The 72,089-nt window shown below is 45.5% G+C and overlaps 2 protein-coding genes, 1 non-coding gene and 1 pseudogene across 7 annotated transcripts in view; all 4 read left to right on the top strand.

Annotated features, from left to right (window-relative positions):
• Positions 1–125, top strand: part of LOC542059 (xyloglucan endo-transglycosylase/hydrolase) — a 1,475-nt gene extending 1,350 nt beyond the window's left edge. Inside the window, exon 2 of the mRNA NM_001111696.2 lies at positions 1–125. This exon is cut by the window's left edge and continues 787 nt beyond it. The gene's annotated coding sequence lies outside the window, so the exon portion shown is untranslated.
• A 16,453-nt stretch (positions 126–16,578) lies between these two features.
• LOC103641183 (uncharacterized) lies at positions 16,579–20,613 on the top strand. 5 transcript variants are annotated; one of them, XR_002265790.2, is made up of 6 exons: positions 16,579–16,662; positions 16,819–17,005; positions 17,093–17,435; positions 19,544–19,954; positions 20,033–20,175; positions 20,275–20,613. It is a non-coding gene; the product is annotated as an uncharacterized protein (transcript). The 5 variants fall into 5 exon arrangements; XR_002265789.2 differs by lacking the exon at positions 16,579–16,662 and having other exon boundaries at positions 16,767–17,005; XR_002265792.1 differs by lacking the exons at positions 16,579–16,662; positions 16,819–17,005; positions 17,093–17,435 and adding an exon at positions 17,442–18,849.
• A 2,989-nt stretch (positions 20,614–23,602) lies between these two features.
• On the top strand, positions 23,603–24,575 carry LOC103642499 (uncharacterized; annotated as a pseudogene).
• Positions 24,576–52,309: 27,734 nt separating this feature from the next.
• Positions 52,310–53,640, top strand: LOC100217032 (uncharacterized). Its single transcript, NM_001353442.1, has 2 exons — positions 52,310–52,671; positions 52,788–53,640. Exons 1-2 carry the CDS (start codon positions 52,393–52,395, stop codon positions 53,352–53,354), a joined length of 846 nt encoding a protein of 281 aa, NP_001340371.1. The 5' UTR covers positions 52,310–52,392; the 3' UTR covers positions 53,355–53,640.
• Positions 53,641–72,089: the final 18,449 nt, after the last annotated feature.

Here is a 72,089-nt window from a genome sequence, read left to right as displayed (position 1 = left end):
TTACTTGTGACGCGGGAGCTAGCGACTGCGTCCTGTTCGCGTAAAATGTTTGCAATGGATGATGATGCATGTACGCAGCAACAGCTAGCAGTGTACTACTTCCACATATTATTGCGTTCAATCAATCCAGATACACATTTAAAGTTCGATCTGCATGTTAATTTGGAAAAGAGCACAGCAATAAAGCATATGCACTCGATTGTGCAAAGTGCAAGCTCCAATCATTTGGCACCACACACACAGGCCATATATACTTTTGTGCTGTCGTAGCCGTTGGTGGTGCGACTGGTTGGTATGGATGGGAGGAAGTAGCTTAGGGGTGGTTGCAGTGCATGACACCAAAGTCGTGGCACGTATAGTAGTAGTTTGGTGAGAATGGAAGTATTGGCACTTTCGCCAGTCTGCATGCCGCCCACATGGCTGGACAGACGATGGCCAAACGAGAATGCTCTGTCTCCGCCTTTTGCGCGCGGGATTTTCATCTACTGTTCTACGCGCTCGCCTCGACGGCGGCGCACCGATTATGTACGTGGCTACGACGCCGCGACGCGGCGCGCAACAGGCAAGTGCCAGGTACTGGCGGTCTGTGTAAGACCAAAATTGTAAATAAGATGAAAAGAGTATATCTCATTATATGTGTGACCATCTACTTATTCCAACGGGAGAATATCCTTATTTAAAGAGAATAATTAATTAATACTACAAAAAATAATCGATGCCTCATTTTGGAATTTTGTGTTGTGCATTTAATACTAACCATGTTAATAGGAGCAAGTTAATAATCAAAATTATGGTTTAACCAAAGATGATCAATTTAGAAAAGGGGATTTGAAAGGGACTATTTATTTCTTCCATAAATAAATAAAAAGAAAAGAATATATATTATAAAGAAAAATATATAAATAAGTAAATATAATTCTTCGGGCCAGTACTTTACTGTGGCTCAGATTTGAATTTGAACTATGAGTTTTAAACTTGAATTTGAAATGGGAATTAGAAATTGAGAAGAGAATAGAAAAAGAATAAAAAAAATAGGACCTTACCTGCTCGTGGGTCTGATCTTCTCACATCGGCCTGGCTCCTAGCTTTCCTCCTGGGCCAATTCGTCTAACCACCGGCCCATGTCCACTACCGTGCGGCCTGTGCTAGCCGACTCCATAACTGCGGGCGCGTGCGCTTGCCACGCTGTGACTGACCATGCGGGCCCACTGCCAGCCGCTCGTAACCCACACTCGCGTGATCGTCGCTAGCCGCTGACTGGTAGGCCTGGATGGTCAAACCTTTCCTCCCCACCGTATCGCAACAGAATCCAGGAATCCAGTCGCGCTCGCTGGATTTCCGCCGAGCTCGGCCATGGCCGTTTACTTAGCCGGTGACCTCATGTGTACCCAAGCGACCTCCATGTGGGGCCCCTATCAGCTACTTCCTTGAGCACCTACCCTTGCTCGGCTGACTGCAACTAACCGCCGGGGTCCTCGCCGCCAGCTCGGCCATCCCGCCCGGATCTCCAGGGAGCGGGCCACGCCGCGACCTGGGGTTATAAGCCGTGCCCCGGCCTTGATTACCACATGTTGCCATGAACTCCGAGCAAGCCGAAACGTGAGAGAGAGAGATCGTAGGGGAGCGACCGAGAGAAAAGCTAGGATGCTCCGCGACCTCACCATACAGATTTAGCAGTCAGGGTCGCGTCCTGGGATCATAGTCTACGGCGCGCATCGGCAGGGCTTGGGCGGCTGGTGTCGCGTCTCGGGCTCACGAAGCCGGCGTCGCGCTTCGGTAGAGCTTGGGCAGGCGTATCGAGTACACAAAGGACTGCGTGGTCGGCTCCTCACCGGGCCGAAACTCCACTGCCGAACAGTGCCGGTGCCAGAAACTTTGGTGAGAACCACTCCTTGCCATTTCTACATTACTTAGCCATGCCGGTAGTAATTCTAGGCTTAGATTTTGTGATTCTGGCAACCTGGGGGTCGAACGCCGGTGCAGTCATGCCCTAGGGCGGGTGCAGCGACGCTGCCTGGTGAGTTTGAGGTTGAAGAAAGTGTGGTGGCCGTTGGCGCGAAAAGTAGCGGCCAGGATTCAATAAGGGACTTACCGATTCAATAACCGGCCTCGGCCATTGATCTGCTCGTGTGCGGCCGAGATTAGCTCATGTAGAAATGAATTTGGGCCCTCGGATCTTGATCCAACGACCTGTAGATGGCACTGGTTCATTATGTGGAACGATTTGATCTGGGCGGTCCGTTTTCGATCGGACGGTTGCAGTAACTCGATACCTCTTCGCCTTGGCGATTATGCTAAAGAGACCCTGACAAACATTTGAATCAACCCGCTATCCCCCGCGGTTGTGCTTTGAGTCTTGCGGATTCTTGCGCCAGAGACCCTACCTTTTCTAGTATTGGACGCCTAGTGCCGAAAATTAGAAAATCCAGTAAAGGAATTAGAAAATGATTTTTGATGCAAAAATAAATGCTAAGAATTTGTTCAATTCATAGGAAATTCATGTTAAGTCCAAATGAGTCCATTCCAATTTCTATATTTATATAATATTATTGTTTATCACATAGTACCTCTGGTTTGACATGAAAGCCACTTTAAAATTTATTTTCTAATTAATCTTATCAAATACATAAAATCTTAGGAAATTCATAACTCCTCCGTTTTAACTTCGATTTGATCCGTTCAAGTTGCGTTAGTCTCGTAGCAACGCGTAGATCATTATTATTCAGTTTGTATTTATATTTGGTGTGATGTTAATTTTACCTATACCATGTCTGTTTGTATTGCTACGACTAGCGCGAGGACGCGTGTCATCTGAAAAGCAAGTTGGTACCTGAAATTTCAAGTGTCAGGCAAGTTGTGCCCTTGATTCACTTTTGTTACCCAATAATGTTCGTTATTATCACTATTCAATGCATAGGTTTAATTTTGATGGGACCCAATAGGTCACCCTAGATTGTTTATCTCATTACCTTGTTTACCCCTGAATCACTTGGGTAGTTTGCTATTGCTTTATATGGTTTTGGGATAATCATTTATTAAATCAATGTTCCAGTTATTATGTTATTTTATTTATGTTCATGTCAAGATCATTATATTATTGTTAATTGGAACATGGAGCTTAACTTGAGAAACACGTGCCACCACAAGGGAGGAATGAGACCCCTTGGCTAACTAATTAAGAAAGCTAGTGGAAGACTACCTTACCCGAAAAGGGCAAGGGTAGTAGGGGAGTTGCATGCAAGGAGGTTCTCGGGTTGATTTTGCTGCGATGTCGGTCAGACGGGGGATTCTTGCAAGTGCTCTTCCCATAAACTGTAGCGGGTTTTCGGAAGCTAGTGGAACTTTGTAAAGGCCTCGTAGTGGATCCCTAGCCATTCACCTTGGTAGTGTCTAAGGGCCTAGCTAACCCTGGCGACATGGGAAACACGACTTGTGGGTAAAGGGTACAACCTCTGCAGAGTGTAAAACTGGTATACTAGCCGAGCTCGCTGTCATGAGCACCTCAGGACTCTCCGATGATTAAATTATGGAACCTAAACTCAATTTGTCATTTGCATTTGCATGGGATTTGTTATTAATTTTGTTCTATTATTTTATTATGGTTTGGTATTCACTTACACTTAGTAACTGCTAATAAAATTTTGACCAACTTATAAAAGCAATGCTCAGCTTTAACCTCTATTGTTGATCAGCCTTACACTTCATGAACTCCCACCTTTGGTGAGTTCATGTCACATTATTCCCCACAACTTGTTGAGCGATGAACATGGTGAGCTCACCCTTGCTGTCTCACACCCCCCACAAGAGAAGAACATGTGGTTTAGGAGGAGCCACAAGGCGAGGAGTTTGATTTGATCTAGGTGGCGTTTCTCAGTTGGCATAGGCGCCAAGGGCGATCCTTAGTTTGTGTTATATTTATCTTTTATTTTGTAAGTCTTCCGCTATGTAATAAGTACTCTGATTATATTGTGATATTTATCTCTATACACTCTGTTATTATATATGTTGTCTTCTTTGGCGCATGTATGAGATGCACCTGGCTTTGTTCCTTAAAGCCGGGTGTGACAGAAGTGGTATCAGAGGAAATGTTGACTGTAGGACGAAACCTAGATAGAAATGGATAAAACCCTTCTCTACTTACCTTATTCTGATTCATTCTATACTTATCTCATCTTGGTCTTATCTCACCTTTTGCTTTTCTACTCTGATTAATCTTACCTTTACTACTCTAAGACAAGATGGATTTCACACCTTGGAATCCTACAACTATGAACTTTTTCAGAGATAGGGAACCTAAGACGAAATTAAAATTATTTTCTCTATTAAAAATGTTGGTTGATTGTTCTGATGATAAATGCTTGATTTGCTTCTTTGATTGATTGCAACATTATAGTTGGGCATCTTAGCATGTACCACCATAAGATAATGTATTATCTTTAGTGGATAAAGCACTAATCTACTTAGCTAATAAATCCCCCGCAGTAACCTTCCTCGTAATTACTCGCCTTGTCTACAATTCTTTCTTTCTTACCCTGTATTTCTAACTTAGATGGGCTACCCTTATAGTGTTAGAAGAGAGCACTATAGACATGATCTTTGGTATGTCATGGTTAAGAAAGGCAAAGGTAGTTTATACACTGTGCTAAGGGAGCCGTAGAACTCACCAGTTCCAAAGAAGAAAGATTTAAAGTTTAAATTGCAGTAACTACCACCACCAGATTAGCGGCATTCTTAGTAGATGAGAAGTTTGTGGGTGACAACATCCGTGCAGTTAGAGATTTTCCGGATGTCTTTCCAGAGGAGTTATCAGGGATGCCACCAAATAGGGAAGTGGAGTTTGTCATTGATCTCTTACCTGAGACTACTCCTACTCCTAAACGGCATACAGGATGTCCGTAGAAGAACTAAAGGAACTTAAGAAGCAATTAACGGAGTTACAAGAGGCTGGATACATTCGTCCAAGTTCCTCACCTTAGGGAGCGCCAGTTCTGTTTGTACAGAAGAAAGATGGATCGCAAAGGATGTGCGTAGATTATAGGTCCCTTAACGATGTCACTATGAAGGACAAGTGTCCATTACCCCGCATTGAGGATTTATTTAATTGGATGAGAGGTGCAAGGGTATCCTCGAAGATTGAACTCCAACCGGGTTATCACCAAATAAAGATTAGGCCATCGGATATTCCCAAGACAATTTTCTCGACCCGATATGGATTATATGAGTTCACAGTTATGTTATTTGGACTAACTAATGCACCAGCCTATTTTATGGATCTGAAGAATAAGGTGTTCATGATCTGGACAGATTCGTCGTGGTTTTCATCGACGATATTTTTTATTTATTTATTCCAAGAGTGATAGTGATCATGAGGAACATCTGAGATTGGTGATATAAAAGATACGAGGCAATCAACTCTACGCCAAGTTTCACAAATGCGAGTTTTGGATTGACGAGGTGCCATTCCTTGGACATGTCATTTCTAATGGAGGAATATCAGTTGATCCTGCTAAAGTCAAGGAGATAGTGGCGTGGAGCATACCCACTATAGTTACTGAGGTCCGGAGTTTCTTGGGACTTGTAGGATATTATCGGAGATTTATTGAAGGATTTTCTAAGATCGCTAAGCGTATGACCTCACTTCTGGACAAGGGAAGAGAGTTTAAGTGGGACGAGAAGTACCATGATAGTTTTAACCAACTGAAGTTGAGATTGATGCCGCCACCAGTGTTGGTTAATGCCAGATCTATAGAAGGGATTTGATATTTATTGTGATGCATGTGGCCAACGCTTGGGATGTGTGCTCATGCAAGAAGGACATGTGATTGCCTACACGTCTCGCGAGTTGCGGAAACAAGAGTTAAACTACCCCACTCATGAGTCATGACTTAGGGCTGGCAGCCGTTGTGCATGCGCTTAAGATTTGGAGACATTATATTATGGGAACCAAGTGTCAAGTATACATGGATCATAAGAGTTTGAAGTATATATTCACTCAGAAGGATCTCAACCTTAGGCAACGCCGTTGGTTGGAGCTTATTAAGGATTATGATTTGGAGATTCACTATCACCCGGGCAAGGCAAATTTGGTTGCAGATGCCTTGAGTCGAAAGGAGCATGTTCATTCAGCTGTTGTTTCCCAACTACCCGATGAGATTGTTGAGGATTTCAGGAGACTTAACCTGGGGATAGTTGTTCACATGGAAGGAGTTAATATTGCTGTGGAACCTACTTTGTAGAAAGAAATCCACAAAGGACAAGTTGGTGATGCTAAGATACAAGAGATCAAGGATCTGATTACTGAAGGTCGAGGTCTGGAATTCATGGAAGATGATCAAGGCACAGCATGGTTCACAGATCAGATATGTGTTCTGGAGATTGAAAGCCTTCGTGAGACTATTTTAAAGGAAGCCCGTGACTTGGATTATTCTATTCATTCTGGTAGTACCAAGATGTATCAGAATTTGAAGCGGAAGTATTGGTGGTATGATTGAAGAGAGATGTGGCTGCACATGTGATTATGTGCGACGTTGTCAAAGAGTGAAGGTTGAACACCAGAGGCCAGCTGGACTACTACACCCATTAAAGATACCCGAGTGGAAGTGTGAAGATATTGATATGGATTTTAGTACTGGATTGCCTCGCACCTCGAAAGGATATGATTATATATGGGTTATTGTGGATAGACTGGCCAAAGTGGCTCACTTTATTCCGGTCAAGACTACTTATAAGGGATCTCAATTGGTAGAGTTATATATGGCTCGGATTATGTCTCTACACGGTATACCGAAGTGGATCATTTTGGATAGAGGATCACCGTTTACCTCAAGATTTTGGAAAAGTTTTCAAGAGAATGTGGATACGAAGTTGAATTCTAGTTCAGCTTACCATCCTCAGACTGATTGACGGAATGAAAGGACTAATCAAGTATTGGAGGACATGTTGAGAGCTTGTGCCCTTCAGCATGGTAGTAGTTGGGACAAGAGTCTACCTTATGCTGAGTTCTCATATAATAATAGTTACCAGACCAGTCTGAAGATGTCACTGTTCGAGGCTTTATATGGCAGGAAGTGCAGGACTCCTCTATTTTTGGACCATACTAGAGGAAGATAGTTCTTTGGACCTGAACTTATTCAAGAGGTAGAAGAACAAGTTCGTATAATTCGAGAGAATTTGAGGGTAGCTCAAACCAGGCAAAAGAGCTACGCAGATAATAGAAGACCACTGGAATTTGAAGAAGGTGATCATGTGTACCTCAAGGTGTCACCACTTCGTGGAATGAGGAGAGTCAAAGTCAAGGGAAAATTGTCCCCTCGCTATGGGGGACCATTATGAGTTTTTAAGGCGAGTTGGAGAGATGGCCTATCAACTCGAGTTACCCGATAATCTAGCTGATGTACATAATGTATTCCATGTGTCTCAACTTAAGAAGTGCCTCCGTGTCCCCGAGGAACAGTTACCAATGGAAGAGCTTAGTGTTCAGGGTGATTTGACTTACACGGAGTATCCCATTAAGATTCTTGACAATTTGACTCGAGTTACAAGAAATAGGGTTATAAAGATGTGCAAAGTGTAATGGAACCATCATGGAGAAGATGAAGCTTCTAGGGAGAGGAAGAAGAGCTTCACATAGATTTTCCCCATCTTTTCCCTAGTCCTTCCTAAATCTCGAGGACGAGATTCTTTTTAAGGGTGGTAGGATTTGTAAGACCCAAATTGTAAATAAGGTGAAAAGAGTATATCTCATTATATGTGTGACCATCTACTTATTCCAACGGGAGAATATCCTTATTTAAAGAGAATAATTAATTAATACTACAAAAAATAATCGATGCCTCATTTTGGAATTTTGTGTTGTGCATTTAATACTAACCATGTTAATAGGAGCAAGTTAATAATCAAAATTATGGTTTAACCAAAGATGTTCAATTTAGAAAAGGGGATTTGAAAGGGACTATTTATTTCTTCCATAAATAAATAAAAAGGAAAAGAATATATATTATAAAGAAAAATATATAAATAAGTAAATATAATTCTTCGGGCCAGTACTTTACTATGGCTCAGATTTGAATTTGAACTATGAGTTTTAAACTTGAATTTGAAATGGGAATTAGAAATTGAGAAGAGAATAGAAAAAGAATAAAAAAATAGGACCTTACCTGCTCATGGGCCTGATCTTCTCACATCGGCCTGGCTCCTAGCTTTCCTCCTGGGCCAATTCGTCTAACCACCGGCCCATGTCCACTACCGTGCGTCCTGTGCTAGCCGACTCCATATCTGCGGGCGCGTGCGCTTGCCACGCTGTGACTGACCATGCGGGCCCACTGCCAGCCGCTCGTAACCCACACTCGCGTGATCGTCGCTGGCCGCTGACTGGTAGGCCTAGATGGTCAGACCTTTCCTCCCCACCGTATCGCAACAGAATCCAGGAATCTAGTCGCGCTCACTGGATTTCCGCCGAGCTCGGCCATGGCCGTTTACTTAGCCGGTGACCTCATGTGTACCCAAGCGACCTCCATGTGGGGCCCCTATCAGCTACTTCCTTGACCACCTACCCTTGCTCGGCTGACTGCAACTAACCGCCGGGGTCCTCGCCGCCAGCTCGGCCATCCCGCTCGGATCTCCAGGGAGCGGGCCACGCCGCGACCTGGGGTTATAAGCCGTGCCCCGGCCTTGATTACCGCATGTCGCCATGAACTCCGAGCAAGCCGAAACGTGAGAGAGAGATCGTAGGGGAGCGACCGAGAGAAAAGCTAGGATGCTCCGCGACCTCACCATACGGATTTAGCAGCCGGGGTCGCGTCCTAGGATCATAGTCTACGGCGCGCATCGGTAGGGCTTGGGCGGCTGGTGTCGCGTCTCGGGCTCACAAAGCCGGCGTCGCGCTTCGGTAGAGCTTGGGCGGGCGTATCGAGTACACAAAGGACTGCGTGGTCGGCTCCTCACCGGGCCGAAACTCCACTGCCGAACAGTGCCGGTGCCAGAAACTCTGGTGTGAACCACTCCTTGCCATTTCTACATTACTTAGCCATGCCGGTAGTAATTCTAGGCTTAGATTTTGGGATTCTGGCAACCTGGGGGTCGAATGCCGGTGCAGTCATGCCCTGGGGCGGGTGCAGCGACGCTGCCTGGTGAGTTTGAGGTTGAAGAAAGTGTGGTGGCCGTTGGCGCGAAAAGTAGCGGCCAGGATTCAATAAGGGACTTACCGATTCAATAACCGGTCTCGTCCGTTGATCTGCTCGTGTGCGGTCGAGATTAGCTCATGTAGAAATGAATTTGGGCCCTCGGATCTTGATCCAACGGCCTGTAGATGGCACTGGTTCATTATGTGGAATGATCTGATCTGGGCGATCCGTTTTCGATCGGACGGTTGCAGTAACTCGATATCTCTTCGCCTTGGCGTTTATGCTAAAGAGACCCTGACAAACATTTGAATCAACCCGCTGTCCCCCGCGGTTGTGCTTTGAGTCTTGCAGATTCTTGCACCAGAGACCCTACCTTTTCTAGTATTGGACGCCCAGTGCCAAAAATTAGAAAATTCAGTAAAAGGAATTAGAAAATGATCTTTGATGCAAAAATAAATGCTAAGAATTTGTTCAATTCATATATAGGAAATTCATGTTGTCCAAATGAGTCCATTCCAATTTCTATAATTATATAATATTATTGTTTATCACATAGTACCTCTGGTTTGACATGAAAGCCACTTTAAAATTTATTTTCTAATTAATCTTATCAAATACATAAAATCTTTGGAAATTCATAACTCCTCTGTTTTAACTTCGATTTGATCCGTTCAAGTTGCGTTAGTCTCGTAGCAACGCGTAGATCATTATTATTCAGTTTGTATTTATGTTTGGTGTGATGTTAATTTTATCTATACCATGTCTGTTTGTATTGCTACGACTAGCGCGAGGACGCATGTCATCTGAAAAGCAAGTTGGTACCTAGAATCTCAAGTGCCAGGCAAGTTGTGCCCTTGACTCACTTTTGTTACCCAATAATGTTCGTTATTATCACTATTCAATGTATAGGTTTAATTTTGATGGGACCCAATAGGTCACCCTAGATTGTTTATCTCATTACCTTGTTTACCCCTGAATCACTTGGTTAGTTTGCTATTGCTTTATATGGTTTTGGGATAATCATTTATTATATCCATGTTCCAGTTATTATGTTATTTTATTTATGTTCATGTCAAGATCATTATATTATTGTTAATTAGAACATGGAGCTTAACTTGAGAAACACGTGCCACCACAAGGGAGGAATGGGACCCCTTGGCTAACTAATTAAGAAAGCTAGTGGAAGACTACCTTACCCGAAAGGGGCAAGGGCAGTAGGGGAGTTGCATGCAAGGAGGTTCTCGGGTTGATTTTGCTGCGATGTCGGTCAGACGGGGGATTCTTGCAAGTGCTCTTCCCATAAACTGTAGCGGGTTTTCGGAAGCTAGTGGAACTTTATAAAGGCCTCGTAGTGGATCCCTAGCCATTCACCTTGGTAGTGTCTAAGGGCCTAGCTAACCCTAGCGACATGGGAAACACGACTTGTGGGTAAAGGGTACAACCTCTGCAGAGTGTAAAACTGGTATACTAGCCGAGCTCGCGGTCATGAGCAGCTCAGGACTCTCCGATGATTAAATTATGGAACCTAAACTCAATTTGTCATTTGCATTTGCATGGGAACTTACACTTAGTAACTGCTAATAAAATTTTAACCAACTTATAAAAGCAATGCTCAGCTTTAACCTCTATTGTTGATCAGCCTTACACTTCATGAACTCACACCTTTGGTGAGTTCATGTCATATTATTCCCCACAACTTGTTGAGCGATGAACATGTGTGAGCTCACCCTTGCTGTCTCACACCCCCCACAGGAGAAGAACATGTGGTTTAGGAGGAGCCACAAGGCGAGGAGTTTGATCTGATCTAGGTGGCGTTTCTCAGTTGGCATAGGCGCCAAGGACGATCCTTAGTTTGTGTTATTTTTATCTTTTATTTTGTAAGTCTTCTGCTATGTAATAAGTACTCTGATTATATTGTGACATTTATCTCTATATACTCTGTTATTATATATGCTGTCTTATTTGACGCATGTATGAGATGCACCTGGCTTTGTTCCTTAAAGCTGGGTATGACAGTCTGGCCGTGGCCGCTCAAGTGGAGTACTCCCTCTCTTTCAAAAAGAAGCTAGCTATAGCTCGTTGTTGCTTCACAACACTTCAAACATTTATTATTTTAAATACACATATGAAAAATATTTTAAATCTCTACTACTCTTATGTGTGGACTGTAGGCGTCCACACCTTTTTGGTTCTGCCGCTCCGCTCCCGCGCCCGCAGTCCGCTCCCGCTCCCGCGTACGCAGTCCGCTCCTGCTCCCGCAGTCCGCTCCCGCTCCCGCGCCCGCAGTCCGCTCCGGCTACCGCGCCCCCAGTCCCCCACCAATTCCGCGCCCGTCAATCCGCCGCTGCCATCGCCCGCTGTCCGCTCCCTGCCATCGCCCGCTGTCCGCTCCCGCGGCCGCGCCCCGATCCCCAATTCCCCGCCCGTCAATCCGCTGCTCACGAAATCCGCTTCCCCGCGCGGGTAGATGGAAGGTCGGGGAGCCGCAGTCCGCATGAATGGAAGGTCGAGCCGCGCCCCGATCCCGCGACTCGCCCGTCGATGGAAGGTCGGGGATTTGGGGAATCGCAGGCCGTGGATGGAAGGTGGCGCATTCATCCCGTCAATGGAAGGTGGCGCATTCATCCCGCGTCTCGCCCGTCGATGGAAGTCCGCGCCAGGCAAAGCTCCGTGGAGGCGTTCATCCTGCGCCACCAAATGCCCAAAATCAGCCGCGCCAGCTACGCCTACATCCCGTCGATGGAAGGTTGTAGCCCTGCGCCCCCAAATCCCACGGATCCGCCACACTTCTATGTATTTAAAAACCCCTAATCGATCCATACGCCATACGCCATACGCCATCCGCGCGACGGGAAGCTAAGGACACTCGACGCAAAAGGTCAGTGTCTTTTCTTGTGTTCTACCAGCTCTTACTAACAGTTCTACCAGTTCTTGTGCGTGTGATCCTGCTTGTTTTGCTGCAGCTATGCAAATTATTGTTTATGCCAAAACCTATGTAAGCGGTCGCTAAGTTCTTTATTATTCCAGAACCTATGCCAGAACCTATGCACCCAGTACACAATTGATGCATAAACTATTTTGCTGCAACTATTTTATTCCAGTTGAGTGTTGGGGACTGCGATAATTTATGCATAAACTATTGTGTCAGGAACATCATCAGTTCAGTGTCCGGGACCCAGTACACAATTGATGCATAAATTATTGTGTTTGGTTGAGTGTAGTCTCAATATGCATGCAGTTTAGTTTTACTTGTGACATGCTGTTGGGGCTTGTGTTTGGTTGAGTGCCCTTATTATTACATCTGGTTTAGCTACCTATTCATCTGGTTTACCTACCTATTCATCTGTTTGTGCTTTCGTCTGTATTGAATCCTGACTTGAACAATAATTGTATGTGCAGTAGTTTTAGTGCTTGTAGTATCACATCAATAGTTGAGTGATGCTGCGTGTTTTTTGGTTGGGTGTAGTTTCAATATGGTTGCACTTCAGTTTTACTTATGATCTGCTTGTGATAGAATACAAGAAAAACTATGATCTGCTTCCAGTTTTGCAGTTCAGTTTAGTTTGTGCTCATAATGATCTGCTTCCACCTTTCAATTGCTGATTTTTTTATCTCAGAAATTTTATTACTGCAATGGCAGTAGTCCTTGCTGTTTTGTTAGGGGAGCTCTTAAGTTTAATGAGTTGGGTAAAACACAATAAAAACTATCTCGATGTGACAGAGTACAACACATACCAAACTCTTGATGACCTGCACATACCATACTCTTGCTGTTTTGTCAGGGGTGATGGTTGACTGCCTTCTTTCTGATAATCATCAATGTTCAATCTGGACATGATGCTTAAAGTGGTTAATTCCATGCTGGGGGAGAAAAAAAACAATTGATGATAGAAAGAACAACCCCAACCCAATTTGGTTGGGCATTTCTACCACCGCCTTGTTCTCCGACAGAAAGAAGTATTATTTTTCATGTAGCTTCAAAAACAAGTATGTGTTGATCCTAATTCAGGCAGACTGATGTACCTGGGTTTAACACTAACAAAACTTAAACCCAGGTTCAAGTTGATCCTAATTCAGGCAGACTGATGTAGTAGTTTGTTCTGTAATAATCCCTTCATGGACTTTAGATTTTTTCAATCACGGGGCAGTTCGTATCTATGATTTGTGGTTTCATTGAAGTAGTTTTTTGTTTCAGCTAGCGAGGGTGTGGAGGAAGGAACGGATAAGGCGTTTGGTTTACCTGGACCGGACGACAGGACACCGTCGGGGGTTCGCTGCAACGCATCCGCAGCTTCTCAGGCCTAGGTAAGCTTTCAAGCAAATTTGTTGCTGCAAATGTTCTTTAATAGCTTGTGATATGTTAGTAAAATAATACCACTTTCGTTGCATTTTTGCGATCATGTTTCAATTGAATTTTCCTAACAAACAATGTTGTTAATGCCGTGTATGCTTGTGTGTATTGGTGGTTTCTATTGGGGTATAAAGTTTATATGAATTCTTCCGGTATATATCGGTTGATGCTAATCTCTACTACTATAAATCATAAATCAGAGCAATAAATCATGTTTTTTTGTGCACACATATTTGTATGGGGTCTCAAGGCTATATATCCTTGCTCTCCCTCCTTTAAATTACCATACTTGTACCGAATCATAGATACGAACTGCCCCGTACTATAAATTAGAACAATAATTCATGTTTTAATTGTGCACACATATTTGTGCAGCTATCTGTATGGGGTCTCAAGGCTATATATCCTTGCTCTCCCTCCTTTTAAATAACATACTTGTACCGAATCATAGATACGAACTGCCTCATACATACGTTCGAGTCAAATCTCTACTACTCCTTAAGAAAGGAGTGTAGGCGTGCACACCCACGGTTCTGCCTCCCACCCTGACATCCTCCGCTCCGCTTGCGCCTCCGCCTCCCAAGATTTCCGCGCCGCACCTCCACCATTTTCGCCGCCGCGCATGCCGCACCCTTCCATCCTTGCCTCTGTCGTCCTCGCCAACCACGCCCGCGGCCACGAATCTCGCCTACGACAAAGCAAGGATCGAGCCCCCGCCTTCCAACCTCGGCGGCTCCTTCCATCCTCACGTATACATCGACGTCGCCTTCCATCCACGGCAAAAGAGTCGACCTTCAATCCCGTGACCACTGCCCCTGCTCCCGCCCTCCATCTCGTGCTGCTCCTTCGGACTTCGGTTCCCATCGCCCCGCTCGCCTCCTCCCTCCCTCCTCCCGTCGCTACAGCACAAATCTCTGCCGGCTGCCGTGACATCCTATCGTCGGCTCCCAGCGCACCTTCTCAATTTTGTGCCGCCTCCGTGGTGCCGCCACAACGGTTGTCTCCTCTGCACCAGATCGACACAATCGCGCGCGGGACCCCAACATCGCCCCAGATCGACGAGAATCTGGGAGCCTAAAAGCCCGCAAACCTACCACCGACGAGAATCATGCTGCCCAAAACCTCACCCCAAATCGATGCAGACCTACCATCGACGCCGATTTGGGTCGTCCTTAAAAACCATGCCACCCCAGGCCACAAACACGGCAGCCCCAATCTCTCGAAGGAATAGTTCTGCTTTGGCGTCAACTTTGCAAGGTAATGTCTCCTCTGTTTAGTTCGAATCACTTTGATTCTAGCACTGCCAAATGTCTCTACTGTTTGAAGCCAGTGTCTTTATTGTTTAGTTCAAATAGAATGAATGGGTAGGTCTGCGAGTACTTGTGTAGCGTCCATAGAATGAATGGGTAGGTCTGCCCAAAATTTTGTTCAGCCAGTGTCTTTACTGTTTAGGGATGCAAGAACCAGATGTCTCTATTGTTTAGTTCAAACGGAATGAATTGGTAAGCTAGATAGGGATGCAAGTACCAGATGTCTCTACTGTTTAGTTCGATAAAATTTGTGGACGCTACACAAGTAGAGACCTTTTTTAGCTGTGTTTAATCTTGGTTATTATTTGTGGTTGGATCTATTCATTGATTGATTCAAGTCTGCAACTATAGGATGTCTCTATATGCTTGATAGCAGATTATGTTATATTCTTGCACAAGAAAATTTTGTGGACGCACAAGTAGGTGTGTAGTGTTTATTTCATCCCGTGATGTTTTAATCCATAAATTTTGTGGACGCACAAGTGGGATTACACTGTTGTAGATTGGTTAGATATTTTATATGATCAAAGAGGAGTTGTTTTCAACCCAATCCATTTTTAGACAATAACATAACTGGAGCAAAATAATATAGAGTTTCAAATACATAGCTTAGAAGTATTGTTGTAGTTATAGAGTTTCAATTACCTTTGAAGTTGGATCTAAAATTTAATCTCTTTCTCGATGATACCGTCGAGGTCTCTAAAGGGATGGATCATCAGTTCCTCCATCATCGTCTATCTTGTGATTTCTTTTCAGTTTCACTTTCATGGTATTGTTGTTCTGTCTCATGCCAGTCCAACAAACACGGCAACACCAATCTCTCCAAGGAATAGCTCTGTGCTTTGGCGTCAATTTTGCAAGGTAATGTCTCTACTGTTTAGTTTGAATTATTTCGATTCTGGCACTGCCAAATGTCTCTACTATTTGAAGCCAGTGTCTTTACTGTTTAGTTCAAACAGAATGAATGGGTAGGTCTGCCCAAAATTTAGTTCAGCCAGTGTCTTTACTGTTTAGGGATGCAAGAACCAGATGTCTCTACTGTTTAGTTCAAACAGCATGAATGAGTAAGCTAGACAGGGATGCAAGTACCAGATTTAATGGTACTGATGTTCTATCTCATCAGTCACCACTTAAAGCTACATGCCGAAATAATCTCAAAATGGAATAAAACATGGATTGGTATTTTAGGTTTAGACAGATAAAATTTGTGGACGCTACACAAGTAGAGACCTTTTTTATCTGTGTTTAATCCTGGTTATTATTTGTGGTTGGATCTATTCATTGATTGATTCAAGTCTGCAACTATAGGATGTCTCTGTATGCTTGATAGCAGATTATGTTATATTCTTAGCAACTTGGATCTGAAAACAATCATGTCAATGCGATGAAGAGATATGTGTGACACTATTGTTTTCTAAGCTGCAAGGATCGATGGGACGAAGAGGTCGAGGAAGGGTGTAAGAAAGAACCCCATAATAGATCGTGGGACATATACCAAGAACATCGTCTACAAGGAGGTTCTAACAAACTAGACCCACAGTATTTCTATTAAAACTGAATTGTTTGTTAACGACATAGAATCTCATGGAATAAATTTCTGTAAGCATGATCGTTCATTGTTTAGTCTTTATTATTAACAATTATATTCTATGCTTTATATTCTTTGGCAGCTAACTCTCGAGTGATGATGAGAAGGCCGAAAGTTCATATGTATATTATGGTAGTATCAGTTTTTGAACTTACATTCTGCTAAATTTATGTTGGGAGATTTCCCAACAAATACTTGCTGGAGGTCGCTACAGTGATGAGATCACCCACATGTACAAGGGAAGATCGCCATGACCGTAGACGAGCACTATGAATCGCTTCAGCATTGCAAGTAAGCTTACACCTCCCCATTTTTCAGGGTTTCAGTCGCGCCACCGCCATAGGAGCTGATGGAGATCCTCTCTGACTATTTTAGCTCCATGGGTGATTCAACAAGTTTGGGCAAATGATCAAAGCAGAGGTATCTAACACAATCTGACTGTTTCAGAAATGCTGACACGAGTGGACCTGCCAATGATGTCTACGAGTTAGTTAGGACCTCTGAACCAAAGCGCACAAAGGGCATCTCGACATCGGACATCATCACTACGATCTTGAAGGACTACAACCAATACATTATGTGGAATCTGACTTGGGGGTACAATCATAAAGACCTTGGCATCAGCTATGTTAAGGTGATATTTCGTCCACAATAATTTCTCCCAAAGACAGGACAATGAGAATAACCTCTCAATCGTGTCATTTTGTTGTATTTTCATCAGGAGAATCAATTGATGGTCAACATGGGGATTAGTCCGAGGCGGAGTGCTCCGTCGACCTCAAGCTCGGCGGGCTAGGCGAGATCGGGGCGGCGGACCGCACAACCACGAAGGAGCCGGTGGCTGCAACCGCAGCTCCGTCCGCCACCCCGATGAAGCGCCCGCGCTTGCGGCCCGGCGGCGCCGGCGGGGCACAGTGCCCGTCGTGCGCGGTGGACGGCTGCAAGGCCGACCTAAGCAAGTGCCGCGACTACCACCGCCGCCACAAGGTCTGTGAGACGCACTCCAAGACGCCCATCGTTGTCGTCACCGGCCGCGAGATGCGCTTCTGCCAGCAGTGCAGCAGGTATTCCTTCCAGCCCCAAACAATCCCATCCCTCCTCTCAATTCGCTTCACTTGGGAACGTCGTTGTAATTATTGCATGAACCGGGTAGCGTCGAGAGGGGTCGATTGCTTGAATTGATGCCATGGAAATTGGTAGTGCTACGAATCAACAAACCGACGTCAGTCATTTTGTTTCTTTTTTCCCACAGCTTTTCCTTTTTACTGCTGATTATTCCTTGCCTTTCCCTTTGCTCAAAGTAAAAATGCCAAACCAGTTCTTTCTTTGGCCCTGCCTCTCTCCTTCTTTGCTTCAGAATTCAGATGCACACTGCCAATCTCCACAACGCAACGCAGCCACAGCGAACAGGCTAGCGATAGGAAAACAGAATAGTATTGTTTTAACGCAAGAACATGACAGCATTTCATTCACAATAATGTACCAGCTGGTGCTTCTTGATGTATTTTGCAGAAGTCCCATTGTCATTTGCAAGAAGACCAAGGGCATGTCCAGTTATGCACTTAATATATTTAGCAACTATTGATTCAGCAGAGAAACATGACCCTCCAAAACGTAATGTTAGATAGTTTCAAATTACCTGCATTGCATGGCGATGGAGCTGAATTGTGTGAAGGGGAACAATACCAGCCCGACAGCCCCAATACACTTGGATAATAATTGTGTCAGAACTCAGAAAACAGATGTCTCTTAATCCTTTGTACTATTAATAGCATGAAAAAAATTGCGACACCCAAATCTCTCTTGAGCACACAATTTTCATCCATACATGTTTTGAGTTCAGTTCCCATATCAACCTTCACCAAGCACTGTTTTTCATATAATCATAAAATATTTAACCTCAAGCACTGTTTTTGTTACATTTAACTGATCATGCAGCACAGTTAATTTTTCTCTTGCCTTCTTCAAATTCACTAATCTGAGTTTTGACCATAAGTTTTGACCATTTTCCTGCTGTTTCTGTCCTATAGTTTTTATGACCATATATTTTACCTGGTAATGCAGTTTCAGTGACCCATGTTATTTAAACCCAAATGATTTCCCCATGTTAAGTTAATTCTCTGCTGATCTGAATCTCGTTTGGTTATCTGCTTCAATGTGCATCCCCATTCTGATCTTTTTCTTAGGTTGCTCATCATCATTTTCATCCACTATTAAACGGCCTCTCTTCTGGCCAAGACACCCAAATCTCTCTTCAGCACACAATTTTGATCCATACATGTTTTGAGTTCAGTTCCCATATCAACCTTCACCAAGCACTGTTTTTCATATAATCATAAAATATTTAACCTCAAGCACTGTTTTTGTTACATTTAACTGATCATGCAACACAATTAATATTTCTCTTGCCTTCTCCAAATCTCGGATGGCCTACACATTTCAAGGAACACATTAAATTCACTAATCCGAGTTTTGACCGTAAGTTTTGACCATTGTCCTGCAGTTTCTGTCCTATAGTTTTTATGACCATATATTTTACCTGGTAATGCAGTTTTAGTGACCCATGTTATTTAAACCCAAATGATTTCCCCATGTTAAATTAATTCTCTGCTGATCTAAATCTCATTTGTTTATCTGCTTCAATGTGCATCCCCATTCTGATCTTTTTCTTAGGCTGCTCATCATCATTTTCATCCACTATTAACTGACCTCTCTTCTGGCCAAGACACCCAAATCTCTCTTCAGCACACAATAAAGCAGGAGCTGTTCAAGAACGCTGGCTATGTCGAAGGCTGTTTGTAGAGGGCCATGGCATCATGGCATGGGAGGAAGAAGAAGAGGATGCAACAATAAATTAATCTTAAGTAGCGGTGGAAGCAACAACAGTAGTATCAGTTCAGGTCCAGTAGCGGAAAAGGCAGGCAGGGCAAAGATTTGGGAGGCCTTTTCAATCCATCTCCCCCATCATAACCCACTTTGATCTATCCATGTTAGCAGTACATGTTCGTCCATCCTATAGCATCATGCAGGATGCAAAGGTTTCCCTGTGCTGCTGAATCTTTCTCCTATATCTCTACTATTCTATAAGAGTATATACTACTGAGCATGCTTTAATTTTTCTCCATTGTTACTACAATATAGACTACTGAACATGCTTTCATTTTTTCTGCAGGGTTCTATATTCATAAGCATGTTGTTGCACCACACAACCTTTTTGTTTTATATGTTGTCATCTGATCTCTGGTGAAAAGGAGGGAGATGAGCTACGGAGGAAATCTGATGTTATGGAATTCTAAGAAAAGTCTAGATTTCCACAGGTCCAGTGGTGCCACTGATGTCAAGTCAGCAGAAACGATTCTTGAGCATGAGTATGCGTCGATGCTCTTTTTCCCTGAGGCAATGCTACTCCTATGCACAGTGATGTAGTAGCAACGGAGAACTGTCATTAATTGGATACTTCTTATCCTAATTGCAGTCGTATCATTTAGCTTGGGGTTTGAATTATCGGATTGCCCTACCATACTGCTTAGCTAAAGCCCTTGTCAAAATGCATAATTAGAAGCAACTATTAAAGAAAGATCAGGTAGTTTGCTACTGCTCTTTTACACTACATCAGTGTGGGTGTGTGGGGACCATGTTTGAAATTACTTGTTTTAAACAGCTTCAGATAGAGTGAAGACGCGAGTGCATTTTCCAGGGATGGAAAGAAGGCATGATTTATTTTCCTCCGACATATAAATACTCATTCAACTCGGATCGTTACTCTGGTGTGCGGCCCAAATAAAATCGGAGGACACATGCTTGGTGATTTCTTCTGCCCCTGTCATCCACAAGAACTGCATCCTCCATCGAGTTACTCTCTAAGGAACTCCCTGACGTGTCGTTTGTTCTATCTTATTGAAGGTGCGATCACATTCCGTGGCCTCTTGCAGTCGTCCTACATCCGCGGAGAGTCTCGCTTCTTTGACCACGGACCAGTGTACAATCTTTTCATGGCTAAGGTTGGGAGTGTCCACCACAGAAGATCGAACTTAACCTTGATCATGATCTCTAGCGCTGAGGGAACAGTGATAGATTGATATGAGGTTTGTAGGTGTAATTATGTGTATAATAACCTTTTTTTTATTTTCCTTGCCCCTATGGTGTAGTACCTGAAAAGCAAAATGATGTATGTATTTGTTGTTAAATACTTTTCTAATTCTAACAGTAAGAAATTAAGGTTGTGCCGATGCACACTGCCAATCTCCACAACGCAATGCAGCCGACCACCACCCGGGTGATCCTTTCTATTAATTAAGGGCTTTGATTCGGAAGCGACATAAGGTGTGGTGACCATTGGTTTCTGGGGCAAGTGATGAATTTAGGATGAGGCTCGCCATCTTGGGGATGAGACATGAGTGACGATGTAACTGTGGATTTTTTTAGCCTAATGTCGGTTTTCTCTCTAACCCTGTGGTGAATAGAATCTATGTTGCGTGTTAAACAACAATATAATGGTGAATGTTGATGTGATAGTTAACATCAAATTTAGTTCCTGTTGGTCAGAGATGATGCATAGGGAGATGAATTCATTAGCATGCAGCAATGATTGTGACTGTCAGGCAGGAAAACTGGATGGCCATGGGTAGACCGTCTTCTATTCAAATGAACTTTGTTAGCTCTAGGAACCCAAAATTAACAGCACACTAAAATTAATGATTGGTTTGCCATATGAATTTTGCATATTATAATAATGTTCGTTGTTTTGTATCTATGTTTTATACTATTTTTTACTCCCGCGACCGTTAAAATGTTTCATTCTCTTTTCACACTATATGCTACTTGTACCGTGCGCTTGCATGTCTCACTCGCTTTTTTCATGCTTCTCGCCTTCTTCAAGTGTACTATTGAACACAAAGACAGACAAACACAAGGACACTCCCATTTTATCGAATATTTTGTATATCGTGGCAACGCACGGGCACCTACCTATACACATATAAAATTGTTGTCGTTACTTTTATTTTTTTAAATAATGTTTGATTCATACGAATATCATATGAATACATTTTTTTTTGACATGCGTGGATGGAGTACCAAAGACGATCCCATCATGCGGCTAGCTCTATGGAAGTACAGTATACTAGCCTCGTTGGTGCCGCGCGCAACCCGTCACCCTTTCCGCAGCCGCTATGCAGTCACTAGCTGTTACGTAAGAAATGTCGTACTTCTGTAGTCTGCATGTGTAAAAATTTAATCTTTCTCACTTGTATTACTTTGGTAGCCGCACACATATATAAACACTGCACACCGCACTACAAACTTGGTGTCACACCTCGGTTTCAGGGGCATCAAAACCAGGGCCGGGCCAGAAAAATTTGAGTCCCTGTGCCAAATCTAAAGAGTGTAATGTATATTTTAATTAAAAATCAGTAATAACAATCTGCAAGTTACAATAATATATAATGCAATAGAATATCTAAAGAAACATTTCTATTTTATTTGAATAGCATCGTTCTTTTATTGTGTTTTAAAGAAAATTTTGTACAATATGCTTATATTCGATCTTCTCCAAAGCTTCACTCTGCTATTGTGGCTAAATAATACGTCTTTTTTATCATAGTAGAACACAAATATAAATTTAGTAGCTTTAATTTAGAGAACTTTGTTCACGCGGATAGATATGTTAATATTCTATGAAGATTTATTCTTTAGTGCAGGGCTCGGTAGTTTCGTTTCAACGCAGAGGTATGGTAGGGAGGAAAATATGTGCTACATATTAACATGTGTAAAATATCATAAAACTAGAATATATACATCTGCTAAATTTTGGGGCCCTCAATTTTTGGAGGCCCTGTGCGAGCGTACGGCTCGCACATGCCTAGGCCCGGCCCTAATCAAAACCCAGGCGCGAGATAATCACCAAGTATCTGAGGATTAAGTCTCACACATATATGATGACTCATAGTACAGAAACGAATGTTACATCTTTACTATACAATATAAGTTCTGTAAAAAATAGTTAAATAATTATATCATACGAAGGCAACGATCCAGCAACACAAAGTTAACTAGGAGACGACGGCCTAGACCTCTCACGATCTCATCGCAACATCCTCTTTGCGCATCATCCTGTGGTACCTGTTCTTGACCTGGCGGATGTGAGTACAGCAAGGATGAGCTTACATACGTTCATCGCTCAACAAGTTATGGGAAATAATGTGCATAAACTCATCAAAGGTGGGAGCTCATGTAAAGTGTAAGGCTTACCAAGGAGGATAGTTAAAGCTGGGCATTGCTTTTAAAGTTTGTCAAAATTTTATTAGCAGTTATTAGGTATAAGTAGATACCAACGCAATTAAATAAGAGATTAAGATTAATAACAACACCCTCGATGCAATGCATATGACAAATTAAGTTTAGTTTCATAAATTAATCATGTGACTGTCCGAGCCACTCATGATCATGAGCACGACTGATAGGGCCTGTTTGGGGCAGCTTATTGGCCAACTTCTCATTAAGTTTAAGCGGTGCAGCAGGCAAACAGTCTGCTTCTTGTCCCGCGTTCGAAACCTGCGCTCAACAAAACGTTCGTAAAATCAGTGGAAAATCAGACGCTGGGAGCAGGGCGCTTCTCACCGCTTATGCGGTCAAACTGTCCTCCAAGTTCACATATATTTACCCGCTTTTTCCATCATATAAAAGGATCGATCATCTCACCCTCCCGCACCTGAGTGTCCATCTCGCACTTTTCTTCCGCTCTTCTTGTCTCCTAGGATGGCAGCGGCTAGGGTTTTGGAAATCTGACGAACACCGCGACCCTCACTGCACTAGCGTCCGACGAAGCTGCTTCACCTACATCTTCTGCTCCACCCCCCTCCTTCGAGCACCTGGACACCGAACGCCCAGGTACGACGCCCTAGTTCCTTTTGCCCCTCTGAGTAAGGTAATAAATTGTTCTGGTTTATTGAATTTCTGCAGTTTGATCCATTGAAATCTGAACACTATATGCATGAATTTTTGCTTTAAAAATCAGTGAGTATGTTTCTTGAACGCATAGATGGAGGACATGCCAAAGATCAGGAAACCCAATGCACAATGGGATCCAACAGCTGCTAAAATTTTTAATGACATTTGTGTGGAACAAGTATTAGCAAAGAATAGGCCACAGGGTTGCTTGAACATCAAAGGTTACGCCAATCTTGTTACCAAGTTTAATGAACAAACGGGTAGAAACTACACTCGTGTTCAAATGAAAAATCGTTGGGATGCACTGAAATCTGAATTTATAGCATGGAAGACATTACTCCTTAGTGCATCTGGGTTAGGAAGAGACCCAAGGACTGGGTCAATTGTAGCTAGTAATGAATGGTGTGAAGAAAAAATTAAGGTATGCAACTTGTATTGGATTCTAATATATAACATGTGTCACATGATTATATGAATTAATATTGTTGTTGTGTTGCAGGCTATGCCACAAGCCAAAAAGTTTAGACTTGCCCCATTGGAGAATGAAGAAGACCTTGAAATCATGTTTAGTAGTGCGTCCTGTACCAATGTATATGTTATGGCTCCAGGTGCAAATGAGGAGTTGAATGGTAATGATAATGATGTAGAGGAGGTGCTTCCAAGTCCGGGTGACAAACCCTCCAGGAAAAGAGGTGCTGCTCAGAATTCCCCAATTAAGAAAACAAAGAAGAATTTTAGAGACTTGTAGTTCAAACGTTTTGTTGATTCATTTGTGGAAAAAGCTAGTTCAAGCAAGTCTTCTGCAACCTCTTCGCATAATGATTATGTTAGGCAAGAGATAGCAGAAATGTTGGAATCAGTTATTGAGCCTGGGGCAGGTGAAGGAAGTGATGAACATTTTTATGCCACACAACTCCTTATCAAGAAGGAGTACAAAGATGTGTTTGTCACTCTTAAAACCGCTGAAGGGAAGCTTGCATGGCTTAAGAGAACATGGGAGGAGAGGAAGAACCGCTAGATAGTACTACCTTTGTGTTGTTTCTTGCATTGTATCTTCAAATTATCATCTGTGTTGCAATAACTTTGCATAGGAACTTGAGATTATCATTTGTGTTGTAATAACTTTGAATGTTGACCTAATTTAATCATGTATGGTTTAGTTCTGTTATGAGATCTCTTTATCCTTATCATGAATGGCTCATAATTTTGGTGTATGTAATGCTTTTGTAATCCTTATGGCAGATGGATTCAAGTGAGTCAAATGAGGCAAGTAATTCAAGTGAATCAAGTGATTGGATGTATGAAGCTGCTGCAATTGCAGCATATGCAATGCTCGACTGTGGGGCATCTTCATCTCAAAACAAACCAAGAAAAGTGCCCGAAGAGACATGCTATAAGTGGGTTCAATGACAGCTTAGAGATCCAAAGAGTTGTTATAATATGTTCCGAATGAGAAGGTCAGTGTTTTACAATTTGCGTGAGGTGTTGGTTAACAGTTATGGCTTAACATCTTCAAATGAGATGATGTCGATAGAAGCACTCAACATGTTTTTATGGATGTGCAGTGCACCTCAGTCATTTCGCCAAGCAAAACACATTTTAGCCCTTCTTTAGAAACTGTTAGTAGAAGGTTCAATGATGTTTTACAATGTGTGAACCGTTTGGCTGCTCAAAACATCAAACCAAAAGATCCTACCTTCACTGTGGTGCATCCAAAAATTCGAGAGCATAGATCTTGGCCTCATTTCAGAAATTGTATAGGCACCATTGATGGTACCCATTTCAGAGTCACTATTCCATCATCAGAACAGGCAGTGCATATGAATCGACATGGATATTGTAGTCAGAATGTTATGGTTGTTTGTGATTTCAATATGAGGTTCACATTTGTGGTGACAGGATGGCCTGGGTCAGCTCATGACACACACATATGGAGAGACACTTTGTTGAAAAAGTACAAGGATGAGTTTCCACATCCTCCTCAAGGAAAGTACTATCTTGTTGACTCAGGTTATCCAAATCAAAATGGTTATCTAGCACCATACAAAGGTCAAAGGTACCACATACCAGAATTTCAAAATGGCAGTCAAACTATTGGGTTCAAGGAGTTGTTCAACCATGCTCACTCGTCGCTTAGAAATGTCATTGAACGTTCATTTGGAGTTTCGAAAATGAAATGGCGCATTCTTCTAAATGTACCGAGCTACTCAATGGAGAAGCAAACAAAGATCATAATTGCTTGTATGGTGTTGCATAACTTTATTAGAGATAGTAATTTGAGTGATGTTCATTTTGATACACTAGCATCAGATGAGACATATGTGGATGGGGACATGGGAGCTAGTACAAGTGATGTTGTGGATTACAAAGGTATGGGAGGTGTGCGTGATGCCATAGCTCAAGCATTAATGGGAGGTTACTGATAATGTATATGTAATTTTAGATGTATTTATATTTTTAGTATATTATTATATGGTTAAAAATATATGTGCTTTAGTTAAGGAATAGTAAAGGTATTTCAAACACTTCTTACTTTTAATAGGCTCCAGCCCATTCAATAAGCAAACTGCCAAACAACTAGCTTAACATACTAGCCGCTTCTCTGCTCAGCTGCTTCTCGGACCAGCTAGCCATCAGCTGGCTTCTGAATAAGTTTCAGTTGTGCCAAACAAGGCAGTTGCGGAAACATGAGTTGAACTATCCCACTCATGACTCAAAACGGGCAGCCATAGTGCATGCGCTCAAGATATGGAGAGCATTATATTATGGGAACCAAGTGCCAAGTGTACACCGATCACAAGAGCTTGAAGTACATATTCAGTCAGAAGGATCTCAACTTTAGGCAACACCGATGGTTGGAGCTTATTAAGGACTATGACCTGGAGATTCACTATCACCCGGGCAAGGCGAATCTGGTTGCAGATGCCTTGAGTCGGAAGGAACACATCTATGCAGCTATTGTTGCCCAGATACCCGATGAGATTGCTGAAGATTTTAGAAGACTCAACCTGGGGATAGTTGCTCACACTGAAGGAGTCACTATTGATGTCGAACCTACCTTGGAGCAAGAAATTCGCAAAGGTCAGATTGGTGATGCCAAAATTCAAGAGATCAAGGATCTTATTACTGAAGGTAGAGGTCCATAATTCACGGAGGATGAGCACGACACAGTATGGTTCAAGAACCAGATATGTGTTCCTGAGATTGACAGCCTTCGTGAGACTATATTGAAGGAAGCCCATGACTCTGATTATTCTATTCATCCTGGTAGCACTAAGATGTATCAGTATTTGAAGTAAAAGTACTGGTGGAATGGGATGAAGAGAGATGTGGCTGCACACGTAGCTATGTGTGATGTGTGTCAAAGAGTCAAGGCTGAACATCAAAGACCAGCTGGACTACTGCAACCATTAAAGATACCCGAATAGAAGTGGGAAGAGATTGGTATGGATTTCATTACCGGATTGACTCGCACCTCGAAGGGATATGATTCCATATGGGTGATTGTGGATAGACTGACCAAAGTAGCTCATTTCATTTCGGTCAAGACTACTTATAAAGGCTCTCATCTGATAGAGTTATACATGGCTTGGATTGTGTGTTTACATGGAGTACCAAAGAAGATCATGTCTGATCGAGGTTCACGGATTACCTCAAGATTCTAGAGAAGCTTTCACGAGAATATGAATACAAAGTTGAACTTTAGTACGGCTTATCACCCTCATACTCATGGCCAGACTGAAAGGACCAATCAAGTACTTGAGGATATGTTGAGAGCTTGTGCCCTTCGGCATAGAGGCAGTTGGGATAAGAGTCTACCATATGCTGAGTTCTCATATAATAATAGTTACCAGGCCAGTCTGAAGATGTCACCATTTGAAGCTTTATATGGCAGGAAGTGCATGACTCCTCTATATTGGGATCAGACTAGAGAAAGACAGTTCTTTGGGCCTGAGCTTATTCAAGAGGTAGAGGAACAAGTCCGTATAATCCGGGAGAATTTGAGGGTAGCTCAAACCAGGCAAAAGAGCTACGCTGATAATAGAAGGAGACCACTGGAGTTTGAGGAAGGTGATCATGTGTACCTCAAGGTGTCACCACTTCATGGAATGAGGAGATTTAAGGTTAAGGGCAAATTGTCCCCTCACTTTATTGGACCCTTCAGAGTTTTTAGGCGAGTTGGGGAGATGGCATACTAACTCGAGCTACCTGACAATCTACCCGATGTGCACAATTTATTCCATGTATCTCAACTTAAGAAGTGTCTCAATGTCCCTGAGGAACAGCTACCAATGGAAGAGCTCAGTGTTCAGGGTGATTTGACTTATACAGAATATCCTATCAAGATTCTTGATACTTTGACTCGAGTTACAAGAAATAAAGTGGTAAAGATGCGCAAAGTACAATGGAGCCATCACGGAGAAGATGAAGCTACTTGGGAGAGAGAAGAAGAGCTTCGCATAGAATTTCCCCATCTTTTCCATAGTCCTTCCTAAATCTCGGGGACGAGATTCTTGTTAAGGGGGTAGGATTTGTAATACCCAAAATTGTAAATCATAAGAAGAGATAATGTCCTCATGTGTATTTTCCATACCTACTGAAAGTCGCCTAGAGGGAGAGTGAATAGGCGGAATCTGAAATTTATAAACTTTAAGCACAACTACAAGCCGGGGTTAGCGTTAGAAATAAAATTGAGTCCAAAGAGAGGGCGAAAACAAATCACAAGCAAATGAAGAGTGTGACACGGTGATTTGTTTTACCGAGGTTCGGTTCTTGCAAACCTACTCCCCATTGAGGTGGTCACAAAGACCAGGTCTCTTTCAACCCTTTCTGTCGGGTACCATAATTAGGGGTACCCCCAACGCTCCTAATCACGGCTGGTAAACACCCTCTGACCAACTGACGGGCGCGGTTCAAGTCAAGGCTTTGTCTACCCAAGGGACACGACCACACCCGAGACCAGCCTCGGGCTGGAGCAGTAGTCCCAGACGAGTTCACGCCTCGCCCGAGGGCCTCCTCAAGCAGCGGGCGCCTCCTCGGCTCTCCCGAAGCCCGGCTCGGGTAGGCTTCGTTGTGAAGCAACCTTGGCCGGACCGCCTCACCAACCGACCGCTTCGCAGGCGCATTTAATGCAGGGGACGCCTGACGCCGTATCCTGACACACGCGCCTCAGTCGGCCAGGCCGAAGTGACCGCAGTCACTTCGCCCCTCTCTTTTACTGTCCGATATGACGGGAAAACAGTGCCGCTCGCCCCGCTCCGACTGCCGTGCCAACCACCCAGGCGAAGCTGACAACAAGTCGCAATCAACCACCGAGTTCGGCCTCGGGCGCAACAGGAAGCTCCGCCTCGCCCGACCTTAGGCTCCGGCTTCGGGAGGAGGTCTCCGCCTCGCCCGACCCCCGGACTCGGCCTCGACCTCGGTCTCGGGAGGAATCGCGTCCTCGCTCGACCCTGGCCTCGGCCTCAAGAGAAGTCTCCACCTCGCCCGACCTTGGGCTCGGACCAACTGCGCCAACAGGGGATACATCATTACCCTATCCCTAGCCAGCTCAGGATACAAGGAACAAGACCGGCGTCCCATCTGGCTTACCCCGGCGACGGGTAATGATGGTGCCCCGCGTGCAACCATGACGCCGGTGGCTCTCAGCCCCTTACGACAGCAAGGAGACGTCAGCAGGATCCTTGCCGCGCTGCCAACTGTGCTTCTACAGGGCTCAGGCGCTTCTCCGACGACCACACTATCACGTGTACAGGGCTCAAGCTCTCCCCCCACAGCCACGTTGGCATGTACACAAGGCTTAGGCATTTCTCTGCCGACACGTTAGCTCATAGCTACACCCCCATTGTACGTCTGGACCCTCTCCTTACGTCTATAAAAGGGAGGTCCAGGGCCATCCTGGAGGGGGGGGGGGGTCGCGCGGGGGAAGGAGCGAACGAACAGGCTCTCTCTCACTCTCTCTCTCCCTCTCGCGACGTGCTTGTAACCCCTATTACGAGCGGCACCCCTGGTGCAGGATAATACAAGGCTTGCCCCACATCTTGTGTTCCATCCCGCGCCAACCCATCTGGGCAGGAGCATGCAGCGACAATCTCACTCGCCGGTCCAGGGACCCCCCATGTCCGAAACGCCGACAGTTGGCGCACCAGGTAGGGGCCTGCTGCGTGTTAACGAACGCCTTCCCGTTGAGTTCCAGATGGGGAGTCTTCATCAACCTCTTCAGCCTGGGACGGTGCTCCGCTTCGGGAATCTCGAGTTCACGTCCCTCGACGGCAGCTACGACATGGTACTCCTCCCCTCACGGCGCGACGACGGCGACGGTCTTCGACTCGCCCGGCGGCGGCGAACTCGGCGACAACATCTCCCCGCGGCGGAAGGGAGCACTCCGGTCGTCCCTGCCACCCTCCTCGCCGGAGGAGGCGGAGACAGGGCAACCATGGCCACGCAGGAGGCGGCACCTTGTCAGATGTCGCACCAGAGCGAGTCAACGACGCCGGCACTCCCCTGTGGGACATGTCGGGCATTGTCCTCGCACCTGAGAGGACGGCGGGTGTCACTTCCCCACAACGTGTCAACCCCAAGCGGACTGATGACACCAGCACCCTCGCAAAGGCTCTGCTGGGCGTTACCCTCGTACCTGAGATGACGGTGTGCTCCGCCCCCAACGTGACTTCACCACCGTCCATCGACCAAGAGGTACCGTCCGTTTTCCATCCCGTACCCTTTCGATTCAGCTTCGATCCACCTAGCGACCCCGCTATGGTGAGCGCCTTCGTAAAGGTGTATCCAAACCTTCCGGGGTACCATATGTGGTCGACCTAGGACCGACTGACAGCTGTCTTAACCTTCGGGCCGGCGGGTTCTGAGGAAGAGGACGACGCCGACTTCGGTTGGGAATTCTCTGGCCTCAGTGACCCCGGTGCCATGCGGGACTTCATGTCCGCATGTGACCACTGTCTCTCCGATTGTTCTGACGATGGCCACGGCCTTGGCAACGAGGGTTACGGCCCAAGTCGCGAATGTTTCAATGTCGATCAGGGAGATCACAACGAAGGCAACCACCTCGGTATGCCGGAGGTTGACGATCCCCCTGGGCCTGCATCTCACGTTGACATCCCGCGGGAGCTAGATGTGGTCCCAGTCCCTGTGGGGGGTCGAGACATACAGCTCGAGCAAATCCGTGAGATGTAGGCCTGGGTCGACGGGGAAGCAGGCCGGCTTGTGCAGCTCTGACAGAACATCAAGCAGAAGTGGGCAGGCCGAACACTCGCCGGAGGAGCCTGTCATCGGGCCCAAGATGTCCAGCGTCGCATCGTCGACAATGCCAGGGCAGCACTGTCCCCGGCCGTCAGCGGGTCCGGCCAGGACCTAGCCGCAGCGGCGATCCTACTTCGAGCCATGCCAGAGCCATCCACCACCGAGGGACGGCGTATCCAGGGCAAACTCAAGGATCTCCTGGAATGCGCCGCAGTTTGACGAGCCGAGAGCTCCGCCTCCCGGAGGCGAGCTGACCCCTCGGAGCATCACGTGGTGTCCTCCCGACGCATGCGGGAAGCCTCGGTCCATCCCAAGCGCACGCGGGACGAGGCGCTTGCTGCCCGGGATCGCCTCGGCAACGAGCACCACCATCTCGACCGTCAAACCTGCCTCGATGAGAAGGTGCGCCGAGGCTACCATCCCAAGCGTGGAGGACGCTGCGACAGCGAGGAGGATCGCAACCCCTCGCCCGAACCACCCGGTCCACGAGTCTTCAGCCGGGCCATACGACGAGCGCCGTTCCCCGCCCGTTTCCGAGCCCCGACTACCATCAACAAGTACTTGGGGGAGATGAGGCCAGAGCTATGGCTCGTGGACTACCGACTGGCATGCCAATTGGGAGGGGCAGATGATGACAACATCATCATCCATAATCTACCCCTTTTCCTCTCCGACGCCGCCCGAGCCTGGCTGGAGCATCTGCCTCCTGCGCAGATCTCTGACTGGGACGATCTGGTCAAGGCTTTCGCGGGAAACTTCCAAGGCACGTACATGCACCCTGGGAACTCGTGGGATCTCCGAAGCTACCGCCAGCAGCCAGGGGAGTCCCTCCGAGAGTACATCCAGCGGTTTTCAAAGCAGCGCACCGAGCTGCCCAACGTTATCGACTCGGATGTCATCGGGGCTTTCCTTGCCGGCACCACTTGCCGAGACCTGGTGAGCAAACTGGGGCGCAAGACTCCCACCCGTGCGAGCAAACTGATGGATGTCGCCACCAAGTTTGCCTCGGGTCAAGAGGCGGTCGAAGCCATCTTCCGGAAAGACAAGCACCCTCAGGGAGAGCCGAAGAAAGACGCCCCCGAGGCGTCCGCCCAGCGGGGCACGAAGAAGAAGGCCAAGAACAAGTCGCAAGCAAAACGAGACGCCGCCGACGTGAATCTCGTCGCTGCGGCCGAGCACAGGAACCCTCGGAAACCTCCTGGAGGGGCCGGCGTGTTCGACAAGATGCTCGAGGAGCCGTGCCCCTATCACCAGGGGCCCGTCAAGCACACCCTCGAAGAATGTGTCATGCTCCGACGCTACTTCCATAAGACCGGGCCCCCGGCAGAAGATGGCAAGGGCCATGACGACAACAAGAAGGAGGGCGGCAAGGAAGAGGAGTTCCCGGAGGTCCACAACTGCTTCATGATCTACGGCGGGCAGGCGACGAACGCCTCGGCTCGGCACCGCAAGCAGGAGCGCCAGGAGGTCTGCTTGGTGAAGGTGGCAGCGCCAGTCTACCTAGACTGGTCCGACAAGCCTATCACCTTCGACCGAGGCGACCACCCCGACTTCGTGCCAAGCCTAGGAAGGTACCCGCTCGTCGTCGATCCGATCATCGGCAACGTTAGGCTCTCCAAAGTCCTCATGGATGGAGGCAGCAGCCTTAACATCATTCTCTACGCCGAGACCCTAGAACTCTTGGGGGTTGATCGGTCCGAGGTCCGGGCCGGTGCGGCACCCTTCCACGGGATCATACCTGGAAAGCGTATCCTCCCCCTCGGGCGGATCGACTTACCCGTCTGCTTCGGGACTCCCTCCAGCTTCCGAAAGGAAGCTCTCACCTTCGAGGTCATCGGGTTCCGAGGAACCTACCATGTGGTGTTGGGAAGGCCGTGCTACGCCAAGTTCATGGTCGTCCCCAACTACACCTACCTCAAGCTCAAGATGTCGGGCCCGAACGGGATCATCACCGTCGGATCCACGTACCGCCACACGTACGAATGCGATGTGGAGTGCGTGGAGTACGCTGAGGCCCTCGCCGAGTTCGAGGCCCTCATCGCCGACCTGGAACGCCTCTCTAAGGAGGCACCCGACGCGAAGCAGCGCCCCGGCAACTTCGAACTAGTTGAGGTGGTCAAGTCCGTCTCTCTCGACCCCAGCAACGACGCCAGCAAGAAAGTCCGGATCGGCTCCGAGCTCGACCCCAAATAGGAAGCAGTGCTCGTCGACTTTCTCCGCGCAAACGCTGAAGTCTTTGCGTGGAGTCCCTCGGACATGCCCGGCATACCGAGGGATGTCGTCGAGCACTCACTGGACATCAGAGCTGGAGCTCGACCCGTGAAGCAAACCCTACGCCATTTTGACGAAGAAAAGCGCAGAGCCATAGGCGAGGAGATCCACAAGCTACTCGCGGCAGGGTTCATCAAAGAGGTATTCCATCCCGAATGGTTAGCTAACCCTATTCTTGTAAGGAAGAAGGATGGGAAATGGAGGATGTGTGTAGACTACACTGGTCTAAACAAAGCATGTCCGAAAGTTCCCTACCCTCTACCTCGCATCGATCAAATTGTGGACTCCACTGCTGGGTGTGAAACCCTGTCATTCCTTGATGCCTACTCAGGCTATCACCAAATCAAGATAAAAGAGTCCGACCAGCTCGCGACTTCTTTTATCACACCTTTTGGCATGTACTGTTACACTACAATGCCATTTGGTTTGAGGAATGCAGGCGCCACCTACCGGAGGTGCATGAACCACGTGTTCGGAGAACACATCGGCAGAACGGTCGAGGCTTACGTCGATGACATCGTTGTCAAGACGAAGAAAGCCTCCGACCTCCTCTCTGACCTTGAAACGACATTCAAGTGTCTGAGAGCGAAAGGCGTGAAACTCAATCCCAAGAATTGTGTCTTTGAAGTCCCCCGAGGCATGCTCCTGGGATTCATCGTCTCCGAGCAGGGCATCGAGGCCAATCCGGAGAAAATCGCGGCCATCACCAACATGGGACCGATCAAAGATTTGAAAGGAGTACAGAGGGTCATGGGATGCCTTGCGGCTCTGAGCCGCTTCATCTCACGCCTTGGCGAGAAAGGCTTGCCTCTGTACCGCCTCTTAAGGAAGGCGGAGCGCTTCACTTGGACCCTCGAGGTCGAGGAAGCCCTCGGAAACCTTAAGGCGCTCCTTACAAATGCACCCATCCTGGTGCCCCCCGCTGCAGGAGAAGCCCTCTTGATCTACGTAGCCGCAACCACTCAGGTGGTCAGCGCCACGGTCGTAGTCAAGAGACGAGAAGAAGGGCATGCACTGCTCGTCCAGAGGTCAGTCTACTTCATCAGCGAAGTGCTTTCTGAGACCAAAGTCCGCTACCCGCAGATCTAGAAGCTGCTCTACGCAGTGGTTCTGACACGACGAAAGTTGCGACACTACTTCGAGTCTCATCCGATGACTGTGGTGTCATCCTTCCCCCTGGGGGAGATCATCCAGTGTCGTGAGGCCTTGGGTAGGATAACAAAGTGGGCGGTGGAACTCATGGGCGAAACGCTATCATTCGCCCCTCAGAAGGCCATAAAATCCCAGGTCTTGGCAGACTTCCTGGCTGAGTGGACTGACACCCAGCTGCCAACAACTCCAATCCAACCCGAGCTTTGGACCATGTACTTCGATGGGTCACTCATGAAAACAGGAGCAGGCGCTGGCTTGCTCTTCGTTTCACCCCTCGGAAAGCATCTTCGCTACGTCATACGCTTCCATTTTCCGGCATCAAACAACATGGCCGAGTACGAGGCTCTGGTTAACGGGCTGCGCATCGCTGCCGAGCTAGGGGTCCGGTGCCTCGATGCTCGTGGCGACTCACAGCTTGTCATCGACCAAGTCATGAAGAACTCCCGCTGTCGCGACCGAAGGATGGAAGCCTATTGCGACGAAGTCCGGCGCCTGGAAGACAAGTTCTACGGGCTGGAGCTCAACCACATCGCCCGACACTACAACGAGACTACGGATGAGCTGGCGAAGATAGCCTTGGGGCGGACAACGGTTCCCCCGGACGTCTTCTCCAGAGACCTACATCAACCATCCGTCAAGATCGACGACACGTCCGAGCCCGAGGAAGCCTCGGCCCAGCCCGAGGTACCCTCGCCCGAGCCCGAGGTACCCTCGCCCGAGCCCGAGGTACCCTTGGCCATCGAGGAGGAGGCCTTGCCCGTCGAGAGGGAACAGAATAGGGTCACGCCAGATTCGAACTGGCAGACCCCATACCTGGAATATCTCCTCCGAGGAGAGCTTCCCCTCGACAAGGCCAAAGCTCAGCGACTGGCTCGACGCGCCAAGTCGTTCGTCTTGCTGGGTGATGAAAATGAGCTCTATCACCGCAGCCCCTCGGGCATCCTCCAACGATGCATATCCATCGCCCAAGGACAAGAGCTATTGCAAGAAATACACTCGGGGGCTTGCGGCCACCATGCAGCACCTTGAGCCCTCGTCGGGAATGCCTTTCGACAAGGTTTCTACTGGCCAACCACGGTGGCCGACGCCACTAGGATTGTTCGCTCCTGCCGAGGGTGTCAATTCTACACAAAGCAGACACGTCTGCCCGCTCAGGCCCTGTAGACGATACCCATCACCTGGCCGTTTGCTGTGTGGGGTCTAGACCTCGTTGGTCCCTTGCAGAAGGCACCCGGGGGCTTCTCACACCTGCTGGTCGCCATCGACAAATTCTCCAAGTGGATCGAGGTCCGACCCTTGACCAGCATCAGGTCCGAACAGGCGGTGGCGTACTTCACCAACATCATCCATCGATTCGGGGTCCCAAACTCCATCATCACCGACAATGGCACGCAGTTCACCGGAAAAAAGTTCCTGGACTTCTGCGACGACCACCACATCCGTGTGGACTGGGCCGCCATAGCTCACCCCATGACGAATGGGCAGGTGGAGCGTGCCAATGGTATGATTTTGCAGGGACTCAAACCGAGGATCTACAACGACCTCAACAAGTTCGGCAAGCGGTGGATGAAAGAGCTACCCTCGGTGGTCTGGAGTCTGAGGACGACGCTGAGCCGTGCCACGGGTTTCTCGCCGTTTTTTCTAGTCTATGGGGCCGAGGCCGTCCTCCCCACGGACTTAGAATACGACTCCCCAAGGACCAGGGCGTACGACGACCGAAGCAACCAGACCAGCCGAGAGGACTCGCTGGACCAGCTCGAAGAGGCTCGAGACGTTGCCTTACTACATTCGACATGGTACCAGCAGTCTCTGCGACGCTACCACGCCCGAAACGTTCGGCCCCGAGGCTTCCAAGTGGGAGACTTGGTGCTTCGTCTGCAACAGGACGCCCGAGGGCGCCACAAGCTCACTCCTCCCTGGGAAGGGCCCTTCATCATCGCTAAGATTTTGAAGCCCAGAACATACAAGCTGGCCAACGACCAAGGCGAGGTCTACAACAACGCTTGGAACATCCAACAGCTACGTCACTTCTACCCTTAAGATGTTTTAAGTCGTTCATGTACCTCGTTTTCTTTACATACTCAAAGTCTAACCGTCAAGGAAGGGTCGGCCTTGCCTCAGCAAAGCCCGACCCTCCCTCGGGGCTAGAAGGGGGGAACCCCCTCTGCGTCAAAATTTTCCTCGGAAAAAATTTTCTACCAAAACGACCTTCGTGCTTTCGACTTCCGTATCGATAGCGGGATCCTGAAAATGACGAGAGTACACGTAAGCGGCAAGGCCGACCGAGCCGAGGAACTCCTACGCCTCCGGGATACGGATACCTCACTCATCACCTTCCGCGAGAAGTAACTCACGCTCGGATAAGCGATCCTGCTACCGAGCAAGTCCAAACACTCGTGTAGAAAACGACTTTCGTGCCTTCTCGACTGTATCAATAACAGAATCCTACGACCAAATGAGAGTGCACGTAAGCGGCAAGGCCGACCGAGCCGAGGAACTCCTACGCCTCCGGGATACGGATACCTCACTCATCACCTTCCGCGAGAAGTAACTCTCGCTTGGATAAACGATTCTGCTACTGACAGACAAGTCGTGATGCTCGAAACGAGAGGAAAGAAAACACAGCTTTTTAACACGACGATAAAGTGTTTAGGCCTCGACGGCCGCGAAAAACATGCGCATGCTACAGACAAACTGTTTCTGCAGGTTCAGGCATCGGCAGGGGGAGCAGCAGCACCCTCGGCGTTGTTTCCACCCTCGGTGGAACCTGGCCTGGCCTCGGACGGTGACCCAGGCGAAGGGACCTCCACCCAAGGGAGGACGCCAGCACCGCGCCAGCGGATGTCTTGGCCAAGCTCCAGCTGCTGCTGCCACATCTTCCTCGGCCTGGGAAGCCGCCAGCTCCCGGGCCAATGAAGTCTCTTTTCGGGCCGACTCCGCCTCTATCCGTGCCAACACCGCTGCCTTCGGCTCCGGCTCATCGCAGAGCAGCCGAGGGTCCTAAAAACTGAGCAAGAGAGGCCTAGAGTGGCAAGGCCGACTGAGCCGAGGGACTCCTACGCCTCCGGAATACGGATACCTCACTCGTCACCTTCCACGAAAGGCAACTCACGCTCGATTAAGTGGTTCGGCTAGCCAACAGGAAAGTCCCAGTGCTCGAAATGAGGAAGAAACGCAGCTTTATACTCAAATACCTAAATGTTCAGCCCTCGACAGCCACGCAGAACAAACACATATACTTAGGGTAACTATGCTGCACAGGCTTAGACGTCGGCAGAACCCTCGGCGGTTCTCCCGACCTACGACAAATGTCTAAGTACTTGAAGCGGTTACATTTTGCTCCGGCAAAAACCCAGTATATCCCCTTACAAACGGGACTCCGGTTCCGTTCCCGCGGGTATGAACAACCTCCACACCAGAGGGCCTGCGGGACAACAAACTCCAGGTGGCTCTCTGGCTGCCACCACCTCAGCGCCAACGGCCATCTGCCCACCAACACCCCACCGGCGTACGGCGTCTGCCCCAAAGCGCACCGGCAGGTCCTTACTCCCGTCCTCGCCACAAGAACGAGAACGAGGCCGTCCCAGAACACGAACGCCGCCCTCGTGGCGTACGACATGTTGGGCGACCCCCAACAGCTGGCGGCGCAGCAAGGACCAGTGGTGGGGGCGACACCGGAAGCAGCGCCGGGGCCGCTCGCGCCAGGGAGCCAGACGCGCGGCAGCTGTCAGCGCCACAGGAGGTGAACGCCCTTCTCCCTAGATCACTGAGGGAAAGAGCGGGCCGCTGCCTATGCAGAGGCAGACCCTGGCTCAGCTCGCCCTCCGCCACAGCAAGGATAACGAAGATCCTTGAAGCTGAGGGAGGGGCGGAGGCCACAGCCCGGCTTGCTTCTCCCCACCAAACTGACCGTTGGTGAGGGAATGCAGCCGGGCTGCACGACGAAAATCCTTGAAGCCGAGCGGTGGCTGAAGGGCGCCGATTTCCACGAGGCCGCGCTCCTCCAACGATAGCAAGAAGAAGGCGAACTGGTGCACCCCATCCGAGGGCTCGAAAGGTGGAAGGGCGCAATGCATGAGGGGAGAACGAAGGCATGGCCACTGCCCGGGGGATCGCTCCTCTTTTATAGGGAAACCTCCTCACTTGCACCCCTTAGCGTCACGGGCAAAGTCTCCAGTGACATGCTCCAGGGTTCTCCCCCTACGACCCAGGGGCTGGGTCCCACACGTCATACAAGCTGATCCGAAGCACGAAGAAGGCGAACCGCCGCACGCGAGGCATGCAACCGCCCCACGGTTACAGGCGTTCTCCCATCTTCGCAGAAACCAGTGGCCGCAAGGGTGGACTGCCACACGATAGGCATCCAACCGCACCGTGACCGTGCGCCCTTTCAGCTTCGACCACATCCGGTGGACCAGCGCAAAGGAAGCGGGCCCGCATGTCATGTAACCGGTGTGCCGGTTACGACGTGCAAGAAACTACACCGCCACCTACGCCAATGCCATGCCTCCTCGGCTGTAGAACCAGTACCGCGACTCGAGGCAGCCCCGCGCATGACCCAACAGTGCCAATTGAAGGCAACGGCCATGGGACAGTCAGCCGCGGGGATAGGCACGACGGTTGGCATGGCCAAAAGTGGGCCGGCAGTAATTGCAGCGGCAGACGAGCGGAAGCAGCGGTCAAATCGCCTGCAGGCTCGCGTCCCCTCCTAAAGCGACGGGAGAGCCCTCTCCCACGGCGTGAAGACGACACACCCGTGTCTCGTTCCTCGAACGGCTCGCACGCGCAACGGGCGCCATGCACCCGTCCCGTCGCATTAACTCCCCGGCAGAGCAAGCGACACCTCTGGCAGGCGAGGCGGGCGTCATTTTGCCTCCGCCATGACAACTGCGTCGAAAAAGGTGCGCCACCTTATTTAAATTCGTATCCTTCCCCTCCTCTCTCTCTCTTGCTACAGGGACCGAGAAAGGGGACGTTGTGGAGAGGATCCTTCTCGGCGAAGGAAACGGGCCCCAAGCCCTCCTACTGATCAGGGGTTCGAAGGCTGGCCCCTCGAAAGGGTTTCGACAGCCACCCCAGAGCACTCGGGCTTCAAGCCCATTACTGATCAGGGGTTCGAAGGCTGGCCCCTCGGAAGGGTTCGACAGCCGCCCCAAAGCGCTCGGGCTCCACGCCCATTACTGATCAGGGGTTCAAAGGCTGGCCCCTCGGAAGGGTTCGACAGTCGCCCTAGAGCACGCAGAGTGAGGGATGACTCTGGGTACGTCCGATACGTGGTCGAGGCTTAGGCTACGCTCCCGAGGTACCCTAGGACATTTCCGAGACCGGCGGGAATGATTTGTAATGGAATCCCACCGGAGGGAGGCATCGAGCCCTCGGACCATGTCGAAGGGGTCTGGGTCCGGCGAATCACCCGCAGGTACTTTTGGAGCGTGCCTCTAGGCCACCAGCCGACCCCTAACGAACGGGGCACGGGCGTCCACTCGGATCACCCGTTAGCAGCTCACTGGAAACACCATGTTCGGCGCCCTCCAAGGGCAACATGGCGCTTTCCCCCATCCTCCTTGCGGAAAGGCAACGCAGGGGCGTATGATAAAAGTCGGGAAAGTCCTTGATCGTCCTCTCGCTCCATGCAGAGGCTCGGGGGCTGCTCTCGCACCCGGCTACGGCCAAACTGTTGATAGCGTCAACAAACCAGCTTGATAACTTGGAACCTGACCATGCACCCGGGCTACGGCCAGGCCGCATGAGGGAACGATCAGACCGGCCGAGGCACCACGAAAAGCATTTAGACCTCAGAGGAGTCAAACCACTCCTCCGAGGCCTCGGGGGCTACACCCGGTGGGTGCGCTCACGCGCACCCACCAGAATAAAGCAAAAACCAAGAAAGGCCGGTCCCCTCACCGAAAATGCGGCAAAAGCCTCCAAGCGAGTACCAACACTCCCTTCGAGGCTCGAGGGCTACTGTCCGGTACCATAATTAGGGGTACCCCCAACGCTCCTAATCACGGCTGGTAAACACCCTCTGACCAACTGACGGGCACGGTTCAAGTCAAGGCTTCGTCTACCCAAGGGACGCGACCTCACCCGAGCCTAGCCTCGGGCTGGAGCAGTAGTCCCAGACGAGTTCACGCCTCGCCCGAGGGCCTCCTCAGGCAGCGGGCGCCTCCTCGGCTCTCCCAAAGCCCGGCTCGGGTAGGCTTCGTTGTGAAGCAACCTTGGCCGGACCGCCTCACCAACCGACCACTTCGCAGGCACATTTAATGCAGGGGACGCCTGACGCTGTATCCTGACACACGCGCCTCAGTTGGCCAGGCCGAAGTGACCGCAGTCACTTCGCCTCTCTCTTTTACTGTCCGATATGACGGGAAAACAGCGCCGCCCGCCCCGCTCCGACTGCCGTGCCAACCACCCAGGCGAAGCTGACAACAAGTCACAATCAACCACCGAGTTCGGCCTCGGGCGCAACAAGAAGCTCCGCCTCGCCCGACCTCAGGCTCCGGCCTCGGGAGGAGGTCTCCGCCTCGCACGACCCCCGGACTCGGCCTCGACCTCGGTCTCGGGAGGAATCGCGTCCTCGCCCGACCCCGACCTCTGCCTTAAGAGAAGTCTCCGCCTCGCCCGACCTTGGGCTCGGACCGACCGCGCTTACAGGGGATACATCATTACCCTATCCCTAGCCAGCTCAGGCTATACGGAACAAGACCGGCGTCCCATCTGGCTTACCCCGGCGACGGGTAATGATGGTGCCCCGCGTGCAACCATGACGCCGGTGGCTCTCAGCCCCTTACGGCAGTAAGGAGACGTCAGCAGGATCCTTGCCGCACTACCATCTGTGCTTCTATAGGGCTCAGGCTCTTCTCCGACGGCCACGCTATCACGTGTACAGGGCTCAAGCTCTCCCCCGACAGCCATGTTGGCATGTATACAAGGCTTAGGCATTTCTCTGCCGACACGTTAGCGCATAGCTACAACCCCCATTGTACGTCTGGACCCTCTCCTTACGTCTATAAAAGGGAGGTCCAGGGCCATCCTGGAGGGGGGGTTCGCGAGGGGGAAGGAGCGAACGAACAGGCTCTCTCTCACTCTCTCTCTCCCTCTCACGACGTGCTTGTAACCCCTACTACGAGCGGCACCCCTGGTGCAGGATAATACAAGGCTTGCCCCACATCTTGTGTTCCATCCCACGCCAACCCATCTGGGCAGGGGCACGCAGCGATAATCTCACTCGTCGGTCCAGGGACCCCTCGGGTCTGAAACACCGACACTTTCCCTCTCTCAAACGGTCACCTAGACCGAGTGAGCTTCTCTTCTCAATCAATCGAGACACTAAGTCCCCACAAGGACCAACACACAATTGGTGTCTCTTGCCTTGATTACAAATGACTTGGGAACAAGAAAGAAGGAAGAAGAAAAGCGATCCAAGCGCAAGAACTCAAATGAACACAAATATCACTCTCTCACTAGTCACTATTTGATTGGAATGATCTTTGGACTTGGGAGAGGATTTGATCTCTTGTTTGTGTCTTGGAGTGAAGTCTAGAGCTCTTGTATTGAATGCAATGGCTGAAAACTTGGATGCCTTGAAATGTGGTGGTTGGGGGTATTTATAGCCCCAACCACCAAAGTGGTCGTTGGGGATGGCTGCTGTCGTATGGCGCACCAGACAGTCCGGTGCGCCACCGGACACTGTCTGGTGCGCCAGCCACGTAACCCAACCATTAGGGTTCGACCGTTGGAGCTCTGACTTCTGGGCCCACCGGACAGTTCGGTGGTGCACCGGACAGGTCCTGTTCACTGTCCGGTGCGCCTTCTAGCGCCTGCTCTGACTTCTGCGCGTGCAGTTGCACTGTTCACTGTTTACTGTAGACTTTTGCTGACGACCGTTGGTGCAGTTAGCCGTTGCTCCGCTGGCACACCAGACAGTCCGGTGCTACATCAGACAGTCCGGTGCTACACCGGACAGTCCGGTGAATTATAATGGAGCGGCTCCCCGAAAACCCGAAGATAGCAAGTTGGAGTTGATCCACCCTGGTGCACCGGACACTGTCCGGTGGTGCACCGGACAGTCCGGTGCGCCAGACCAGGGCAGCCTTCGGTTGTCTTTTGCTCTTTTTATTTGAACCCTTTCTTGGACTTTTTATTGGTTTATGTTGAACCTTTGGCACCTGTAGAACTCATAATCTAGAGCAAACTAGTTAGTCCAATAATTTGTGTTGGGCAATTCAACCACCAAAATCATTTAGGAAAAAGGTTTGACCCTATTTCCCTTTCAATCTCCCCCTTTTTGGTGATTGATGCCAACACAAACCAAAGCAAATATAAAAGTGCAGAATTGAACTAGTTTGCATAAGGTAAGTGCAAAGGTTGCTTGGAATGAAACCAATAATTATTTCTACTAGATATGCATGGATGGTTTTCTTGTTATTTAAAATTTTGGACCACGCTTGCACCCCAAGTTTTGTTTTGCAAATTCTTTGTAAAATTCTTTTCAAAACTTTTTGCAAATAGTCAAAGGTATATGAATAAGATTAAAAGAAGCATTTTCAAGATTTGAAATTTTCTCCCCCTGTTTCAAATGCTTTTCCTTTGACTTAAACAAAACTCCCCCTCAACGAAGTTCTCCTCTTAGTGTTCAAGAGAGTTTTACAAATTTTTGAAGATACTAGAACTTTCTCCCCTTTTGAAAACACATTAAGATACCAATTTGAAAACTTCATTTTTAAAATTCGGTGGTGGTGCGGTCCTTTTGCTTTGGGCTAATACTTTCTCCCCCTTTGGCATGAATCGCCAAAAACGGATACTTGTGAGTGAAATATAAGCCCTTTTACTTTCTCCCCAATGGCAAACAAATAGATATGAGTGAAGATTATACCAGAGTGGAGAACTATGTGGAATACCGGCAAAGAGTAGATAATACCGATGGAGTTGAGTGGAAGTGTCGTCTTTGCCGAATACTCCATTTCCCTTTCAATTCTATGACTAAGCATAAGATTACACTTGAAAACACATTAGTCATAGACATAAAAGAGATATGATCAAAGGTATATAAATGAGCTATGTGTGCAAAGTATCAATCAAAATTCCGAGAATCAAGAATGTTTAGCTCATTCCTAAGTTTGATAAAGGTTTTCTCATCTAATGGTTTGGTAAAGATATCGGCCAATTGATCTTTGGTGTTAATATAGGCTATCTCGATATCCCCCCTTTGTTGGTGATATCTCAAAAGGTGATACTGAATGGCTATGTGCTTAGTGCGACTGTGTTCAACGGGATTATCCGCCATGCGGATTGCACTCTCATTATCACATAGGAGAGGGACTTTGCTAAATTTGTAGCCATAGTCCCTAAGGGTTTGCCTCATCCAAAGTAATTGCGCGCAACAATGACCTACGGCAATATACTCGGCTTCGGCGGTAGAAAGAGCTACTGAGTTTTGTTTCTTTGAAGCCCAAGACACCAGGGATCTCCCCAGAAATTGACAAGTCCCTGATGTGCTCTTCCTATCAATTTTACACCCTGCCCAATCAGCATCGGAATATCCTAATAAATCAAACGAGGATCCCTTGGGGTACCAAAGACCAAACTTAGGAGTATAAACTAAATATCTCAAGATTCTTTTCACGGCCCTAAGGTGAACTTCCTTAGGATCGTCTTGGAACCTTACACACATGCATACAGAAAGCATAATATCCGGTCGAGATGCACATAAATATAGTAAAGATTCTATCATCGACCGGTATACCTTTTGATCTATGGATTTACCTCCCGTGTCGAGGTCGAGATGCCCATTGGTTCCCATGGGTGTCTTGATGGGCTTGGCATCCTTCATTCCAAACTTGGTGAGTATGTCTTGAATGTACTTCGTTTTAGCTGCTGAAGGTGCCCTCTTAGAGTTGCTTGACTTGAAATCCTAGAAAATACTTCAACTCCCCCATCATTGACATCTTGAATTTTTGTACCATGATCCTACTAAACTCTTCACATGTAGATTTGTTAGTAGACCCAAATATAATATCATCAACATAAATTTGGTATACAAACAAATCTTTTGCAATAGTTTTAGTAGCAGGATCGGCCTTGCCGACTTTGAAGCCGTTAGTGATATGAAAATCTCTTAGGCATTCATACCATGCTCTTAGGGCTTGCTTGAGCCCATAAAGTGCCTTACAGAGTTTATATACATGGTTAGGATACTCACTATCTTCAAAGCCTGGAGGTTGCTCAACATAGACCTCCTCCTTGATTGGTCCATTGAGGAAGGCACTCTTCACGTCCATTTGATAAAGCTTAAAGCCATGGTAAGTAGCATAGACAAGTAATACGCGAATTGACTCAAGCCTAGCTACGGGTGCATAGGTTTCACCAAAATCCAAACCTTCGACTTGTGAATATCCCTTGGCCACAAGTCGGGCTTTGTTCCTTGTCACCACACCATGCTCATCTTGCTTGTTGCGGAAGACCCACTTGGTTCCTACAACATTTTGGTTAGGACGTGGAACTAAATGCCATACCTTATTCCTCGTGAAGTTGTTGAGCTCCTCTTGCAATGCCAGCACCCAATCCGAATCTTTAAGTGCGTCCTCTACCCTGTGTGGCTCAATAGAGGAAACAAAAGAGTAATGTTCACAAAAATGAGCGACTCGAGATCGAGTGGTTACCCCCTTATGAATATCGCCGAGGATGGTGTTCACGGGGTGATCTCTTTGAATCGCCTAGTGGACTCTTGGGTGTGGCGGTCTTTGATCTTGTTCATCTTCCTTGTCTTGATCATTGGCATCTCCCCCTTGATCATTGTCCTCCTCTTGAGGTGGCTCATCTTCTTGATCTTCATTTTCATCATTTTGAGATTGATCCTCATCTTGGGTTGGTGGAGATGCTTGCATGGAGGAAGATGAAGGTTGATCTTGTGCTTGTGGAGGCTCTTCGGATTCCTTAGGACACACATCCCCTATGGACATGTTCCTTAGCACGACGCACGGAGCCTCTTCATCATCTAGCTCACCAAGATCAACTTGCTCTACTTGAGAGCTGTTAGTCTCATCAAACACAATGTCACAAGAAACTTCAACTAGTCCAGTGGACTTGTTAAAGACTCTATATGCCCTTGTGTTTGAGTCATAACCAAGTAAAAAGCCTTCTACAGCCTTAGGAGCAAATTTAGATTTTCTACCTCTTTTAACAAGAATAAAACATTTGCTACCAAAGACTCTAAAATATGAAACATTGGGCTTTTTAACGGTGAGGAGTTCATATGATGTCTTCTTGAGGATTCGGTGAAGATATAACCGGTTGATGGAGTAGCAGGCGGTGTTAATCGCCTCAGCCCAAAAACAGTCCGGTGTCTTGTACTCATCAAGCATGGTCCTCGCCATGTCAAGTAGAGTTCTATTCTTCCTCTCCGCTACACCATTTTTTTGTGGCGTGTAGGGAGAAGAGAACTCATGCTTGATTCCCTCCTCCTCAAGGAAGCCTTCAATTTGAGAGTTCTTGAACTCCGTTCCATTGTCACTTCTAATCTTTTTGATCCTTAAGCCGAACTCATTTTGAGCCCATCTCAAGAATCCCTTTAAGGTCTCCTGGGTTTGAGATTTTTCCTGCAAAAAGAACACCCAAGTGAAGCGAGAATAATCATCCATAATAACTAGACAGTACTTACTCCCGCCGATGCTTATGTAAGCTATCGGGTCGAATAAATCCATGTGGAGTAGCTCAAGCGGCCTGTCGGTCGTCATGATGTTCTTGTGTGGATGATGAACACCAACTTGCTTCCCTGCTTGACATGCGCTACAATTCCTGTCTTTCTCAAAATAAACATTTGTTAGTCCCAAAATGTGCTCTCCCTTTAGAAGCTTATGAAGATTCTTCATTCCAACGTGGGCTAGTCGGCGATGCCGGAGCCAACCCATGTTAGTCTTAGCAATTAAGCAAGTATCGAGTTCAGCTCTATTAAAATCAACCAAGTATAGCTGACCCTCTAATACTCCCTTAAATGCTATTGAATCATCACTTCTTCTAAAGACAGTAACACCTATATCCGTAAAAAGACATTTGTAGCCCATTTTACATAATTGAGAAACTGAAAGCAAGTTATAATCTAATGAATCTACAAGAAAAACATTGGAAATAGAATGGTCAGGTGATATTACAATTTTACCAAGTCCTTTGACCAAACCTTGATTTCCATCCCTGAATGTCATAGCTCTTTGGGGATCTTGGTTTTTCTCATAGGAGGAGAACGTCTTTTTCTCCCCAGTCATGTGGTTTGTGCACCCGCTATCGATGATCCAACTTGAGCTCCCGGATGCATAAACCTACAAAACAAGTTTAGGCCTTGTTCTTAGGTACCCAAACGGTCTTGGGTCCTTTGACATTATAAACAAGCACCTTGGGTACCCAAACACAAGTCTTGGAGCCCTTGTGTTTGCCCCCAACATATTTGGCAACTACTTTGCCTGATTTGTTAGTGAGCACATATGAAGCATCAAAAGTCTTAAATGAAATATTAGGTTCATTTGATGCAATAGGAGATTTCTTTTTAAGCATTTTAACATGAGTAGAACGCCTAGAACTAGATGCCTCACTCTTATATATAAAAGCATGATGAGAGCCAGAGTGAGACTTCCTAAAATAAATTCTCCTAATCTTGTCCTCAGGATAATTAGCAGGATATAAAATATAGCCCTCGTTATCCTGAGGCATGGGAGCCTTGCCCTTAACAAAATTTGACAATCTTTTAGGGGCATTAAGCTTACATTGTCCCCCTGTTGGAAGTCAATGCCATCCTTAATGCCTGGGCGTCTCCCACTATAGAGCATGCTTCTAGCAAATTTAAAATTTTCATTTTCTAAGTCATGCTCATTAATTTTGGCACTAAGTTGAGCTATGTAATCATTTTGTTGTTTAATTAAAGCTAGGTGATCATGGATAGCATCAACATTAATGTCTCTACATCTAATACAATTGGTAACATGATTGACACTAGATGTAGAGGGTTTGCATGCATTTAATTCATCAATCTTAGCATGTAAAATAGCATTCTCATTTCTAAGATTGGAAATGGAAACATTGCAAACATTTAAATCATTAGCCTTAGTAATTAATTTTTCATTCTCAATCTTAAGGCTAGCAAGAGAGGCATTCAATTTATCAATCTTAGCAATCAAACTAGCATTATCATTTCTAAGATTGGCAATTGAATCATCGCATACATTTGATTTCTCAACCTTAGCAATTAATTTAGCATTTTCATTTCTAAGGTTAAAAATAGTGTCATGGCAAATGCTAAGCTCACTAGTCAATTTTTTATTTTTCTCTACCTCTTGAGCATAAGCATTTTTAACCTTAACATGCTTTTTGTTTTCCTTAATAAGGAAGTCCTCTTGGCTATCCAAGAGTTCATCCTTCTCATGAATAGCACTAATCAATTCATTCAATTTTTCTTTTTGTTGCATGTTTAGGTTGGCAAAAAGGGTGAGCAAGTTATCCTCATCATCACTAGAATTATTGAAAGGGAAATAGGGTCAAACCTTTTCCTAAATGATTTTGGTGGTTGAATTGCCCAACACAAAGAAGGGAAGAGAAAATCTAGAGCAAACTAGTTAGTCTAAAAATTTATGTTGGGCAATTCAACCACCAAAATCATTTAGGAAAAAGGTTTGACCCTATTTCCCTTTCACCTACTTTCACATGTGAATGAACACCATAAAAAGAGAGTAAATAACCAAAGACACCTAAATAAATCATGCATCATGCTGAGTTTTATTTTGATTGAGCAATTGTGGATAATAAATATGGAAGTGCCATTAACAATATATTAATGGGACCATAGAATTTAAACTCTAATTTGGAAAACAAAACTCTAAAGAAATGTAGAGAGGGAAGAAAAGAAGTATTGTAAAGAAAATATATACAAAATAAATATTACAAATAAAAGTAAGACTAGTATGTTCAAATTATAGTTTCAATCTGAGGATAAATTTTACCACAGGATTTGAGTTTGAAATTTGAATTCAAATGAGAAGGGGTAAATATAAATCAGAAAAAGGAAAAGGAAAATAAAAAGAAAAAGTGGCGCATGGGCTGAAACCCTAAAGAACCGGTCCACTATCACCTAGCCCACTCTCGCGCAGCCACTGGAGTAACCGGCGCCGACACCTAGGCCCCGCCCGTTAGTCAGTGCATGCACTCCCACCTCCTCACTGAATCGTGGGACCCGCCTCCCATTCACCCGCTCGCACGCCAGCCACCTTCACGCTGACGCGTGGGACCATTCTTTCATCCGCTCGGTTCTGTTTCTCTTCCCTTCTTTCTCTCGTAGACTACCAGGGCCCACTGTCAACCCCGTCTTCAACCCCGTGGACCTCGAAACGAAATCGTGCGCGCCGGCCGCTCCGCATCTCCGGGTGCGAGAGGGGAAAATGTGGATGCTTCCTTGAATCGGACCCCACTCGTCATCTTCGTGGCCCCACTGTCAGACAGGCTTCTCCCCCCCGTCTCTCGGCCGAACCGTTCGACCATCGCACGCGGGTTTGTCATCGTCGAGCTCGAATTCGCCTCGATCATGGGAATAAAACCCATGGGTGCTGCGGCTCTCCTAGTTGACTCGCGCAACAGCTACTGCCAAAACCTTGTGCACCGCCACTGAAACCCTTTCCATGTACCGTCGACCTTGCCGCCGCGGGATCATGATTGTGGCAAGTTTCGGGCCACCGTCGTCGATCGGCTGATTCTCCAGCGAATAGGCCTCGGTCTTTGGTGCGGGAGCTTCACCAGGTCAGACGGGTCATGGTCGGGACTTCGGCTCGGTGGATTGCGCGACGGTCAACCTTGAATTGCTCACCGGCGCTACTCGGATCGCCGTGGGCCGCACATCATCGTCCCTGGGGCCCTCTGCACTGCGTGCCGCAGGTAAATCGCCCCCCATACTGTCTGCCTTGCCTCCACCAATGTACAACATCATTTTCTTTCGAGTTTAGCGCGCTTGCAACAGGATTTGGCTCGGCTCCGACAATGCTCCGCCGCGGCCTGGCGGGCGGCGCCGCCAGTATCAACCGTAGGTGGCCGAGCTGAGCTGGGGCGTTGATCTCACGATCTGTGGTTCAGATTTGATTTGGCATACCGGTTAGGTTCGTCTAACGAGGGCCACCTGTTTCGGATCTGACGGGCGAGAGTGGTTCAGCGTTAATTGAATCTGAAGCGTAGAAAGGAGATCGTGCTGTGATCGTCGCGTACCGTTTCATAACAGGCTAGATCTAATCCTGCGCGCTAAAACTAGGTCGGACGGCTAGGATTTATTGATACCCTTTCGGCCATGCGATTATGCAAATGTGCCCCCTGCTTTCATAGAAATAAACCCGCAGTCCATTTTCACTGTGTACTGAGTCTAGGATAATTTGCAAGTTCAACCCCGGACTAGTTGTTATTGCGAGCACAGTCCAGATAATTGATAAAACCAGAAAAAATATTTAGAAAATAATTTTTAGTACACATTTAATTGCAGAAACTTGTTTAATTCATATAAAATTCATATTAAGTTCAAATTGACCCATTCCGGTTCCTATAATTTTATAATAATATTATCCATCACATAGTGTCTCTATTTTGTCATGAACACAGTATTAAAATTTATCTCTTAACTAATCTTGTATCAAATGCCTAGAACTTTTGGAAATTCATAACTTAAAATCCATAACTCTAAAATTAATGATTCATGTTCATGTGATCTTATTTTAATATATAGATTATTAATATGTATTTTGTTTATATGTTTGGTGTGATGTTAATTTCTCCTTTATACTATGCTTGTTTGTATTGTGGCGAGTAGACGAGCTAGCCACTGAGGATCCAGGTGTTCAGCAGATAGAAGTTGCTGAGGAGGAGCTCATTGAAGGCAAGTTGTGTCCTTGACCACTTTTTATCCAATAATGTTCTTTATTATCACTTATCAATGCATAGGTTTTATTTTGATGGGACCCAATAGGTCACCCTAGTCTGATTATTTTTTACCTTTTTTATCCCTGAATCATTTGGGTAGTTATGCTATTGATTTACATGATTTTGGGTTAATATTTCATTATATCCATGTTTCAATTATTCTGTTATTTTATTTATGTTCATGTAAAGATCATTATCTTTAATTGGAACATGGAGCTTAACTTGAGAAACACGTGCCACCACAAGGGTGGAATGTGACCCCTTGGCTAACTAATTAGGAAAGCTAGTGGAAGACTACCTTACTCGAAAGGGGCAAGGGCAGTAGGGGAGTAGGCATGTAGGGAGGTTCTTGGGTTGATTTTGCTGCGATGGCTGTTAGACGGAGGATTCCTACAATTACTCTTGCCATAAACTATAGCGGGTTTTCGAAAGCTAGTGGAACTTTGTAAAGGCCTCGTAGTGTTACCCTGCCTCGTCTCCTCGGTAGAGATAAATGGGACTTCTAGACCACTTGGCAACCGGGTGACATGACTTGTGGGTAAAGGGTACAAACTCTACAGAGTGTAAAAGTGGTATACTAGCCGTGCTCACGGTCATGAGCAGCTCAGGACTCTCGCATGATTAAATTATGAAACTAAGTTCAATTTGTCATTTGCATTGCATGAGATTTATTTATTAATTTTTTTCTATTATTCTTATTATGGTTTGGTATTTTCTTACTTTTAGTAATTGCTAATAAAATTTGATCAACTTATTAAAAGCAATGCTTAGCTTTAACCCTATTATTGATCAGCCTTACACATCACATGAACTCCCACCTTTGGCGAGTTCATGCACATTATTCCCCACAACTTGTTGAGCTATAATCTTGTGTGAGCTCACCCTTGCTGTCTCACACCCCCACAGGAGATAAACAGGTGGTTCAAGAGGAGCCACACAACGACGAGTTCGACTTGATCTAGGTGGCGTCTCCCAGTTGACTTATTGGCGCCAAGGATGGATTTTAGTTCGTTTTATATTTATCTTTTATTTTGTAAGACTTTTGCTATGTAATAAGTACTCTGATGTTATTGTGACATTTATGTCTATACACTTTGTTATTATATGTGTTGTCTTCTTTGGCGCATATATGAGATGCACCCGGCTTGTTTCTTAAATCCGGGTGTGACAGATACATATTCATCAGTCTCACACATAAAATCTCTTCTCTGTGTAGGGACAATCGGCGACATAAAAAAACCCTTACGCTTCTTCCAGCTCTTCGCCGAACCAATTCAGCCGCCCACCTCGCTGATGGCATTGTGTTGGTGACATATTTGAGAAACTTGTTGTGAGATACTTGGTGAGATACTTCTTTGTGAAACTTTTGTGAGATACTTGGTGAGACCTATGTTTGTGAAACTTGTTTGATGTATTGATATTTGTGAGATATATGGTGTTGGTGATGCATGTGTTGATTCTGTGATATATGTGATGTCTATGATATGTATCTTTTGTTTGTTTGGATGAAATAGCAAAAACAAATAAAAAAGGTATTCTGGTCATTTTGCCGAGTGTAACACTCGGCAAAAAGCCATGACCATAGCACTCGACAAAGTAGGCACACCTATGAACCGGTAAAGCTTATTTGTCGAGTGCTGTGGTCTAGCCACTCGGTAAAGGGATTAGCAAAGGGGTCAACTAGAGCCACCTTTGCTTAGAGCCCATCCATCGGACACTCGCAAAGAAGCCCGCTTTACCGAGTGACTATCATCGTACTCGACAATGGGGCTGGCAAAAGGGGTCTACTGGAGCCTTCTTTGCTGAGTGCCAGGACAACAGACATTCGGTAAAAAAGGCCTCTTTGCCGAATGACAGGGACTCCGTGACCGTCACTTGGCACCGTGACAGCGAGTTTTCTTTGTCGAGTACCAGTTGACATTCGAGAAGGACTTTGTCGAGTGTCCGACAAAAAGTACTCGATAAATAAACCTTTATTGATGTATAGTTCGCCGAAACGTTTTTGTCGAAAGTCATACTCGGTAAATAGTTTGTCGATTGTTTTTTTTGGCTTTATAGCTGCGTTCGGCAGTCAGATCGAATAATAGCTCATCGGCCATCCTCCACGTTCTCCACCCTTTTCCTGGGCCCACAGTAGTCTAATGTTCCTTAAGACACGTAGCTTATGAAACTGCCAATGCATGTATGAACACCCGAACGGGATTATCGTAGATTGTAGTACCCATGTGCTGCCCGAATAATTGTAACGACCTTCGCGCCAACACGATAATGCATGGACAAAAAAATGTGCCCTGTGCCCCCAGCCCACATGGGGCAGACGTACGCAGACCTCGACGCCACTAGTATAAAGCGGCGCCATGAACTGTGCTTCTTCGAACCACAGACCAAGAAGTTCCCTCCAGTTTGTAAGCTCGTTTCCGAAAAGAGCTCTAGAGCCGCCACACACACACAGACACCATGGCACCGCGTTCTCTGCTGGCAGTGCTCGCCGTCGCCGCCCTCGCGTTCTTGCACGCCGCCTCGGCCAAGTCGTCGTGGCTTGACAGGAGGTTCACCACGGACGGCACCGTCCGCACGGGATACGACGATTCGGGCCAGCAGGTGGTGATGCTCCGCCTCGACCAGCACTCCGGCGCTGCCGGCTTCAACTCCAAGGAGCAGTACCTTTACGGCGAGTTCAGCGTCGAGATGAAGCTCATCCGGGGGAACTCCGCCGGCACCGTCTCGTGCTTCTACGTAAGCCATCGATCAGCTAGCTAGCTAGCGCATGCACGTTCTCCCGATCATCGATCCGTGTCGATCCACCGTCTCCACAACGAGAACGAGATAATAACATCAAATTATATATGCAGCTCTCTTCCGGCGACGGCGACGGGCGCGACGAGATCGACATGGAGTTCATGGGCAACTCGAGCGGGCAGCCGGTGGTGCTGAACACCAACGTGTGGGCCAGCGGCGACGGCAAGAAGGAGCACCAGTTCGACCTCTGGTTCGACCCCTCCGCCGACTACCACACCTACACCATCATCTGGAACCCGACCAACATCCTGTTCAAGGTCGACGACCTCTTCATCCGCTCCTTCAAGCGCTACGCCGACCTGCCGTACCCGAGCTCCAGGCCCATGACGCTGCACGCCACGCTGTGGGACGGCAGCTACTGGGCCACCGAGAAGGGCAGGGTCGGCATCGACTGGTCCGACGCGCCCTTCGTCGTCTCCTACCGCAGCTACTACGCCAGCGCCTGCGTCAGCGGCGGCGCGTGCCGGGCCGCCGGCAGCGGCGGGTGGATGAACAGGCAGCTTGACAGCGCCGAGTGGGGCACCGTCAGGTGGGCGGAGCGCAACTTCATGCGCTACAACTACTGCCAGGATGGGTGGAGGTTCCCGCAAGGACTCCCCGCCGAGTGCGCCCGCCACTGATATGCGTCCGCCGGTTAATTCTTTGTTTTGTTGGGTATTCTTTTTTTTTCTACGGGTATATGATTCTTGCTCTTCTTTGTGGATTTGTGATTAAAAAGCAGCCCTGCAGCTAGCAACGTGTGGGCGGTTGTTGTACACCTAGCTTTTCCTAAATCAAGCATGTATTTTTTTTATCGTGCCTTTGGATACAGGCATGCAGCATATATAGTATTGTTGTGAGTCGTGAAAATTATTTTTTTTCCTAGTGATCACTGAGATGTATAAATGGTGAACTTTAAATCTTTAATGCTATTCCGAACTAGCTACGTACATGTTGTTTACGCACTTGTCATTTTAATCAGTACAAGAATGAACTATTTGCCGCTAAATGTATTTATGGACCCTTCTAAATTTTAATGTCTATGTTGAATTCAAATGTGGTTTATACCTTACCCTATATCTAGGGATGACAGCGGGTCGGATTTTGTTCGGGTATAATAATATCCGATCCGAAATTGTACTCGAGACTTGTACCCACCAAGCCAATCAGGCGAGAAACTGTACCTGTACCCGTGCCCATCGGGTATCCACCGGGTATCGGGTATCCAGTGGATATGTTATTGTAAACTAAATAACATTCAGTTAGTGTTATAATAAATACATAAAATATTTTAGTTTCCATCTAAGCACCAATACAACACGAGAATGACTATATTTGGCTACACATCGATACAATATCTCAACTCATAATTATCGCATCCAATAGATTTAAATTCGAGTACAGAGAATAAAAGCTTAATGAGTTCATGACAGTTGACATGCATAATATTGTCAATGTCTTATTGGTCTCTAGTACATTACAGTTGACTGTTAGGACAAATTAATATTCATTAATCAACAACACATGCGCCATGATAACTTGATAAATAAAAACAGCATGCAGCAACTAGCTCAAGCAACCCGTGACATGGTGTATAGTAGCAGTAGCCTGCCGCCACCAACAGCAGCCCGTGGTCGTGCCTGTGTCCATGGTGAAGTAGCAGCAACCAGCATGCAACAAAACCAGGATTGCTGTGTATTTTTTGGCTCCATTCTATTATGGTCCTTAATTTTTAGTGGATATAACACATTTAAAGATGTATATTGATATCTTGGATATCCACTGGATACCCGCGGGTAAAGTATTTTACTCATACCCGACCCGATATATTTCGGGTATCCGACCCGATAGGACCCGCGGGTGAGTTTTTCTACCCGTATCCATATCCACCGAGTACGAAACCCGCGGGTATTCATACCCACAGGTTCAACTGCCATCCCTACCTATATCAATGGTTGAGCCAAGTTGGGTTGGGGATATATCCCAAAAGTTCCCAACCTAGAGTCTGCGATGACTCTAGTAAGAAAAGAGAGATACATAGAAACATGATAATGGTAATAAGGAACATTAGAGATATATACATGCAAAAATAACCTCGTCTCTTTGTGTATACACGTACGGTAGAGACCGACACTTGTTTAGCAGTTGTGATATACATCTTGAACTATCTTTGATGACGATGTTTCATTCTATAATAGTGTACACACAAACATTGCATGCATGCATACGATCTACAAAGACACCAAGCGGTCGAGGCCCTACACTACAGTAACGCACATCCGACGGCTACTTAACCTCTGACGGCTGCCTACAAGACCGTCAGATATAATCTTATATCCGACGGCCTCTGCTGGCTCTCGGAAATAGTGTCTTATGTCCGACGGCTGTCAGAGTAGCCGTCGGACATAAGCTTACGTCCGACGACCGAATTTGCAGTCGTCGGATATAAAGTATATTAACACAGAGTAGGCCCCGCGCGCCGTTTCATTTCCACATCTCTCTGTCGCGCCCGCGCTGCCGTTGTCGCCTGCCGCCGCCAGCACCGCGCCGCCCCGCCCCGGTCACCCCGTCGCGGCCACGCTGACGCCTGTCACCCTGGCCCGAGCCGTCCTGTCCCGCCGCCCACCACCGGTGCTGCCCCGTCGCCGCCGGCCGCAGCCCCGCCCGCACCGGACCTGCCCCGCCCCGCACTCTCTAAGTGAGTATTTTTAGTATTATTTTGTATATGTTAATATTGTTTTATAGTTGCCATTTTTGTTATTAAATAATTAGTATGTTAAATATTGTTAGCGTATTATGTCCGATGGCCGAAATTTGATTATGTAATTAATTTAGTTTATTTTCGTTTACTTAGTGGTGCTTAGATAATTTAAACTTTTAATTTTTGAGGGTAATTATTATGCCCTCAAAAATAAGGTCATTTTATATGATTTGTCACTCGTGACAATGTTATGTAGTGGTGCCTATATAATTTAAACTATTAATTTCCGAGGGTAATTATTATGCCCTCGGAAATAAGGCCATTTTATATGATTTAGGGTCTTGTGAAATGATTTTCCTTGTATTAGTGTGGTTTATTAGATTAGGGGCGTGATTTACTTAACTAATCAAGTTAACATCTCGTATCTAGTATGGAGGAGGATTGTCGATGGATGTATGAAGGTTGGAAGAAAAGAGGTGCTCTATCAAGTGAGTGGGTTGCCAAGACTGATGCTTTTCTCGACCGTGCTTTTGCTTGGTCAGAGACTGGAACCGATGTTAGATGCCCTTGTAGCAAGTGTCGGAATATTTATTTCTTTGACAGAAGGACTATGTCGATAGATCTTTGCAAGAACGGTTATATGTCAGGCTATGAGGTGTGGGTGCACCACGGTGAGGACCCACCTCCTCGTATTGTATCGGAAGTTCAGTCACATGAAGAGGGGGACATAAAAATTGTGGGTCCCACCATCCGACCGGTAAAATGGTTGACATTTACTATCTCCGACGGGTGGTTGTGGCCGTCGGAGATAGCTTATGTCCAACGGCTGGCGTCGGACATTACGCTATTTTCGACCCCATATGTCCGACGACCAGAGACCGTCGGAGATAACTAAATGCCGTCAGACATAAGTTATCTCCGACGGTTTAAAGCTTATGTCTGACGGTTTGGGCTGTCGGAATTTGTTTTGTTTACTGTAGTGCTACGCATTATTCTTTTGTTTGACACAATATATATTACATTCGAGCTAGAGAAAGTGTGTCCTTCGCCAACAGAGAAAAGCTAAACTGTTTTACCATGGTTAGCCGGGTAATGTTTTCCGGCGTGAGTGAGCCATGGGCAAGAGAGAACCAAGCGCGCTGCAGTTTTTCATTTCCGCTAGTTACGGTAAAATCAACCACCAGTATAAAAAAGCTCAACGGAGACAGTTTGGAACCTAAATTTACAGGGCGAACCGTCAGTAATAGATGTCTATAGAAATCGTTCTTTCACAGGCAGTTGAGAACCACCAAGAAATCACTAGTACAAGTCGCGGCTTTTTTTCACAAGCTATGCGGCAGGTAGGAATCAAACCTACGACCTCACCCTCGTGCATTGCCTCTTCTACCACTCTATCTATTAGATACTTATATCTAGATTGCGGTTTTGTTGCCCACATATTAGAACAAACTGAGTGTAAATTGATTGTTTGAAGTTGCAAACGGATTTAAACAAAAAAAAGTTATCAAATACAAAGTTGAATAATTATTTATGTTCTACAACTTTTATTTCATTACTTTTTTCATCCGAGGATGTTTGCAAAAAAAATACATTTTAAATTTGACAAAATTAAATACATTTTTGAGAGCCCAAATGATTCCAAATGAAAATGTTGTCCACTACACGGTTTCATAACTTTTAGAGATTTACAAATTTAATTTTTGTGGTTTTTTATGCACGGTCATTTGAAAAACTAAAAAATGATTTTAAATTATTTCTACTGGCGATTTCTTAAGAAAACCGCTAGTAGAAATCGATTTTCACTAGCGGTTTCTTAAGAAACCACCAGTACAAATATGATTTCTACTATCGGTTTTCTTAAGAAAACCACAATAAAAATGCATGATTTTCACTGGCAGTTTTTAAGAAAAACACGCCAGTAGAAATATGTTTTCACTAGCGATTCCTTCAATCAGACCGACCATTTTATTTCACTGTCGTTACATAAACAATATCGTCTATAAAATTAGACACCACCGGAGGCATAGATCTTTTTTCTACTAGTGAACTCAATCTATATCTATACATTTACTAGGAGAGTGCCCGTGCGTTGCAACGGGAACATATAAAACCACGATAACCTATCTACAAATGTGTTATACTTTTATAAGAAAATGTTTCATAATCCACTTGTGATCCTACTATACATAAACTTTGTTATTTTAATCTACCTATGTCACCACTACATTGCAACAATCAGCACCATACAGACTTCTATATATGATTTTAATAATGTTATGTCAATTGCATCATGTAGACTTTATATATATAGTTAGATGTATGTGTGTTGCAACATCATACAGAATACTTAATAAAATGTTAGTGCACAACAATTATATAGAAACGAACACTATATAACTGAGGAAAAACCTTTAAATTCTAAAGTGGAAAAGGAAAGCTTGTCCACGAGTGGAGTGTGGAACCCCCTCCTATGCACATCGGGGTATGTCATAAGTGGATAAGCCAGATTGAATAATAGGAGCATATGCAAAACAAATGGAAAAGTGATAGAACGGAATTAAAGTGATACAAAATTATGCCACAACACACAAATCATCTTAACCAAAACATATTCTTGTGTGCATTAGCACTAAAGATTCAACATACCGAAAATTCTACAAAGTAGTACTGGACATTTGTTGCAGATGAATATATACCATATAATAAGTGGATTGACACACTAAATACTCAATAAGGTAGGCATCCTAACATAACTCATGTACAAGTAACTACAGATACTTATCTACACGATTTCTGTCAAAATATAACAAGCATGCTAAATGCATGTAAGGTAGAGACAGGCCTGGTTCCTGGAGATCTGGATGCCAGCCTTCAGGTCCTGCACAAAGTGTTTCAACTCGAGGTCTTAGACCTTTACATAGTAAGTAAGAATAATGTATCACTGTTCACTAATGATTTGCTTGTATCATCTTCTATAGTACATAAATGCAGCGATTCACTTGGGATAAGCATTGCTCGCACAGGAGCACCGAAAGGGTAAGTAGTAGTGATGAGCCCATCAGAGGATCCAAATCACATCACAAAAATGCACGAAAGGGTAAGCAACAGCGACACACCCATCAGCGGATCCAAATCAAAATGCAGCCGAGGGACGGGGGAAAGACGTACAATCGAAATTGCGGTGATCTAATGTCGCAGGCCACGGCTTCAAGATTTGAGAAACCTCCAACTCCGACGGGCTGGGCTGGGTGCCAGGGTTCTTAGTGGCCAGCAAGCATAGTAGTCGAGGTTGATGCTCCTGAGGGCCTCCTGGTGGCAATCCATAGAAAACATTTAACTCATCAGAGCTTGTGCACATAGAAAATGACTCACATTTTATTATTAAAAGACAAACTTCTAAATCCCCCAAATCCCAGGAACAAAACAAGGTTGTACACTTTTGGGTCACCTTGTCCTCAACATTGATTTTATGTTAATCAATCACAAACGAAGAACCTAGACAACAGCTCCTAGCCCTTGTTTTGGTTTGATTCAGAGAATTAAATGAACTAAATTCAAAAGAGCAAATTAATAGATTGCAGACCACCATTGGGTGTAGTAAATTGCTCCCCTATTTTTTCATCAAATCTATGGTTACACTCTGTTTTTGCCAGCGGAAGGTGAATATTCTTCTATTGTTGATAATCATCAATTAAAATGCAGAATAGTGTAGCACCACTCATGAATTTTTATTTTGAGGAAGCGGCGAGAGACTGTGCAGCTATGTAGTCACTTGTTTCTGTAGTAGAAAACAAAAGAAACTGCGGTCGTAGTAGGAGGCTGAAACGGGGGACCGACGACAATTGAGATGGTCCCGCGCTTCCCGCTGCTGACTGAGACTACACCGTCCTATTTGGTGGTGGTGGCGGCACTCGGGGGCACCACAGGCAAGCCCACTCGGAGTCGTTCATCCGCTTCTTCGACGCAGATCTACTCGACCTGGACGGATGATGCGCTGCGCACTGAGCCGTCCGGCCGAGAGCTAACGTGCAAGCAGCCAGCCTTTGCTCTCGACCCTCACAAAACCCTAACACACAAAAACCCCTGAGTAGATAAATCATGGTGGAAGGTGGTCACTAATACCTTTACGAAGCGACGAGATGCGCCTGCGCAACACACTGGGAGGGAGGCATTCGACCGAGGACTGCAAACGTCCTCGCCATCGTGGACTTGGACACCGTCGTCTCCCCTTCTTTCTTCCTAACTGGTTCCTCGTGTAAATCCTAGAATCGGGGTATGGGCGGCGGGGACTGGCGTCTGCAGACGGCGGCGACAGTGGAGGAGAGCTCGGGCGCGATGATTTCGACGCGACCGGGGTGCGACGGTTTCAGGGGCGCATGATGGCTTCGGGGTTGGTGGGCGGGATCGGGGAGCAGTACTGGTGGGCGAGATCGACAGCTTAGATCGCACAACGCCAGAACATACGGCTAAGATTGTATATCGGCAGAACGACAGGCTACCCTTACTGTCTTAATAAGTAGTAGAGATTGTGAATCAAGTTGTTTGGCTTTCAGTCCCTTACTGAGAAAAGGAAAGGAAAGGCAAAAATCAAGGGAGGGTTATAGTGATTTCGTAGATACCAGATGTTTTGGCCATTAGTTTACTGAGTTGTGCCTTCCTGCCTGTCCATTTTCATATATATATAAAAATGCTCTTGATTTTAGGTGGAAAGGTTCTCTTCACCAGTATTTTGTGAAATTTCTCCATTACTTTTTAGGGGTATAACTACACAAAAAGTCTACCTTCCGAAGCATGTAGGAGGTTTCTGTATGATAATACATATCTCTATGCTAAGCAAGCTAGCACACAATCTATATACACATTCTAGATTAAAACACCAGAAACCTGAGTTCACAGAAATTTGAGATATGCACTTATTAACAATACCTAAATACTCAAATGAGACTATGCCAAAACGGTGAAAATAACCCAAGCTAAGCTGCAGTCTAGAACACCAGTTATTTTTACCTTTTATACATGCGTAACTTTAAAAGTTACCTCGCTTATTTTTACCACCAAAGCATAAACAATTCAGCAACCTGACAATGTAGATAAAAAAGCAGACTATAGATAAATTTTGACATTTAAATCACATGTCAATACAGTTTGCTATTGTTGAAAAGTCAGGTTCCAGTAATAGTAAATCATCACAATTCAGAAAGTTGGTAAGGTACAGATAAAAAATTCAGGAATCAACTAATAAAAGATAAAAAGAGCTGCTAATATGACTGCCAAGCCATAATTTACATAATGAAGTATTCTGAACATGGCAACTGTATACACAGTAAAAGCTAAAGGACAAAGAACCAAATAAACTTTTGCTATGTATGAACCTAAAATTAAGTGACATTACAGGGAACCTACATACTATAGTATATATGGTTGTACAAAGTAAGTGAATGAGAATATAGTGCACTTGCAATAATAACACAACCCTGGAAATGTAAATGACAGGTCCAAATATAGAGCACTTTGCTACTGACACAAACATGAAACTATCTAATTGTATAAACCACTTGGAAATGTAATTGACAGGTCCAAATATAGAACATTGTGCTACTGACACAAAAATGAAACTATCTAATCGTATAAACTACCTGGAAATGTAAATGACATGTCCAAATATAGAGCACTGTGCTATTGACACAAACATGAAACTATAAAATAGAAAAAAATGGCTATAAAATTATAAAACAGAAGGGGCAATTGTTGTTTGCTTGACAGCTTAAGAGGAATGAAGAAGGTAGAAGTTTCTTCCATCTAGGGCTAGTTTTTCCAAATTGGGTGTTGGGTCAGTGGGTTGCCCTAGAAAAACCTGCATCTAGATTTCACGTACACATTTCCACCAATCATGTCATATGATCTAAATTACCAAACAGTAGATACTGGGTAAATAAAGCCTCATTTGACACAGTTAAGCTTCGTCATGAGCAGTTTTCTTAGTGAAGCTTATCAGTTTTGGAAAAAAATTGACAAAACAACTTTACCAATAGCTTCATACATGACAGAGGGGAATAAATGAGAGTTGTGCAAAGCTACATTTTTCAGCTTCACCTCTCCCATCTTCCTTTGTGATCCTCATTCCTTTGTGAGAGGATAAAAAAGAAGCTCCAGCAATGAAGCCATTAACCTTGGGCATAGAGCCAGCATCTCTATTGAACTGTGTTGAGGACCTATAAATTTGCTTCAATTTAGTATACATAGAAGAAATATATGTGAGTTGAGCACAGATCACCTATCCTTCATGCAAATCAAAACTCTTCCAACTTCTTCTTTTGCCTTTGATTCAAGAACAGTCCTTCCATCCTTCTCCAGCTTCATAAGCAGTACTTTCTCAGTTGGTTCATCGAGATTGAAAGCTGACAATACACTGCAACATATCAAAACCACGACTTGTTACACCGAAGTGGGCATGTTTTCTTGAGTGCAAATAAATAGTCATAGCAATCTACCAATCTAGCAAGTGAATTGTTATGACACAAGATCTATAGAACAATAAACAATACAAAAGGGGTCATAGTTCACATTTTAGGAGTTTTAGCCTTTGACAGTGGCGCACAAGGAGGGCAAGATACTTTGGGGCAGATCACAACATTAGCAAACAATAGCTCACATATGCACGTTCATTGATATGTAGATGACAAAAAACAATGGATGTGTTTAACTGTGAACATATACTGCACAACATACATCATGCTGCATATAAAGGACCCTTAGTGGCCAGATCACAACAATTACCAGGTAAGCTTCATGGTTAGCAACAATCCTCCTGATGATAGTACTTGTAGTCATATCCAAGGGACTCTCCAGTCGAGGTTAAATACCCATAGCCATTGTATTAGCAAATAACCAAGTATTGTTATTGTACCCCCTTGTTGTTGACAGCAGTAGCCATATCAGAACTCAATCCCATTCAAGAAGACAAGCAACTCTACCAGACAAGACACTGACTGTTCAACCACGGTACGGGGATTATGTTCTTTGACAGCCTTTTTAAGTCCAAAAGAAACATGTACCTCAATTCAATTATTCAGGGGCTGGATTGTATATAATGCAAGACTAAGCAGTGTGGATTTCGATGCCAGTCCCAGGCAACAAACAAGTTGGTTAGATCAAAGAAATCTACAACGCCCAACGAATCCACTAAATATCATCTATGTTTCCAAATCAAACAAGCATACAACAGAAAGGTTCTCTCTGTCTCATATGCTGTTGTCACTCCAATACCAGTCTACCAAACTAAACCTCAGAAAAACGAAGTCAAGACAGCAGAGCAATATCTGACCCCAAAACAATTGGAGCGAAAAGAAAATAAGACATGATCCGAGAGTAGCCCTTTGCCAATCAGTAGTCAGACAGTGCAAAAAATGTTGTTCTAAAAAATAATAAATGGGAGAGGGAAAAGAGACAGACCATTCACAAGCTTGTAGCTAAGGTAATGAGCTCCATCTGATTGGGAGCACCCTCCTTTTCCTCCAGCATGAGAATCCGCCTTCTACAAGAAGAGGTCTACCACACCGAATCTCTGAAAACAGAGTCAAGATAGCAGAGAAATTTCTGCCCCAAAACAATTGGAATGTAGGGGAAAATGAACATGAACAGAGTAGCACTTTGGCAATTACTCGTCAGACATTGTTGAATATTGCACATCTAAGATTGAAACAACACATAATCACAAGGTCACATGTATACCAGAGACAACACCCTTTCTCACCAGCAACACAGATTACTCAATATTAGTACCCTTCATAACCATAACCTGTTCGAAGCTACTTTGGCAGCCGAATGTTGGGAGAAACGTAATTTTGAATTTTTGACATAGCAACATAAAGCAATGTACAAGCATATGGATGTAGCAGGACAATCACAATGAAATAAATCAAATAATTAATGAGTTCCTCTTGCTCAGGAATCAAGGAATGGGATTAGTAAAAATAATGGTTAAAATGCCTTGTGTTCTCCAGAAATCAATTGTGTGGCCTAACTATCCATTAAGGTACATCCTGCCAAGTGCCAACTGTTTTCTGCCTAACCAATAAACATGCGTCAGGTTAAATAATCATCACTCAGAGTAACTGGCAATAATAGCGCTATCTTACACAACATGGGTTTGTAGTTGTATTTACTGGAGTAGCAAAAGAACATTGTCCACCTTCTACAGTATATGTAGTTTACTAATATTGAGCCCCAACACCAACCAAACTACATAGTTGAAAGCATCAGGAGACTATCATCGCACAAATTGTACTGCCAGTTAACTCTTACATTCACATAAAAATATATTGAAATTGCAACGCTCAAATACATGCATCCTAGCCAACATCTCCTAAACACATATAGCTAACAGCAATCCATCGCATCAAAATAACTCGTTCACCATGCCAATCCGATCCAAACCAATCAGGAAACTAAAATGTAACTATCACATGGGAGGGGAGGTCGGGGATTCGCTTACCCTTGCTGGCGCTGATGAGGAAGTAACCATCGGGTGTGACGGAGCTGTAGAAGAGATCCACCACCGGCCATGAGTGATCGTGGCACACCAGCGGGATCACCACCTTCTTCTTCTCCAGTGAGATACTCATACTAATGTTACAAAAAAGGCAGACAAGCCACAACACCCACTTGTGCACTTAATTGTCATTTTCTTAACTGAAATGATGCATTGGTACTAAACAATTTAAAACCTAAGTTGTTCCATATTCGAAACTGAATACAATAATGGCCCGTAGGTTCAGATTTCTATTCAAAACTGTAGTAAGACCACATAGCACTTGCCTATCTTACACAGGGTATGAATGATATCTCTAGAAAAAAAGCCACACAAGTCGAAAGCAGCTAGCTAGCTAGTGATCTGTCAGCAGCACATTGCACTGGTTCACATGAGGTGCTCAACTGCTCATGAGATGGAGGACGGATTAGCGCTTGTATAATTGTATTTTATACATGGCCAAATAAAAATTTCAAGTATAGTGTATAACATGGCTAGATACAAAGTTAGTTGAGCCTAACTACCTCATCGGTACACGCATGGACACATTGGTGCAGGATATGAATTGTGTCACCTCTTTATGACTCTCTGCAATCAAATCAATGATTATTCAGGTGAGAATGAAGCATCTAAACACATACATTTATACGTAAGTACGTACATACATGCATGCATTCAGGCTATAGTAACTTGTAACCAAGCATTGCCAGTTGTTGGTTTCGATCCATTGGATGAGTATCAGTGGCCTGGCTAACAAAGAGCTATAGCAGTCACCACTCTGCCTACATAACAAGAGAAGAGTTAAGTACAATAGTTTTAAAACGCATTGATCTAGAGAACCATATATTTAATAGTGATCAATAAACATGGAGCAACCTACTGCTACTTTGTCACTTAATAAGCAACCCACATGGCAAGGACTTACTATGAGGACATTCACCTGGGCCCCAAGAACCCAGCAATCCACATTCAACAACCATTCACTAACTTCCTAAACAAAAAAATGGTTACATTATGTATGTAATGAAGGTGGCTGTTGACATGTGTGACTTTTTATATGGATAGATTCAAAACAAAAATACAACATATATTTAGAGAGCTATTGGAGAACTCACAGTTTTTTACTACCAAAGTTATTTAGCAACTCCTTAAATATGTGAATTAGAGAGTTAAAATTTATATAACTACTGGAGTTGCTCTAATAGATATGACCCAAGTAGGTATGATTTAGTTTCTCAAAAACTCCAACCATTTTTAGTATCCCATCTAGTATGATATGCTTTGCAAACACAAATCAAGCCTGTTCATCCCAGTAAACAGAAAAATGAAGCATGGAAACATCAAATCATGTAATAAGAACACATATCTTGTTTCAGGCATCAAGTTGTACCTTGAATCTGCACTAATCATTTTAGTTGGCATCTTTGTATCATGTGGTATGTCAGTCTTTTACTTTGGCATTGTAAGATTGTAGGCCTATGATTGGTAAAACAGCAGCTGAGCAACCCCATCTGATGAGCTGCTTTGATGAATCCAATGCCCAAGGGAATGGGATTGCTCAGCTGCTGTTGAATCATAATATCACCAAATAAAAGGAACATAGAACAAACCAGGAGGCTGGATGAAGATCATGCAGGCTGGCATCCAAATTCAAAGCCAAGTTATCAGTCAATAATCTGATCTTGTCCTTCAAAGCCAACAAATTTGATCCATGGCTCTAAAAACATATCAGCGTGTCATCGCAGAGTCAGAGCATAAGCGACATCGCTCCCCGTGGCCAGCACCCTCCATAGTAAGACCAACTCCATCCACCCACTTGTCCCAAGATCAATCATGATGGATTTCACTTGTTGTGGGCAAAGAACAAAGTTGAGAAAATGAACCTACAATAGGTGAACAAAATATTTGTTAAAAACACGATACCATTCACAAAATATAGCAATTGCCAGTAGCCTATCTTATTACAAAACTTCTAATTCACACATACATTCAAAATTGAAGTGTCCTTGGTTTCTAGCCTATCCTCAATAACCATCTCAATGTTCCCGAAAATGGACATAAAGGAGTGCAATGCAGGTGGAGTACTTGCACGGTAGAACTATGTTCAATACTAATGGCAAACGTCAAACTTAAAATAAGATCAAATCCATCGGATTCTGATATGATACAGTCAACTAATTCATCTTGTGTACGGTGACACCCTTTTTTCTTTAATCTAGGGAACTGAACAACCAACTTATAAGCAAAAGATCAAAGCAATGTCATTTCATGGTATTAAAAATGGGGTTAAGATGAAAAAGCATGTTATACGGTGATGTAATAAATGGATAGAGTTTATTTGGTGTAACAATTTTCAGAACATCAAGTAGGACAGATGCAATCTGGAAGTGTCTACCCATTTCCTCCCTTCATCACTCAACAAAAAGTAAGTCAATGTAGTATAGTATGATAATTTGTAATATTGCTAATACAGCTAAACAATAACCATTCTTACAGTTTCCTTTTTCATCATTTTTATGTAGATATTTTCTACAGTATTGGTAATAGAAAAATTGTATTTCCATTGCATTAGTTCTAGGAAGCTTGCTCTTTGTCTCTTGTTCATCCTACCAGACAAAAAGGGGCAAACATCAACAAACCAACTATAGTTTATTTTTGGTTAGATGGCAGAAAGAGTATTTGACAATTGACATAACGATGCGGTTAAGTCTTTAGTAATGGACAATGCACATTGATTGTCAAACATATCCTGTAAAATCACTTATTTGGTGCAAGCGTGCAACCAAACTATTAAGAGCATCCAATCTAGATCCAACCATTAAGCATACCTTTTCCAATCTATGCAATAGGTATGTTTTGAATTGTTGAACACCATGTCCACTTGAGTTTGTGTCCATAGCATGAATGTTCTCCAGGGAGCAGCGACCAACAAATCAAAACAACATAAGGTAACTGGATGTGGTGATGATTTTTGGGACAAGAAAATAGATTAAGTTGCGGAATAATATATAAAGAAGCTCGATGAGAGGACTTAAATATCAATGGTATTGAAGAAATTGAAGGCGATAAATGGACAATCCTCACCCTCACCTGCCCCTACTCTGATCCAAGCATATCCCCTGACACCGAGGAGGGCACCATGATCCATGTAGTAGCCTCCTAGCCAGCCTTGGCGATGGCGCAACTACATCTCCCACCGGTTCCGCAGCAGCTTTATTCGCGGGATCGACAGCTTCAACAGCGCCTTGCAATAGTGGGGGAAAGTATAAGGATGACCAACAACAACAAACAAGATTAGAGTACAGAAGAATACATATGGGGCATTTTGTAGAGCAACAAGGCATTAGGTATAGTTCATATTACACACCTCTCATTGTCTCCCTTGTTCTTTTGGAGCAAATTCATCAAGCACCAACAACACATAAATTCCAATGCGAACCATAAACCACAATGATCATACATTAATTCAATACTAAAGCAACAAATTAAAAAGAACCCAAATTCGCTGCAAGCTGTGAAACTCTAACTTTGAGCGCGGCTAGGTCAGTGCTGGAGACATGACATCCTCTAATCTAGTGTTTTGCTAAAGCTTATCTATGCTTTTGGGGTTATTTTTAAATCTATTTTTAAATCTTAGGGTAAGAACTTCTGTACTTATGACAAGTCAATTGGGCAGACGGTTTAAACCGATTGTTCGGATCAGTTTGTTCGGTGTTTAAAAACTCCAGTTTGCCCAAAACGACAAACGATGAAAAACAATACCTGTGTCTGTGTTAGTGTGGCATGCCACCATCATAATTCAAACATATTACATAGCTGAAACCACAATAATAGTTTGAGAGTATATATGTTTAATGACATAGTATTATGTTTGCACCTATGTGACAGCCAATGTGAAAGCAATATAAGTAGCAACTGATTAATACAAACTATACATGTAGAGTTAATTGAAGTACAATTATAAGTGCGTATGAGGACCTTTGCAAGAACGACATGTGCATTAAAAACAATTATATGATATAAGCATAGTTATGGCATTTGAGAATAGGGAGTTAGGGACAAGCAAAGTAACGTTCACGATAGTTAGATCGGTGTTGAAAAACTTCAGTTTGCCCAAAACGACAAGGGATGAAAATAAACACATGTGTCTGTGTGGGTGTAGCATGGCGCCTCAGATTGCGGGCTCAGAAGAAGGAAGTTCCACTTGAGGGTATAACAGCATGAATGATTAGAGGAAACACCTGGTTGGCTCAGAAGAAGGAAGTAGATTTATCCTCTTCCATCATGTGTCATGAGCATTTCATTGTTTGGTGAAGCAGCAGCATCGAAAATCTAGAAAAACAATCGCGGACCTGGTGCAGCAGATCAAATCATGACGCTGAGACATTGCAGATGGAATTAATGCGACTGTAGGGTCCATGCCAAAATAAGGACCATTGTTACCTTGCAGCGTCCGGCGTGGGCGTTCGCGATGGCCGAGAAGCCGACGACGTCGCGGTGGCCCGGTGAGGCGACCTCAAAGCCGGTGCTGGTCAGGTAGAGGGAGAGTGGCGTGAGCATGAGGGTGCCAGAATCAGAGGTGGGGAAGTCCGAGAAGGGCAGTACGAACTCCTCACCCATGGGGGTTCAACTTGGAGATGAGTGATGCGTGTAGTTTGTTTTGGAGTGTGGTGGTGGATCATGGCCGTGGCATCCGGTCGTCTGTTCCGGCGAGCTTCGGGGCGGGCCGGCGGGGGCGACGTTTGGGGCTGGCGCGTTGACACCTGGGCCGGTGCGCCGTTGGCGACGGTGAAATCGGGGCTAGGGCGTCGACGGCGGAGGTGGCGAGATCGGGGCTAGGGTTGCTGGGGGATCGCGGCTAGGGGTTGCAGCCTTGCGGGGATCGGGGCTAGGGGTTGCGGCCTTGCGGTGGGATCGGGGCGTTGGTTTGGACGTGCGGGATCGTTCTGGGCGAATCGGACGACTTAGATTGCATAACGGTACAACAGACGGCTGAGATTGCGTAACGGCAGAACGGCAGAACGGTAGGAGGCAGACTACCCTTACAGTCTTAATAAGTAGTAAAGATATATTCCACTAGTTTAAATTTCGCAAAACTCACCCAACCAATTCACTCCACACCCATAGCCTCCCCTAAATCCACCAAGCGAATTGCACCCACACATAATACACCATCAAAACCAACGGCTTAAATCGTTGGATAACTCTACTCTCGCTTACCCGCTCAAATCTAAGGTCCAATGTTATTTGGATAATCGTTCCTCTCTCATCTCTCACACATCCCTGCCCTCCCCTCCGGCCCTCCCCCTGCGATCCCCCACCGCTGCACTAGGGATGGCAACCAGGATTTCTCCGTTGGGGAATAGCTCCGCATCCCAGTCCCGGCCACGAAAAATTTCCTCCATGGGGATCCACACGAACGCTTATGGGGGCATTTTCCCATCCATGTTCCCTACAGGGATAAATCCTCGACGGGGATTCCCATCCCCGCTTAAATTATAATTAGTATGTAAGTCTTTTTTATTAATGCAAAATACTATTGCTTATACACATTGCCATATGTAATAAATAATTATGTATATATCAAAATGAACACATTTGTATAATGAGTGATCTCTTGACAAGGTAATTATTTTTTTTATCAATAACTATTTCATGAAAACAACGTCACGTGCAAATCTAATAGGTCCTTGCGGAGAATGAGGATGGGAAATTCTTCCTCGTCTTCGTCTATGTTAACCTGTTAGCGTAAATTTTCCCCTTTACATCGCTATGGTGAAGAAACTTCTTCATTCCTATTCCCTAATGGAGGAATTCCCCACGGAAAAATGGGGATTGGGGCCATTGCCATCTCTAGCCACCGTTGGCGGCCCGTCCCCCTCCTCCTCAGCATCATAACATTAGCAAGGATACAGACTAGTTAGTTATTAATGGTGCAGATTGACGGTTTCCGATGGGCGATTCAGTAGTACCGACATTCGAGTGAACTTGGAAATGGGACGGAACCAATGTAGAAATAAAATTTAGAATAACAAGATTCTATCTTAGTCTAAGCATGGCTACTAATATTGACTTAATACAGAAAAAAAATTATGTGATGATACGAGTTTAAAGATGTCATCTATGTATAATAGTTAATCTCTACTCTTTTAAAGCACAAGTTTCATGTGTCGTGCGTCATGTCACTACCTCAAAAACATATCTAGGCAAAAAATAATATTCCCTACCTAGTCTACCACTACACCACCCACACATTTGTGTTTATATTACGTTTTTTGTTCCCCACATATTATAACAAACCGAGTATAAATTGATTATTTGAGGCTCTAAATGAATTCCAATGAAAAACTTGTCAACTACAAAGCTACATAACTTTTCAAGATATACAATTTTTATTTTGGTAGTTTCATCATCTGAGGTCGTTTACAAAATTTGATTTTCAAATTTGAAAATTTTAAACGTATTTTTCTAGGACAAAATGATTTGAATCGAAACGTTGTCAACTACAAAATTTCATAACTTTTCATGACCTACAACTTTTATTTTGGTGTTTTTCATGTGAGGTGGTTTAAAAAAAATCAAATTTTAATTTTGTTCCAAAGGTTGAAGGCAGTGACGTGTTTATATATATGTCACTAATGTGTATGTATTAGTAACATATATTGAAATACATGTCACAAAACATATATAATGTTTGAAGCCAGTGACATGTTTATATATACATGTCAATAAACAGATCATAGTACATACAAGTAAAATAAAAGACGTCACTGAGTTATTACCACATTTTGCTAGGGTGAGAGGCGGCCATACGTGCGATTCTAGATCTACCGCCGACGAGCCAATCTAGGGTTTGAACAAAGCCCTAGGAAATGAAAGAATGGTTGTATGTTGTGCAGTGGAAAGAAAATGGTCCATGGAAGGCTAAGAACTATGGGGCGATCCTTTTTTAGCCTGCTGCAAAAGACCAAGCATCGCAGAGCCTTTTATTGATAATAAGCCAATACGGGAAGCTGAAGCAACATGAATTTTTAGAATTTGGAGCACCAGCGTGGAGGAATGGCTGAGTCCTAAACAATAAGATGTTGAGTTTATAGACCTAGGGTTGCACGATAGAGTTATGGAGTTAAACCAAAAGGGAAAGGATTTAATTAGAACATAGTACAAATCTTAAAAGTCAAGATTCAAGGCATGAATCTAATCTATATGACCCAATAACTTAGCCAAATAAGACTCGAGGGCTACAATTAGAGATTTGTACCAAGAGTATACATGACCAACTTAGCGAAGCAGACCATGATAGAACACTTCATGGGTTCGACCATGAAGCTTAAGGAACCGACCCACATGTCAACGAGATATTTTACCCAAAAGGAAGCTCGAGAGAGATAGGATGGTAAAGATCCTACTAAGTTAGAAGATTTTTTCACGAATGCGTAGGAGAGGTGTGCATCATTATATCAATAAGAAATGGAAGGTCGAAAATAGACCAATACAGACTGAAAAGAAAGCCCCCTTACAAAGGCCAAAAACAAAAGTACACATAGTAGTCTATAGCACAACTAAAAAGGTTATCAACTATTGAAGGCTAGGAATGGGGTTGTTAGGATGTCTAGGTTCTTAGCCCCAACCAACTCCCAAATTTCCCTGTCTTCCGTAGCTCTTCTAATGGCTACTTCCATGTTTGGGGTGAACTTTCTAAAAACCAGTGTTATCCTTAACGCTAAACGGTAAACAATCGGTCATCCTCTGTTTAGCGTTTAATTGGACTACACAGGCATTTCAACAGACTAAAACGAATTATATGGGATTAAACGAATTAAACCGCATTAATGGCCAACACAGTTAGCTACTAAGTAGTGTTTAAACGGCATGTAAACGGTCTAAATGACCGTTTAGGATAACACTGCTTAAAACACAATCATTTCTATATGATTCCAAAGTATCCAAACCAAAGAATAATAAGAGAATTTAGACCTTTTTTTGGCAACTCCTTGCAACTGATCACTGGAAATTTTCCACCACTGGATTCTCCTAGCTCCATCTAATTCCCCCGGAAGGCTAAAGTCCATCAAACACATGGTACCATCGCACATTGCAGTTGCCACATTGCAGGGGTGGGAGTTGAACTGGAGATGAATGATT

The sequence above is a fragment of the Zea mays genome, chromosome 10 (assembly GCF_902167145.1).
Source record: "Zea mays cultivar B73 chromosome 10, Zm-B73-REFERENCE-NAM-5.0, whole genome shotgun sequence".
Taxonomy (NCBI): Eukaryota; Viridiplantae; Streptophyta; class Magnoliopsida; order Poales; family Poaceae; genus Zea; species Zea mays.
Note: the sequence above shows the minus strand (reverse complement) of the source record. Positions and strands in the feature narration are given on the sequence as shown.

Excerpts from the sequence above, each read along its gene's own strand:
- LOC100217032 (NM_001353442.1), top strand. The coding sequence starts at position 52,393 with ATGGCACCGCGTTCTCTGCTGGCAGTGCTCGCCGTCGCCGCCCTCGCG. Across the intron at positions 52,672-52,787 it reads GCACCGTCTCGTGCTTCTAC|CTCTCTTCCGGCGACGGCGA; the intron begins GTAAGCCATCGA and ends TTATATATGCAG.